Source organism: Neofelis nebulosa, chromosome 1 (assembly GCF_028018385.1).
Source record: "Neofelis nebulosa isolate mNeoNeb1 chromosome 1, mNeoNeb1.pri, whole genome shotgun sequence".
Taxonomy (NCBI): domain Eukaryota; kingdom Metazoa; phylum Chordata; class Mammalia; order Carnivora; family Felidae; genus Neofelis; species Neofelis nebulosa.
Genome location: NC_080782.1, coordinates 168,198,226 through 168,270,314, shown reverse-complemented (window position 1 = coordinate 168,270,314; position 72,089 = coordinate 168,198,226). Strand labels below are relative to the sequence as shown.

General features: G+C 38.7%; 1 long non-coding RNA gene across 1 annotated transcript; it reads left to right on the top strand.

Annotated features, from left to right (window-relative positions):
• The first annotated feature begins 13,298 nt into the window (after positions 1-13,298).
• Positions 13,299-35,591, top strand: LOC131495420 (uncharacterized). The gene is made up of 2 exons (XR_009253949.1): positions 13,299-13,375; positions 35,363-35,591. It is a non-coding gene; the product is annotated as an uncharacterized LOC131495420 (long non-coding RNA).
• The last annotated feature ends 36,498 nt before the right edge of the window (positions 35,592-72,089 follow it).

The following is a 72,089-nucleotide window of genomic DNA, read 5'->3' as shown; positions in this document are numbered from 1 at the left end:
TGAAGGTTACTTGATGTATTTAGTATTTTGATTTTGATTTTTCTTAAGTTAGCCTCTAAGCAGTGGCATTCAAATTGTAACACAACAAACTCAAGTAAATATTAGGGCCATAAAAGGGAAAGAAACTGTCTTTATTTCCTTTTACAATAATTCAGGGAAAACCACGGCATGTCTTTATGGGATTTTAGGATTCATGCATCAAAGTGACAGAGTGGAAAGGTAGGAAATGATGTTGTGGTCCCCAGAGCCTGCCTCCAGGTCAGGACCAGATGGCTTCTGTTCTCTCCTTTGTAAGTAGTGAGAGCACTTCTGACCGAAGCTGTGCTGTGGAGGAAAATGTTCACGGAATGGATGTGTGAAATGAAAACCTAATGAAAGCTTCCCTCAGCAAGTTTAGACAGGCTCCGTCTCTAACTTATGGGCAAAAACAAAACAAACAAAACAAAATACACAGGGTATATTCTCCGAATTGTCTAGAAATGGCTTATATGCAAGCACGTTTTCCATTGTTAGAAGCACAACTAAGTGACATACACACAATTAAACCCATAATATGAGCTGTCTTAAAATGACTTTACTGTCAAATAAAGCAAAGAATACTCACTACAAACTCTCCAAAAATGAATATATTAAATTGTATTATGATATTTTTGAAGAAATAGGATAAAATCTTATAATAATTCGTTGTCATTTTGTGCCACTGAATATTTACCGAACAACTAGCACGTGGTAGACATTTTTCAAGATCTGGAGATAAAGGAGGTCTAATAAAATACAGGATGTCCCTTTAAACTTGAATTGCAGATAACAAACGTATTGCTAATGTACATTCTAAATACTGGAACACACATAACACTGCCCTTTATCAGAACTTCAACTTTAAGTGGACAGTGTGTATATTTATTTTCTAAATCTGCTGAAGTTATAGAAGATACAGCCATGGACAAGATATGAGTACAGCTGTTCTTACGGATTTTACCAGATTGAGAGGTGTAATTAAACGGGCAGGTGCAACCCAGAGAAATGAGTGCAATCAGGATGTACAACTCCTCTTCAGGATGGTGAGAGAAGTTTTGTGGAAACATTAATAGATGCTGAGTCAAAAATCAAGTTATAAATCACAGGAGAAGAGTATGAGGGAGAAGGGCTCCTACAAACTCTTAAAAGCAGACAGGACCTTCATTGAGGAATTGAAATTAATTCACATTCCCGGGGCATTGAACAGCAGGTGGAAATTTGGTACCTGAATCCTAAGAGCCCATACCAACCAGAGAAGTAAGTCTGTATTGGTCGCAGTTAATAGGAAATTGTAAGAGGGCTTGATGGGATCATTTCTCTGGCTCTAGTCAAGGGATGGACAGTGGAATCAGGCCTAAACCAGGTAATCATGCCAGCAATCCATTGCCATGTTTGATGGTAACATAAGACCAGAGGAATGAGAAAGGGGATGGAGAAAACCGGACGTCTTTTTGAAAGATCAATTCAAGTTACTGGTTGATAAAATATGGGGGGTGAGTGCGAGAAAGGGGACAAGAATAATGTTTACGTTTCCACCTTTGGAGACTAGATGCATGGGGTCACCGACAGGAACACAGGGGATATCAGACGAAATGAAGATTTGGGAGAGTCTAATTTAGGCAAAATATAAGGGACATCCAAAGGCAGGAATCTTGAATGTTGATGTGAATTTTATATACATGCACACACACACACACACACACACACACACACACACACGTTTATATACGTACACATATACATATATACACAGAAGCAATAGTATTATATATGTGCATGTGAAATGTGTATTCTATGTAGATTTTGGAACCAAAGGCCATATGTGTGAATCATCAGCCTGCTATTGTACTTGAAGCTTTTGGAATGTAACTTCTCACCCAGGGAACAAAGAATAGAGAGAGAAAAATAGGCAACCCACCGAACTACCTATCAGGGACATGGTGGCCAGTGTTCACAGCTCACTGGTTCACCTCCCCTGTTTTTCTTGTAGGTTTCGGGAGAATGTAAAACTTTCTTTGTAAAAATCAATTTAATTTTATATTTAGTGCTATGTTACTGTTAATTTAGTATCATTGTAATTTCAGTATTCTGCCTAATTCCTTCCCATACGCGGTCGCAACTTCCTGGTTGAGGCTTGTTCTGACACATCTTCCTATGTTTTCCGATTTGTTTTTATCAGCCAGGGGATTGCTTTTCGCTGCTTTGGGAAAGTAGACGTTTATTTTATAGAGAAAGCATGCATTCCTCTCTTAAAGGTAGAAAAAAAACAAAACGCTGCATATTTTCTTCCTCAAATTCTAAGGCGTTGTTTCTCCTAACCTGCTTCTGCAGCCCATGAGTTTGTGCACAACAATGAGATGCACAACTGTAATTGCTTCTACCGATTAAGGGTTGCTTAAGCAACAAGCTGCGAGAGGCAAGGCTTCCAGTTTACTGCACTTTCTGAGAGCAACAGTAAATTGAGCATCATGGACTCGTGAACCATTAGATCTGGCAGGACCCTAGAGAAATCTTGTGCCTCATTTTCCACTGACGAAACGATGGCTTGGAGCCGTGTATTGATTTCTCTGAAGTCACACAGTCAGCGCTGTCAGATCAGAACCAGACCTTCATTCTTCTGACCTCTCCTCCAGAGCTTTGCTCTGTCTCGTTCCTCGGCCAGCTCTGCCCCAGTCTCAGTGGTACAAGTGCCAGAATGGCACATTTTGAGAGGTTGCCTAGGAATAAAAGCAACAGGGAAAAGGGGGAAGGATCAGATCAGGGAGGAGTGAGAGGAGAAGCGCGGTGTCGTGGAAGTTAGGGAGACAGGCACAGTGGCTGGGAAATAGGTCGCATCAAGACCCAGCACAAAGCCGGCTTCACATGCAGAAGACATGTTGAAACTTGAAATGTGGTGGCAAAAAGGGGAAACGGCACCGATATACTGGGAGCATGGTGAGTAAATAGGCTCATTACTTTAGTCAGTAGCTGAAAACAGAAGGCGTTAGCTGGCTGTCAAGGTTCCTCTCAGGCGTGTTGGACCTGCTCTTCCTGTCTGAAGAGAACGTCATTCCATTTGAGCAAAGGGACAAACAGGTGCGCATCTTATCTTTACGGAGCATCTTTCTTCTATGAGCATGTTTCAGACCTACATGAATTCTAACTAAAATCCTAAAGCTTGCTATCATTTTCTGCATTTCACAGATGAGGAAATTGAACCTGAAAAATAGTCTCGAGGGGCACTTGGGTAGCTCAGTCTGTTAAGCGTCGGACTCTTGATCTCGACTCAGGTCATGATCTCATGGTTCATGAAATCGAGCCCCAAGTTGGGCTCTGCGCTGAGAGCAAGGGATCTGCTTGGGATTCTCTCTCTCTCTCCCGCTCTCTGTCTCTCTGCCCTTCCCCACTCTCTCTGTCTCTTTTTAAAAAAATAAATAAACCTTAAAAAAGTAATCAGTATCGAGGGGCACCTGGGTTGCTCAGTTGGTTAAGCATCCAACTTTGGCTCAGGTCATGATCTCTCCTCTTTATAATATAACGTTCAAGCCTGGTTTGGCTATTTGAGATCGTTTATAGCCCCATACAAATTTTAGGATGGCATTTTTCTAAATATGTCTCCTGAGGCAAGGGGAACTTAAAGCAAAACCAAACTGCTGGGATTACATCAAAATAAAAACTTTCTGCACAGTGAAAGTAACAACAAAACTAAAAGGCAACCTATGGAATGGGGGAAGATATTTGCAAATGACATATCTGAAAAAGGGTTTAGTATCCAAAATACATAAAGAACTGATTCAACTCAATACCCAAAAAACAAATAATCCAGTTAACAAATGGGCAGACGGCCAACAGACACATGAAAAGATGCTCAACATTCCTCATCAGGAAAATGCAAATCAACTACAATGAGATATCACCTCACACCCGTTGGAATGGCTAAAATCAACAACACGGGAAAGAGCGAGTATTGGCGAGGATGGAGAAAAGGGAACCCTCTTGCACTTTTGGTGGGAACGCAAACTGGTGCAGCCCCTGTGGGAAACAGGTTGGAGGTTCCTCAAAAAATTAAAAATAGAACTACCCTATGACCCAGGAATCACACTATTGGGCATCTACCCCCAAAATACAAAAAGGAAAACCCTAATTCAAAGGGATGCATGCATCCGTGTGTTTAATGCAGCATTATTTACCATGGACGCAACCCTGTGTCCATTGATAGATGAATGGGTGAAGAAGTGGTCTGTATCTATGTATTTTTATCTATCTATCTATCTATCTATCTAATGGAATATCACTCAGCCGTATAAAGAATGAAATCTTGCCATTTGCAGCAACATGGATAGAGCTAGAGAGTATAATGCTAAGTGCAATAAGTCAGTCAGAGAAAGACAAAGACCATATGATTTCACTCATATGTGGAACTTCAGAAACCAAACAAAGGGGAAAAAAAGAGAGACACCAAGAAATAGACTCTTAACTACAGAGAACAAACTAACAGTTATCAGACGGAGGGGGTGGGAGACGGGGGGAAAAGGGAATGAAGTTTAAAGAGTGTATTTATCACGATGGGAAAAAATCAAATGGGAAGAAATTGTATTGTAAATAAACGTACAAATAAACTAATTATGCCCAAACAAGGGTGAATATCCAAAAGTGATTATTTCCTAATTATTTTACCACATTTGTCTATTAGCCACGCTATTGGAGTTATGTATTCATAATATTTCTGTGGTAGAAATGGGGTATATTTACTGAATATTGCCTCCCAGCTTTGTGTCCGATGATACCACATCAGTAGCATCAGGTTGGCCATAATGGGAGTAGTTATTCAACAGAAACTGGCAAATGCTGCAACTTGAGACTTCACGTTTGGGTTTGTGGACCGTCCAGGCTCAAGAAATTGAAGGAAAAATTAAATATGGTAGAGTACCATAAAGGTGTGTTATACCTCTTATTCCTTTGTAAATCACACAGAATCTTGTCAAATCACGGCTGAAGTACAGGGGTAGGTTGGCCGTGAACACAAGACACAAGCCTTTGGCAAACCTAAAATCAACTGGCTGGCTGGAATTTACAGTGAAGGTATTGTACGCACCGTACATTTTGTTATTAATTGCCAATTACTTGCCATACGTGTATTTTGTTATTAATTGCCAATTACTTGCCATACATTTTGACTATTAATTGCCAATTACTTGCCATACATTTTGACGTCAATACAATATAATAACAAACTCACACACGCCCATGCACACACATACATCTTATTTTTTCTAGAGAGCCAGTTGTTGAACAGTTTCTGGCCCAACCCGAAGTCAAGGGGGTCAGACTGATGAGGTCAGCTGTGCAGGCTCGCTCAGGTCAATAATCAGAAAACAGAAATGCAACATAGCAGACAAAGCAGAAGCCGATCCTACTAAGGAAAAACACTGGGATCATTTCTTGCAGAAGAGTGGCAGCCGCCATGCTGGTTGTAACAATGTGGCCTTTCAGTTGAAAGAGCTGGGAGCAGTATGGATACAGACTTAGGGAAAAAAGAACTGAATGCCCGCGTTCAGGAGATCCAGTATTGCTTACGGAAATGCATGCAAAAGCACGGGATAGAGGAGAAGAGGAGTGGAGTGGAGAAGAAACTATGAAAACCCATGCCGTGTTGCCCCCGCTTGCCAGGAGTGGACACCTGTAGGGATAAAATTCCCTGCCTTCAGCTCATTCAAATGCAGAACTCTGGCAAATACTTGCTTTCAAGTCCTCTTGTCATTTACCCGTCCTCTCCAATAGAAGTCAACGGGAAGGTGATTTTCTAGATAGGGAGCATCTCAGATGAATTGTAATTCTGCCTGTATGTTTCATTGAATGCATCCAGTATTTTGGAAGCCGTTTTGTTTATTAAGTGTTTCTGCGGTTTTGTTAAAAAGTGGGCTTCCTTGGGCGCCTGGGTGGCGCAGTCGGTTAAGCGTCCGACTTCAGCCAGGTCACGATCTCACGGTCCGTGAGTTCGAGCCCCGCGTCAGGCTCTGGGCTGATGGCTCGGAGCCTGGAGCCTGCTTCCCATTCTGTGTCTCCCTCTCTCTCTGCCCCTCCCCCGTTCATGCTCTGTCTCTCTCTGTCCCAAAAATAAATTAAAAAAAAAAAAAAAACGTTGAAAAAAAAAGTGGGCTTCCTTTTTCATGTATCTATGGAATGCTATTGCAGGAAACTGTGTCCTTTAAAAATCAGTCCATCCCCGTGTGAACTCCAGCCACCTTTCATGCCGCTCCCATCATACTCCTTTCTCAACAGTCCTGGGAACCTTCCCTCGTTAGATCCAAAGTCATTCCATCTTCTGTGATGGCAGCTGCTTTCTGGGCACGTTTACATTTTTTCTCCAAGACTTACAAATTTTATTTACAAAGTTAGGAGACATTTTGTGAATCCAATTTCTTTCTCTTTCTTTCTTTCTTTTCTTTCTTTCTTTCTTTCTTTCTTTCTTTCTTTCTTTCTTTCTCTTTTTTTTCTTTCTTTCTTTCCTTCCTTCCTTCTTTCTTTTTTTGTTTTTTAACTTTTGCTGCTTTAAAACAATTGATTTCATTCAGGGTCTATTTTTAAGGCGAGAAGTTTTCTCATTTTAACAGGAAAAGTTTCCTCTACAAGATTACGGGAGGAAAACAAGAAAAAATAAAGAGTGTTTAACTTTTTTTTTTTTTAAATAAAGTAAATCCAATTGCAGACAAACAGCTGAAGCCATGATAATGAATACATATTCTCTGGTAAAAAAGCAATGGCAAAACAATCCAATTTCAATTTTTTTTCCCTAAATAATTGGACCATAGTATTGTCAAAGGATTATACCCTGACTCCCACATAAGACCAGCTACACAGCAAATTTCACAGGAGATTATGAGGACTTCACAAATCAAATATGGAGATATATTCACCACATGAATATATTAAATACAACACAAAATACGGGTTATATGACAACAGAGTTTTTAATCAAAAACATTGAATTAAGCCTCAGATTCCTGTAACAGGGCAGTCATTTCCACAAATTCAAGGGCTTAATAGTACATCCTGGTAAAATTATTCAGGGGATTTATGGCTGGTTGACGTTTTGTACTCCAACAGTGTCATTCTCACTGGCCCCCATTACGAATGGCTTTATTTTGGTTTAGGGACTCATCTTTCCTATAAGACCGTAAGGGTCATCAGGTCAAGGGCTTTACGCTAAGTGTCTTTAGAGCTTTTGCACGTTACACATTGCTTGCTTCCTACATATTACCTGGACATACAATATGTAATTGTAAAATGACTTCAAACAGTCTATTTAATAAAGCCACATGAATGAATTATCTTTCTTGGCTGAAATCGCACTCTAAGAACAGAGTATTGACTTCAACTCTAGCCTAAAGTGGGGCCTGAGAAATTGCAAAGGCTCAGAGAAGAGCCCCAAAGTAATTTTAGGGCAATATTCAGCTGGAAGTCTCAGAAAGCAAGGTGCTTTTAATGACAGTCTACTGGCACTTGACATAGTTGATGTGGGATGAAGAGCTGTTCCCTTTGTTCTGGAAAGCAGAACAACGACGCTGATGATGTGAATTAAGTATGCAGAGGTACTATAATATCTTTTATTCCTAAATTAACCAAATGAGCCCATTGCTGGAGACCAGAGAGCTCTTTCTGCGTTGACTGTGTTAGCAAGAGCCTACAGTAGATTTCAGAGAAGCAGGAAAACCCAACTCTGTATTCACTGAGGCTGTTGGATTAACCAGATTGTGGCCATTTCTCCCTCTAATGACAGTAACAAAGTGTCTCAGGTTGTGTGTGGTGTTGATGCATCTAGAGAGGGAGTACCAAAGAAGCAGGAGAGAAAAAGACAATCAAAGCATAAAAGAGGATGTATTCTAACAAATAAAAAAAAATACCTGTCTTAAAGTAATTATTTTTTTATTCATAGGAGCAAAATGAAATTTATGTACTTTCTACTTTTATTATTCTAGAATTTGATGAAGCTCTTTCAGAATGTGTTATTAGAGAACAGAGAACAATCTTTCTTGCTCTTATGCAAAAGATAAGTTAGTGAGAAACGAGCTATTAAATCTTTTTAATTGTTCAGTAATGATTAATAAGCTATAAATAATTGTGGTGGTGATATTAACTGATGCCATCACAGAACAATAAATTTATGCAGGGCTTTGCAAAAGCAACTTCAAGTGAGCCTCAGAAAACCCTGGCTTCCGGACTATTTACTTTCACATAAAATATACCACAAACAAATCTAATTAAAAGATCAGAATTATCACTTTAATAGGTGGAATTTTTTCCTCATTAGATCTCTTTATTTGTCTTAATCTATAGATTCACTTTATTTAAGATCAAAATGAATACTATACCTAACATTTGGTAACACTTGTGTCATATATTGGCCTGATGACAAGGTTAGTATATATCATAAAGGTATATACTTAGCATCTTAATTATTTTTATATTTTTATAATCCATCATAAAAATCTGCACAGTTGAGAATACCTTAATACGCTTAAAAGTACTGTCTCACAAATAATTTACTCATGCATTTCTCTATTATTCAACAAATATTTATTTCATGCTTGCTGTGTGTCACTTGTGTGAGATATTATGAGGAATTCAGTCGTGACACAAAGAGTAGCCCAATGAGGGAGACAGACAGACAATCAAACCATGACAAGAGGGTGTATTGGAGGTAGTGAGAGAAAATGGGAACAGGGATTTCTAGATAAAGTGGTCTGGGAAAGTCTGTTAAGGACTTCATCCTTGAACTGAACACTGGAACTTAAGAAATAGCTGGCCAGGAAGGAAGAGCTAGGAAAAGGAAGAGGGAAGAGGTTGGGTGAAGCCTCCAACCAATCCAAACCCCCAGCCCAATGTGGGAGCATCGGGTCTAATGAGCCTTTGGCTCCTGGGTGACAGAGGAAATCAATAGCGACTCCATTCCAGTGGGAAGTATTCTTCAAGAAACACCTTTTAGGGAAAGGGATGGAGTTTTGTTTGGACATTTTCTGTTCCTGGTATTTGTGAAGCATTTAAGCGTAGACTTTTGTTGGATCAACAAATCGGAACTCATGAGACCCAGCAGAGCTGGAGACATAAAGCTTGGCATCATCAGCATATTTATGGACTTAAAACCGCAGGGAGAGTAGAAATCAGGGAACCGGGGGAGGATTCGGATGCTCAGCCTGGAGGGGCCTGGAGCCTGCATGGAGAGCGGGCGTCCTGATTACTGGGAGGCTGTGCTAACGGAGGAAGCAAGCATCTTGCTGCTAAAGGCAGTCGAAGACTGAGGAAGTGGGAACACTTACAATCTCTTATTTCATCAGGCGTGGTTTTATTATGGAAGATGGAAGTTGTACATGGGCTGAGGGGAATGATCCTTCACAATATGATGTTTTCATGTATAAAAGGCGGTCACCGCAGAAACACGAGTGTAGGGACTTGAGCTCATGGTAAGGTGCCACTGTTTGATCACAGAGTATTTGAATTAAAAAAAAAATATTTTTAGAAATGGTAAGGATAAAGGGTGTGAAGGTTGGGGATCCAGGGCCAGTAGTATTTCCAGGGGACATCAATATTTTTTTTAATGGAGAAGAGACAGCACGAGGTTTTTAAAAGAGAGTAGCAATACTGTTGCCAGACTTAGCAGGTACGACCACAGGGTGCCTAGTAAAATTTGAATTCCAGATGGCAAGGAGAAATGTTTTATATATGTGTGCCCCGTGCAGTCTTCGAAAGAACGCATGTCCCTGTAACGAGTGAAGGAATCATGGGGAATGAGGAAATGTCTCGAGCAGACATCACAGAGAGCAGAGACGAAGGTTCTTCAAGACACAAGAAGGACAAGTGTCATGTGAGGCCGCATCAGGCAGGTGGCACTGAATGTGTAAGTGGCGTCAGGCTGCCTAACTGTGGGATTTTCTTCAGGAACATTCCATCGCAGGTATAAGGAAGATTGAGACATAGATTGGCAGTTGGTTGGGTCTATCGAGTTGTGGGTTTGGTGAGCCAAGCACAGTGAAAGGAGAGGAATACAAGGGAATGGGGGGGGGTATTTTTTAAAGAGTAGTTATGGTGATTAAGCTAGATAAGGATGTGATTTCAAGGATATTGCAATTTCTGGTGATGAGAACCTTTGTGATGTTGTCTTGGGAATGTGGAACTAAGGGCAATGGGAATAAAAATGTGAGGTGACCACAGAGATGAGAATAACAGGGGTTGGAAATTTTACCAGGCTAGTGGGAGTAAAGAGAAATCTAGGAACACACACTACAGCTTTGAGTGAATGAGATAACAGAGTTATCAGCAGATAGGTAAAGCTATGGTAATGATTTCTTTTATTTTCCTTTGCATGAACCAGCACTCTCCCCTCTCCCCCACCCCAGTTTGGGGACTAGGGAGGCAGGGGGTGCTGCTGCTGCTGAGAACAAGCTTGTTCGCCCCATTTCCTGACAAGCACGTGTTCTTAGGAAGGCATATCAGTATTTCTCTGTGAACTTAGAATTGCATTTTTAAATTGATGGCCAAAATCAACATTATTCAATATGTTTTATTAAGGATTTTCTCCTGTAAAGGTTAAGAATCTATTACAGTGCTTCTCATTATGACATATTTCATTTTGTAAAAAAAAAAAAAAAGTGTTTCTTTATTTTGTATCCAATTTCATATTTTTCACTATGTATAAAAGAAAATTGAAGTGTAATTCCAGAATGTACAAATCTGCTTTCAATGGAAGCAGGGTTCTAGCAACCTATGACCAGACCACCAACATTAGTTGTATAAGAACCGTATCTCTTTATTTTTGTTTTTCCATTACACCCTGTGAGTTCTTATTTTGAACCCCATTTTGCATGCTGGCAGAAAACTTTTGCTGATAATCTAGGAAAACTCAGTCAGTTCATCATCTTTGAGCCTTTGTCGTGTATGCTTTGCTGATTTTAGGTCCTTTCCCATCTCCTTCCAACTCTTGTGATTTGCATTTTATTTTCTGGGAGACGAAGTAGTAATGTCTTTTTGCAATTGCAGACAATGAGGAGCACTCCTTGACAATAGCTGAAGTTGGGTACCTTCTATACACAACCGTCCCAAATAAACTGGGTTCTCACACCTAAGACTGGGGACTGGACCTGGAAGGACAGCAGAGGGCAAGACTTCTTCTGGCCAACACTGTCTTTCATTTCCCCTGAAAATTTTCCTTTTCATTATCTTCCATTTGGAGGATCTTTATCTAGACTCATGGGGGTAGTTGTGGTGACAAAGATTATCTCTATTCAAACTCACATTCTTCCAAAGAATTTGCCTCTTGAAAGACAATCAGCCATTTCCTATATTGTAAAAATGTAAACAAGGGACACCCAGAAATATACACAAATACTATCATTATTTAATTTAACATATGCATATATGGATGTACCTGCAGATAAACACACAGACACATTCATATTCATGTGTTTGCATGTGTGTGCATGTATAATGTCAGATGGAATTGAGGGCAATAAAGCAGGGTTTAAAAAAAAAGATCTCGGGAGGCCTGGGTGACTCAGTCGGTTGAACGTCCGACTTAGGCTCAGGTCATGATCTCTCGGTCCGTGAGTTAGAGCTCCACATCGGGCTCTGCGCTGAACAGCTCAGAGCCTGGAGACTGTTTCGGATTCTGTGTCTCCCTCTCCCTCTGACCCTCCCCCGTTCATGCTCTGTCTCTCTCTGTCTCAAAAATAAATAAATGTTAAAAAAAATTAAAAGAAAAGATCTGGATTGTGGGGTACGGTGGAATGGCGAAAATAGGAAAGCTGTCTCTGATAAGGTGAAGATTCCATAGTGATCTCCATATTCTGGGACAAGTACTCAAGCATGAGTATTTAAGCACATAAAGCTCTGAGACCTGAATGACCAGGTCATAGTGTGTGTGTGTGTGTGTGTGTGTGTGTGTGTGTGTGTATTCAAAAGAGAGACAGACAGAGAGACAGAGACGGAGAAATGGAGGAAAGGAGTGGGGGCAGGGAGGAAGACAGAAGTGGTTGGATACAGAGGTGGGGAACAGGATCGGACCTTCAAGTTCTGTAGGTCATGGTGAAGACTTCACAGTTGAGTGTGAAGGAGATTTCAAACCAACCGTTGGAGGTGAATGGCAGGATCCAAGTTACATTTTCTAAGGATCACTCAGTTAAGTGGAGAATTTGCTCTTAATGGGGGAGCGAGGCTGGCCGCTGGGCCCAGTGAGCAGGGTTATTGCAATGACCAAGTGGAGAGATGATTATGGCTTACCAGATAGTAGCTGGGAACATTTCAGAGATAGTCAAGATGCTGGACATATTTAAAGGTAGACCTAAGAGCATTTGTTGATGGATTAGATGTCGGGCGTAGTAAACTTATGAAAAAGAGTTGAGAGTTATTCTATCCCTTTTCAGATGTGATTCTTAGCACATATAGTTTTATTGATATGCCCATCAGACTCATAAAGCATATCTATCACCCATATAATAGTAACATAGGCATAAGTTTCGTTGATGTACCCAAGAGCAAAAGAGGCATTAAAGTTCCAGCAAAAGTATGTAAGTAGTTGTAATGAAGAGTAGGATTAGTGTTTGCAAAAGGCTTTGTAATGATAGGTGCTAACAATATCGTCAGGACTCCTATACCTTCTTCAGCCATGCTCCTTGGAGTCACTCTCATTTCAGAGAGATCATTTCTAACCACGTGCTACAACCACTGATCAAGTGTAAATGTTCACAGCGGTTTCATCTGAATTGCCAAGACAAAGATTTTCATACTCAGCATTAGAAAATGTATCATTCAGTAAACAATACTCCGCCTTTTCTAAAAAGGATTTTCAATATTCAAGACTATGCCAATTGAATGCAGTGAGATTTAATATTTGTATTATTGGTATGTTTGGTTTGTATATAATCTTAGACACAAAAGTTCCCCATGAAATATACATGCTCTTTATATTATTATACAAATATTTTTATAGTCAGACACGGACTTTTTGAAATTACCTGTGTTCCTTTTCTTTCATCCACACCTGTCTAATTTCAAATATGGTATTTTTTTTTGTAACTGCTGTTTCCATGATAGCTTACATAAATTGTTTTCACATTTTATCTCAGCTTATGTCAAAACTACTTTAAAAGGTGTAAGTCACTATTATTATGGTATGTTGAGGCAATTGAAACCGTAGTGATTAATGAACTTAGTTCTTTAAGTCCTGTGAGTTTTATCTAAGATGTGAATCCCAATATTATGATTTCAGTTTCTCTACAAATATGTTTTATTGTATTCTTTTCGACTGCAGAGTGGTGTGGACCCAAGTCACCTGTATTAGAACTGTCTTAGAGAGGCAAATATCACAGTTGATGGATTATAGAAAGTAAGTGAACCTTTATTGGTGACCAGAATAAATGGTAACATTCTGGACAAAATGCACCATTCTTGGACTGTCCCCACAGTTTGTCAGATGATGGAACTGAGGCTGGAGAGAGAGATACAATAAATTGCAATTAAATGACGGGGACAGGATCCACCCCTGTTTTCACTGATTTCGACGTCTACAGCATTCCTATTCTATCAGACCCTCTTCTAACTTAGTTAAATGAAGTCTGCACACACAACATTTAAGTAGTTTCTAAAGGTCCCACAAAAAACGCGTATATACACATGTCTACCCACATATAAAATAGAAAACAGAGGATCCTGGGAAAACACGTGCTCACTATGTAGAGTCACAGAAATCCTGCTGTTGAACTCTTCTGGGGGAATAATGAAGGTCCAGAGAAGGTAAGAAACAATCTTCTTACTTCTTACACATCACTGCTCATTAGCCTGCTCTGTACCACCCCCTGATCCAACCTTTAAGAGGATGATGAAAACTTTGGTAAAAGCACACAACACAGCACAGCAGCAATGATCATTAAAATACACGACAACGGAATCTATGAGATCAGGTTAAGGGAAGAGACACTGACGAGAATGGCAAATTTTTATGTTTTTAATGATTATTTTTATTTTGGGGGGGGCAGAGCATGAGTCAGGGAGGGGCAGAGAGAGAGGGAGACACAGAATCTGCAGCAGGATCCAGGCTCTGAGCTGTCAGCACAGAGCCCGACACGGGGCTCGAACCCACAAACAGTGAGATCACGACCTGAGCCAAAATTAGGTGCTTAACCGCCTGAGCCACCCAGGAGCCCCAGGATGGCAAATTTTAAAATTACTCCCACACATAATAGAAAGAAGTTGGTCCTATTTTCTCATCTGATATGACACACGGGGGGGGGGGGGGAAGGTTTAAAATAGCAAATAGAAGCTTCCAGTAGGTGAAATGTTTGAAATACCGAGAAAAATATAAAACCTGTTTGTTGGTGCTATCGTTTGGTGGTGTAAATAACAACGACAAAAAAGGAACCGAATGGGCATGGGGACAACGTTGTGCTGATGTTAGTTTTTAGGAAAACGCTTGGACGCTTTTGGAATGTAGACTTTATATGTTAAACAGTTTTAAGTTCATGTAAAACTTGAGCAGAAGGTACAGAGATTCCCTATGTACCACCCCACCCCTAATGTAAGCACAACCTCCCCCTTTCCAGGACTCCCGCACCGGAATGGGACCTTCCCTACAAGCAAGGACCCTTCATGGACACACCCTTATCCACCCAAGTCCGTAGTGTATATCACAGTTCACTCTTGTGCATTCTATGGGATTTGGTCCCTTCTTGTTAAAAGGTAAAACACCCGCATGTACAACAGGACAGAAAAAAAATACATCTTGCTGAGACCAGAGCTCAAGAGCCAGGCTGCTTAACTCATCCAGAGCCTAGGGAAGCTTTTCAACCAGGGGGCCAAGTTTAAAGACACTTGTTGCAGAAAGTGAACAGCGTTTGCGGTTGGACCGATCTCCTCTCTGGCTCTGTAACTTTGACTAACTTTAGCTAAATTGCTGTGATTCATTTTCCTTATCTCCAACCTGGCAATCATACCCAACCTCACAGGCCTTTGGGAAAGATTTAAATGCAATACTTCCTCTAACACCCAGCGCAAGTGGTCGTTCGGTGAATGATAGGTTTCCCTACACGTTCCAAATCTTGTTTTACTCAAGATGAGGGTGATCAATCCCACCCCTGTCTTCTTCACAGTACAATGGTGAAGGTACACTGAAATGAGTGACATTATTTTATTATCATTAATCACAGAGATCATGGGCTACTGTAAGGTGCCAGCCTCCAAAACAGGTTAAATTTGGCATAATGTAGACCTGCTAATAAATCTTGAGTAAGTCTCTAAAAATTATCAGAAAGCTGACATTTGCGTTATTATTACTTATAGAAAATTATCTATTTCACAGAAACCTCTAAATTTACCATTTTTCCCCAGTTAGGTTATTTCTATGGGACTGTCATCTTCATGGGGAAATAGGACGTAAAAGAGGCACTCTCTCTGATGATTTCTTTTTTATCTCTCAGTCTAAAGAATGTCTCTGATATATTAAAGACATACCTTTAGCCATTAGCTTATGGCACACAATTTTTTTCTGAAAATTTAACATTGAAATCCAAATTTCTGCCTGTGTTTTGACTAGTATCCTCTTTCTTGACAATAATTTTGAATAATATTCTATTCTTTTGATTTATCGTCTTACTTTTTAAAGTTTATTTATTTATTATTTTGAGAGAGAGAGAGGGCACAAGTAGAGGAGGGGCAGAGAGAGAGGGAGAGAGAGAGAATCCCAAGCAGACTCTGCATTATCACACCCAGGAGCCCTGATTTCTCTTATTTGTTCACCTATTGAAAGAACTTTTCTTCTACTTCTCCATCTATTTTTGCATGCATATAACAAGATCAAAGATTTAGTGATTATGAATAACATTCAAATTCATGATTGTAATCTAGTACATTTCTTCTCATTATCCTTTGTATAGATTTACAGGATAATACAATAAATTATGCTATTTTCCTTGGCCTTGGGTTAATTCTATTAGAATCTGAGTTTATAATTTACATTGAAGTGAATTAATATTGGAGTGTTTTGTTGTCGTTTTAGCTTACCATAAATAATTATCTCTATATTATTGACTGTTGACTTCTTATAAAAGATTAATGTAGAATTAGTGACAAAATGGGATTCTCATCAGCTATAAAATCCCATAAAAATTAATGCTTCCCAAGTTGTAATTTGAAAATTCAAAAGGCATTTGTGATTTAAATCTGTTAACTCTCATTATAAAACTTGTATTTCTGCTTCAGACACGTACATGAGGGCACACACACATTTTGTGTAAGAAGCAAGAAGTGTGAGGAAATGTCTTAATGAACTGGAATAAACTATTTATGCTAATGCATTCATACATTTTTGTGGTTGTTAACATGAATTGTGGGAATATTGAGCCACCATGAGTCTAGATACATTTCTAAAGGTAAAATCCTTTTATGTTCCACCTTCTGAAAAAGACCCAATATGTGACTGCATATCACATAAATGGATTTGGTAAGTAAAAAATAAAAATAAAATACAATATTTTCAGACTTCTTTGCTTGGAAATGATCTCATCGAGAGGTTCACTTTAATGCATTTTTTCCACGGAAGTTATAAATTATACATAACACCACATAACACTAAAGCATTAACATAACTTCACAATACAGGTCTATCACTGGTTAAATAAAAACAAAAAAAATGAAGGCTTCCTATCTGACAGATCTGACTTTGCTATGGAATTACATATTGGCACAAATTTATTGTTAAAAGCATTTCAATACTAATTGCGTCCTAATTTTCATTTTTGTCAAATATTTGATGTATCCATTTGTTCAGATAATTTACATATTGTTAGCATCAACCAAAAGCTTGTCTTTGTTCTCCGTATCGTAATACAGTCTGTGCCAAAATGTGCCTGTCCCCTGTCCTCAAAAGAGTAAGATATAAATACCTCAGGGTGAAGGGTGGGTGTCTTTTTTTTTTTTTTTTTTTTTTCATTTTCTCCTTGGTTGATACAGCCTACGGGGAGGGGGCGGGCGGAGTTCTAAACTAAACTTCATAAAGGGGAGTTCTACAAAACTCTTTTCCATCCAACTTCGTAGACAGTTATTCACCATTTTACTATTAGGTTTGCCTGGCTCATAGATAAAGAAAAGAATTCTTTCCATATTTTCCATACCACACCATTATAATCTATTTGCTAAGAATGCTCCAGGGGATCTAATACTGCCTTATGTTGTGTGCTTTTAGATTGAGGACCATATGTGGTGCTATCCCAGGAAACAGCAGGGTTCAGTTACAGGGTTGGATGCTTTTTTATTTCCTTACCCTAACAGGCCTTGCATTTATACATTGTTCCCGTCAGTGCTATTTATTTGGAATAATTAGTATACTTTTGGTGCATTTGTTAAGAATGCTATATACAGGCATTATTTCTATGTATCTCAATGTTCACAGCTTGGTAACTTAAAAGGCAGCATTCTGCGGTATATAGCAATGTCACTCACAAATAAATCTGAACATCAACCAAGTCTATTTTGGAAGAGGTAGACATTATTTTACTGCACAGATTGTCTGCCACCTAAAAAGGTGACTGTGGGGGCACTTTACCACACCTCACTGGATAGATTGATAAATGTATATCTAAGGCAAGACTGTATGATCCATTGGGTCTGCTTTCAAAATGACCATAATATCTTGGCTCATAACTTATAATATGAAGTGACTCTAATAATCTGAACTGTATTCCCGAGTGCATTTAAATTTGAGTTAGTAATTCACATTTAAAATATCTATTCTGAGGCTATTCTCCAATCCCTAGGTTAATACAAAGACTAGGAGACAACTGGTAGAAAAGGACTTGGAATTTCTGCTTCCTTAGAATCAGAATCTGGGAGAACAGTAGCAAATCCTTTGGGGATGTATTTGATTTGGATTTTGATAGCCATTAATTGATCCCAGAGCATTCCCCATAATGGAAGACAACTCTCCAGGGAAGAGGAAATTACCTGGGTTTTATATCACCCGGGGGAAGGAATATTCTGACTCTAGCACCCTCTAGCCTATCTGTATGACCAAAAGAAGACAAAAAGAAGAAGAGAAAAGAAAAAAGCAAGCTAAAAAATACTTGTGAAGGTCACAGCCCAAGGACTCAGCTCCACTAAAAGAAAGACTAGGATTTAATCATAAGATTATAGGGGCGCCTGGGTGGAGCAGTCGGTTAAGCGTCCGACTTCAGCCAGGTCACCATCTCGCGGTCCGTGAGTTCGAGCCCCGCGTCAGGCTCTGGGCTGATGGCTCCGAGCCTGGAGCCTGTTTCCGATTCTGTGTCTCCCTCTCTCTCTCTGCCCCTCCCCCGTTCATGCTCTGTCTCTCTCTGTCCCAAAAATAAAATAAAAAAAAAAAGTTGAAAAAAAATTTTTTTAATAAAAAAAAAAATCATAAGATTATAGAAAACTTCTCTCCGAGCCTCACTGCCTAACCAACAGAAATCCTATGTAAAACATTAGATTTTAACTGAAGGGCTGGGAGACAGAGACATCTTCTAAAGAGAGTTTTCAGGAAAGTCTACAAAAATAAAGGAAAAGGAAAAGAGGATACAGGGAAATTTGAAAATTCTAGAACTAACAGCTAAAACAAGCATTAAGCACAGTCAAACTCCTGGCCAAATTAACATAAAACCTCACACTAAGGGCCTAATTACCTCAACACCTATTAACTGACATCTCGTGTCCGCTTTCAAGAAAAATTACAAAGAAAAAGGAAAACAGCATGAAGAAACAAAGCAAACATCAGAACCAGTTTCAAATATGATTCAGATGTTGGTATTATCAGACCATGAATTTAAAATAACCAATGACATATGTTCAACCTCAATGCTGATTTCATTAGTTGTGTCCAGTCTAGTAATGAGCCCACCAAAAGTGTTCTTCATTTGTGTCAAAATCCTTTTTTTTTAATTTATTGCATTTCCTTTTGATTATTTCTTAGCCCTTATATTAATCATGTACTCTCACATGTTGTCTACTTTTTCCATTATAGTTCTGGAACACAGATGCAAAAATCCTCAACAACGTATTAGAAAATTGAATTCAGTGATAAAGAAAAACATTAAACATTACCTCCAAGTAAGATATATGACACATATATAAGACTGGCTTACTATTTGAGAATCAATTAATTTAAGCTACCACATCCACAAGATAAAAAAGAAAACTCATGAGCATATCAATAGAGGTTGAAAAAATAGTTCACAAGTTCAAATGCCCATTCTTACTAAAAACTCTCAGCAAACTAGAAATAGAGCAAAACGCCCTCAACTTGATAAAACACATGTCCACAAATGTACAGCTAACATCCTACTGAATGGTGAAAAACTGCATTCTCTGGGGAGCAAGGCAAGGGTATGGTCTCACCACTCTGCTTTAACTTCCAACTGGGAGTCATGCGCGTTCAGTAGACAATACAAAGCAATAAAGCTATACAGATTGGCCGGTGTCATGATTTTCTCTGAAGAGAACTCCAAAAGAAAGAATGAAAAAAAAAAAAAAAAAAAAAAAAAAGGAAGGTTTGCTGGAATCGATAGGCAAATATAGCAAGGTTGCAGGAAACAAGGTTAACACAGAACAATTCATTTGCTTTTTCGTATATCACCAATGAATAATTGGATTCAAAATAAAAAATAACATTGACACTAGAACTAATAATAACAACAGTAAAAACCCTAAGGTATAAATCTTTCAAATATGATCACTATGTAAGAATCTTGCTTACCACAGGTCATTAAAATATTCTGCAATGTTTTCTCATAGAAAATGTGTAGTTTTATTTTTTATGTCTGTGACTCATCTCCAAATAACATATGGTGTACTTTGTAATATTCAGGAATTCCCCTCACATTCCTAGTTTGTTAAGGTTTTTAATTATGAGTGAGTGTCAGATTTTCTCAAATGCTTTTTCCACATTTACAGAAATAATCATGTGAATTTTTGCCTTCTATTAATTTATTTTTGAATGTGAAGTCAACCTTCCATTCCTGCGCTATATTCTCTTAGTCATTATGGATTAGTCTTTATAAATTACTGGTATGAATCAGGACCCCAGTTCCTGTGTTTCCCGTAAATTAATCGAGTTCAAGCATGATTCAGTGAAAATATTTTCCATTTTCTATCAAATTGCCTTATTGTCTCTATTAAAAAGGAAGAGACAAGTGCATGGTGTTCTATTCCAAGACTTGCAATTCTGTAACTCTGTTCCATAAATCTCTTCATATATCCATATGTGAAATTGATACTATGTTGATATTGTGAATATACACTAAGACTTGAATTCATGAGGTGCAAGTCATTCCATTTTGTTTTGTTTTTTTTTCCCAAGATTATGTTGGCCATTCTAGTTACTATGCATTTTCAGATAGAATTTATAACCATTAAATCAGCACAAAAACCAACACCAAAAATTATTATAACTTTCATTAGATGAGAGAAAAATTAAATGTGAGAATTAGATAAATGTAGATAGAATTGGCATTTCAAACAATATTGAGTTTTCTAATCTGTATTAGAAATCTGTGTGCTTCTCCATTAATTAAGTTGTCTTTAATCATTTTCAGCAATATTTTAATGCATACCTGTTGTTATATATATATATATATATATATATATATATATATATATGGATTTCATGTTTTTAATACTATTTTAAATAGAATATTTTAAAATTTAATTTTCCAATTCTTTGTTACTAGTGCACAGAAACTCAATTGACTACATATTGACCTTGTGTTCAATAACCTTGTTACATTCACTTGTTTGTTCTAGGATTTGTTTGAATCCATAAGATTTTACATAAATAATCACATTACCTACAGATAAACATTGCCCTTCTTTCCTTTCAGTATTTATGCCTTTTGTTTCTTTTCCACAATGCATGGGCTGGGATCATCACCCTCAGGGAGAGTAGGAACAGTAAGCATAGACATGTTTGTTCTGTGCATGGAAACCTGGGGTAAAGATTTCTTTAGATGCCAAGACGTATTGGGTATGGATGACAGAGGAGATTTCTCAACACGGTAGCATTTGAATTTGCCCTGAAAATGTTTAGAAATTAGCTACAAGGACAAGGGGAGAAAGAAGACCAGAGAAATGCACACAGAGACACTGGGCCATTTTAGGGGAGAGGCAGAGTAGAAATTATGAAGCAGTTGGTTTGCTTAGTGAAGTTCTGGATGTAAGCACAAACATTTATTCCCCCACAGATCTGTATGTACTATGTGTAAAGCATTGGCCAAGTTTTTTTGCCTTTTCCTGCAAAGGTCACTCCCTTTCTCTAAGCACAACACCTTCAATTCTGCTGAGATGAAACATTGTGTGTGTGTGTGTGTGTGTGTGTGTGTGTGTGTATTTCCTGCTCCAGTCAGGAGAAGGGAGATTTCAGTGAGACCCCCAGGGCCCTGAAGCTCAGGCAGGAGGCCACTTTGTGGGCAAAAGAAGAGCTGGTGGAGGGGCCTCATTTCACCTTCTTGAGGTTCAGGTAGTTGGTGCAGCCACACTTCTTATGCAGTTGACAGAGTGGGGGTGTGGTTGTATTTCTGGGCTAGCTGGAGGAGGGAAGCCGCCATGATCCCACCCCCCACCCCACCCCACAGGCCAAGGACCAGGTTCAAGGTGGACTCTTTCTGTATATTGTAGTCTGAGAAAGTGTGGTCGTCCTCCAGCTGTTTGCCCACACAAATCAGACGCCGTTGGTCAAGCGGGATGCCCTCCTTGTCTTGGATTTTGGCTTTGACCTTCTCCATGGTATCATTGGTCTCAGCGTCAAGGGTGATGGTCTTGCCCATCCGTCTTCACAAATATCTGCATCCCCATGTCTGCCTCAAGGCCACGGCCACCAAACTACTAGGCCACCTCCTTGAAGAGAAAGTCCCAAGATAATTTTAAGGATATATTTTAATCACCAAAAGTGTCAGAATTTCAATAGGAGCTAAACTGAACCTTCCCAAATTAGGGCTTATACTGAAATTGCTTATACTAATGACTGAAAACGAAAAGGTACACCATGCTAGAGTTTGTAAAGTAAAGAAAGTTGAAAAAGTGAGAAAATTAAAATTTACTCAAGTTTGAAGAAATGTGAAGAAAACTGTAGGGAATACATAATCTGTGTATGAAGTAGAGTGAATATTGGGTACCAAAGGGCCACAGAAGAATCCAAAACTCTCTCCCTCCTTCCCTCTCTCTCTCTCTCTCTCTCTCTCTCTCTCTGTCTCTTTCTCTTGCACACTTGCATATGTGGGTGCATTTCTGTCATGTGAAGTGTGTTATATTGTAGTGTGCAACTCGCTAGTTTCTTCCTTGTAGGAGCTAATTTAGGAGAAGATAAACATGTATTGGGTGTGTTTAAAAAATATTACGTAGAGAATGAATGCTATTTTAGCTAAAAGACTTGAAAACTTCCATGCCTGGTGACAAATACAGTTGTTAAATAATAACTAAGACTGTTTTCCCATTGAAGGAAGTAATTAACATCCAACTTGTGAAACATATAATTTGTGTGAGTGTGTAAATCTATACTCGTTGATTAAAACTGTAATCACTTTTTTTTATGGATTTCACTTTGAAATGATTATAAAGACTTAAATGTTGGGAAATGCTATCTACATTGATAATGCCTCAGACTAACTTTCCTATATCCTAGTCTGCAGGAAATGAGACTTGTGTAGAGAAATAAATAAAATACACCTTTTTAAAGCGATTTTCCTGGCTATTTTTTGTTTTTAAAGAAGTAGCTAGTCCAAAGGTAAATGAGAATTTATTATTTTTTTAGTTCCGCTAGAACTTCTGTACTCAAATTAATTTTCACCTTAATTTTCCTTGAAACGTTTGTTGCCCATGTCCAAAAATTTACATGCAGATAAAAATCAAAACAATTTATAATACCTTCAAATGCATTTGTTAGTTCATTCCTACGGTAAGGCAGAAACAATTTCTGAGAGAAAATATAATCCAATGTTAGCTGGGACAGTGAGAGTTTGATGCTGAGTTAGTCCCATAAACGTTCTTCTTCTAATTCTGTTTCTAACAGAAAACATTTGGGAGATTTGCTTTGCATGTATGTCCTTAAAGATTGCTTAAATAACTTATGTGACATATATCGAATGCGTTTTGATATTTTCTATATTAGAAAACTGTTAGAATTGCTGTGTGCTTTCCAAGGACACTTCTGTCTCTGGGTAGAGGGTATCCTTAGATGTGAAGTCTCTTCTCCCTTCCTAAAAATTTCCTCCCTATAATTTCTTATCGATACCATTGAACTCCTTCCAGACACAGATTATCACTCTTGCTGTTGACATATAAGGTGAATCTTCGGGATTTACTCTCCTTTACTTTCTGCATTCAGCCAGTCCTGCAGCCAGGGCTCTGAAGAGGCCAGATAAGTTGGTGCATATTGCCAAAACTTCGGAAACAACACAAGGAAAATTGGTGAATCACCAAAGTAATAATCAGTAAACGTCTGTTGTGTGCACAGACACAAAAAGACATTTTGCCAACCAGTTACACTCATACCAAAACATGGAACGAGGCACGGGGGTATATTGTTATAAAGCAGCTTATACCCTGAGAAGGAGCGTCTGCGTGCTCCTCACAGTGAGAGGCTATAGAATTCGAATTTTCTTCAATGGTAGGGAATCTGGTCAGCGGTCACTTCAGGTCCACCTTGGGGAACAGTTCAGGTTTTGCTTCCGACTTTCAGAGACACAGGCAAGGTATGACCTAGGTCAAGTTAGCCTTGCAACGTGACTCAAATGAAGCTTTGTTGATGAAACTAAAGTGGTTTGTCTGCTCGGGAAATTTTCAAAGCTGGTCTTGTGTTTTTGTTTTTGTTTGTTTTTTGTTTTGTTTCGTTTTTTTGTTTTGTTTTTTATTGTTAGCACCAATTTCATGAGCAGTCAAAACGCAAATAATTGCACACCTTACTGGACTAATTGCAAACTGATACGTGCTAAAATCAAGAAATAGAAGTGAGAAAATCGGTGTCCATATAAATTTACATGCTAATGCGTACATCTACTCTATCTGTGTGTTTCCAATGCAGAACAACATTGTTTTGGGGCGCATGTATACATTGTTGTCTTTAGTCTGCTTTCTCTGGCAATTCTTGTTAGCACAATTATACTGTTGGGGGGGGGATCTCTGGGATGTGAGTGTAATATGGAAAACACCGAGTCACTGTCTGGCTGACCCACGAACTATGACTCCCATAATTCGAAGCTTCAACACAGAAGGCAGTAAATAGTGTTGAATGATTAATATCAATAGTGACAAAGTCACTTATAATAATATGTTCTCTGTGACTCATATTTTCTTAATGGTGAATTTTAGAGGAAATTTCCTTTATTACTCTTTTTTTTTGTGCATAGGACAACAGATAATGGAACCATTAGGGATACTATTTCCAATATCCTCTCATTAAAGATAAATGATCAATTGTATTCTCTTATTTCTAATAAAGAGAGAAAACTTTCCGCCTTTTCTCCACAAGCTAGATATTCAAATGATCAACTTAATCCATAGTTCATAACAAATTCAGGAATGGTTTCGAGTCTCCTGGGAAATCTCAGGATTAAAACACATCGGAAAGACAGGGCGGACGTGTGTATCACTCTCTCTCTTGAAGCCACCACCTTCTATGAAAATTCAGACTTAATTAAAACAATAATAATAATAAGAAGAATTAATAATAGTAACAAAAGGAGAGACCAGGACTTATTTTGCAATGAATTAAACCTGGCAACATGGGAAATGTCTAAGCAACATGTTTCTATTTCCATTATGTAAGAATTCAACATTTACACAATATTAAGGCATATGTGTATGTATATATGTGTGGGTTACAGAAGAGTTACCGTGGTATATAAGCATAACCTTTAGTTTTCTTTATTGAAATATAGTTTGAAAAGTGTCTAAGAACATTTAATGTTTGCTTTTGACCACAGCAGGGTGGAACTATTATAACAATCCTGGTCAGAGGGACCGGGCAAAATGAAGTATCACCTGATAAACAAATAGTTGCAAAATGCGAAATCACAAAATTTGAAGGGATGAGGCAGATTTTAAGAAGTAGGCAAAGACTTGCTTCTGGAACTCAGGTATGACTGTGGCTGTCGGCCACGCAGGTGACACAAGCCTGAGTTGAAGCCCCAGTCTTAAGAAGGCTGGATGTTAATGAGTCTCCTGAAACCTTTCTTGCTTGCATGATCTCAGAAGCAGGTTTAATCTAATTTTGTGATGGATTAAAAATGACCCACACGTGTTCCTCTGGGAGGCACTGACAAGCGTCCGATAGAAGATTCATTGAATCCAGAGCAGGACAGGACAGGGAGATACCACAGGAGACGCCAGGCTCTCTGCAGACAGGAACCATCTCCTACCTCCAGAACTGGCACGGATGGAGAAGGGCCCAGCACATGGTTCCCACTGAAAAAAGGCAAAAATTCAAGAGAACAGTAAGCAGGCAAACGCTTAGAAAAGAGCTGACAAACAGAAAAGAGAACACTCAGATTGCCTTTTTTATTTTTAATAACAAAAATTTGCTATTAAAGAGCTCAAGATCTATCTCATTTAAATGCAAAATAGAGGGCGGCTGGGTGGCTCAGTCAGCTAAGTGTCGGACTCTTGGTTTTGGCTCAGGTCATGATCTCCCCGTTCATGAGTTCAAGCCCCACATCAGGCTCTGCTCTGACAGTGCGGAGCCTGCTTGGGATTCTCTCTCTCTCCCTCTCTCCCAAAATAAATAAACTTAAAAAAATTAGTTAAGTGGTAAATTAAAGAAAATAAATGAGAAATACAGGCTGTTAAAGTGGTTAGATTTTTAAACCTATTAAAATATTTCCAAAGCAATTTCTATAGAACGTAAAAGCTCTCACACCTCAGAAGCCATCAGCTACCCGGAAACATGGCACCATTCCGGCCCCACCTTAACGTGAACATACCATGTCCGTTCTCTTCTCTGGAGTTTTCGGTTTGCTTTCCAACTGGTATTCCACATGTTCCCATAGGAAAAGTGCGTGCTCGGAACCTCTTTCCACCATGGAGGAAAAGTGACATCTCCACAAGATACGCTTGCCCCAGGGACAGGGAGAGGCTCCCCAATTCTTTCAGCCACGCTCATGCCAGTGGGAATCTGGAAGTGTGTATAGAGATGGGACCCTCTTACCCACTCCACTGGTCTATTTCTATGTACTGAAATACACAGGCACATCATACACGATAAGCAATCCCCTCCACCCTGCTTCTGTGAATGGCCCCCAGTGCCCAAAATGAACGCGTGTTACTTTACTCATTAGACAAAAACTTATTTTAAACATGTCTACGTGAACTTTATATTCATCCATCAATGCCCAGGTTGAAATTTATTACTCCTAGAATGCCTTTCTAATTTTCTTCTGTATCTAACTTTATATGAAACGTCATGCCCCAAGAACTGTCCATCTGATATTATTATTTATATGTGCCCAGGTTTCCTTTTAAAGCATTAAGTTCTTGAGGTGTATGAATTATATTTCTTTTTTAATTTGTTTAATGTTTATTTACTTTTGAGAGAGAGAGAGAGAGAGAGAGAGAGAGGGAGAGAGAATGGATGGGGGAAGGGCAGAGAGAGGGGGAGACACAGAATCCGAAGCAGGCTCCAGGCTCTGAGCTGTCAGCACAGAACCTGATGCAGGGCTGGAACCCAGGAACCGTGAGATCATGACCTGAGTTGAAATTGGATGCTCAACAGAGCTACCCTCCGCCCCCTTGAATTATATCTAAACATTTTCATGTGTCTCACAGGGTCTAGAAAAGTGTCACCCTTAGAAAATATTCCTTCAACTGAAATCAATTAAAAGTTTTATTCTGAATTTGTATGGCAGATAATACATATTTCTTTCGTAATGAGGGCAAAGGATGATGGTTATGTCCCGGCTCTGTTTGTTTGCATTGAAAATACGTAAACGAGGGGTCCGTTTATAAGGAGTTTCCTTTCCAAATCTCTAAGTATCACTTCACACCGTAACCATCCACTAAGAACCAGATGCTGTAAAGCAATGCGCCAGTGTTATTTGGATTTATGGGAGATTTGAGAGAAAGTTCAGTGCTGAAATAAAAATACAAACCTCTGGGAACGTGGTGTGCAGGTGAGCTCGTAGGCACTCTGGAAGGCTACATCTGATTCTGATAATGGAGACTCTTACCTTGGTTTTGGTGCCATATTGAATCATGTCAATCCAGAAAGTTGTACTTCAAAACTGTGTGTCATTATAAAAATGAACACTAAGAAATGAAACTGTTCTGAAACGGTTTTAAACTCGCGAGCTGTTAACCCTTGAAGTTTTTCCGCGACCCGTGACATCAGTCATTGAGTAAGTGTAGGTCATACCAACTTTAGTTGCCTGAAGAGTAGCTAAATTTATTTGGAATGGCAAGAGACTAAAATTATCTTCTAGCTTGTTTCACAGGGGTGCACTGTCTTTGTTCCTCCTAATTTATTTTTCTTCATGTTAACGTGTCGTTGAGTTTAAATATTTTTAAGAACTAGCAAAAAAGACTAAAAAATGAAAACCCAGGGATGCCTGGGTGGCTCAGTTGTTCAAGCGTCTGACTAGTGACTTTGGCGTGAGTCATGATCTCATGGTTTGTGAGTTTGGGACCCGCCTCGGGCTCTATGCTGACAGTGCAGAGACTGCTTGGGATTCTCTCTCTCTCTCTCTCTCTCTCTCTCTCTCTCTCTCTCTCTCTTTCTCTCCATCACTCTCTGCCCCTCCTCTGCGCCCCCACTTTCTCTCTCAAAATAAATAAAACTTTACAAAAATACCCATATACTCACCTTTTCATCAAATATTATAATTTGGTCTTATTAGTGAGAGCATATTTTTAATGAAGTAAAAAAATGTAGATATAGTTGGAGCCCCATTCTTGCCTCTTCCGGTTCATTCTTATTCTTTTCTTTCCAAAAAAGATCACTGTTTTCAATTTGGCATTATCTTTACTACACTTGTTAAAGACGTCTCTTTAACATATAAAATCTTCACATTTCATGTAACAAATTATTGAATACTTCACATCATGACGCTCTTGCCCCATCCATTAGGTATTTTAAAATACGTATCCACGTCAGTGCACATGTCTGGGGACTCCTTCTGCCTCCCAGCTGTCTATCTGGCTAAGGTTGACATATCTTATTAGGCCCTAAACAAACAAACAGACAAAACCCCAGCTTTTGGTTTCAGATTTATTGCCACTTCATCTCTGGTGACATCAACGTTTTTCCATTTCCCAAGAAGTCACACTTTCCAAGAGTTTACTCTCGCCTAGTGCTATCATTTCCATCCACTTTTTTTTTTATTTTTTTACATCTGGTCTACTTGTTCAAGCAGACAGTAGCTTAAAGCAATCACTTTAACAACAAAAAAATATTTTTTTAATTTATTTGTTGGTTTTGAGAGCGACAGTGCAAGCGAGGGAGGAGCAGAGAGAGAGGAGGAGAGAATCCCGAGAAGGCTCTGAGCTGTCAGCACAGAGCCTGAGGTGGGGCTCAAACCCAGGAACCGTGAGATCCTGACCTGAGCTGAAACCAAGAGTTGGACACTTAACTGACTGAGCCACCAAGGTGCCCCTTTTTTAATAAACAACAACAACAACAACCACAACAACAACAACAACAAAATATATATATATATATATATAAAACACACTGCTATTCAAACAGTTTTTATTCATTGTCTGTCTTGATTTCTTTACCTGAGTTTAAAACGACCAATTACGTTATTTTGTGTGATTATTTTGAAGTTATTAATTATTGCCTTTAAGCTTTTGTTTTGCTGTGGTATAAGACACATAACATAAAATTTACCATCCTACCTATTTCTAAGTGTACAGTTCTGGAATTAAACGGTGTCCAAAACCTTTTCATTCCGCCAGACTGAAACCCCTTATCTCTCCGAACCCAGGCCCCAAACCCTGGTTACCACTGTTCTTTCTATTGCTGCACATTTGACTACTTTAGAGACATCGTATATTTGAAATCATACAGTACTTGTCTAATTACGTATGGTTTAGCTCACTTATCAGGATGTCTTCACGTTTTGTTCGTGTTGTAGCACGTGACAAGATTCTCTTCCTTTTTAAGGATGAATAATCTTCCATTGTATGTACATATCACATTTTTTTTTTTTATCTCTTCCTCCCTTGCTGAACATTTGGCTTGCCTCTACATCTTGCCGGTTGTGAATAATGCTGCTGTTTCCTTTAAGCTTTGTATTGTTGCGTTAGTCTGATTTTCTTCAATGGTAGATTATCTATACCTTGTAACTTTAAAAATATCATTTTATATTAGGTAATCTACAGTATTACTACCATATATCTAAATACGACTTTATTTCTTTTATCTTTCATGTGAAAATCACAGTCACTTGTAGTAGGAAAGAAAATCCTTTTTCACATTCCAGAAAAATGATTAGGTATATACATTTCCTGTTTGTTTCTCCTGAAATTACTATTACAAACACATTGGAGATTCAGTTTTTATCCCACATGTCTATAATATTTCTTAACATTTCTCTTTTTGACTCTCTGTACTGATTTTTATATAAATCCCTTATTTCTATCTTCATTACTATTTTTTACTTTATCATATCCAGTCTAGAATGTGTCCCAATCATTTGATATATTGATTTTTTTTAATCTACCTCTTCTTACTTTATATATGTCTGTTTTGTGTTCAAACTCGAATACTACTATAATTTAAGAGGGAAATTATCTTTCACAGTCAGAGAGTCTGTTATAAATTATGGGAAGAACTCAATTCCTTAACCCTGCACTGTTTTATATAAGTATTTGTTATACAACTCAGTGTTAACTATAAATAATGTGTATTATAGTGAAACACAATTATACAAAGAAAAAAACACAATTATGCTAAGCCTAATTGTCAATCCATCAATTAGGTATGCCAATCTCATATAATAAGCAGTGAACTTCATTCTCTTTCATAAATGATCCTAAGATTCAGTGATATGCAAACAAACGGTCTCATCCTTGAAAATTAAGTCTTTTCTGGGGTGGTAGGTAATGTCCACTGACTAGTTATGGGTGATGAATTTGGCCTATTTTTTTGTGCTTCTGGAATATTCTATAGTCTAAAGCAGTGTGAAGAGTTAGGAATAATAAGGAGATGGTACGGATCTCTGATTTCAAAATTCGATAGAACCTAATTTTTAGGTACACGTTCAACGCTAAGTTAGCTATTTAAGAATGAACTTAATCCCCAGAAAAATAGTGAAAGATCTGAATTAGTATATAGATCCAAATGCAAACTGTCAGAGATGCTCTTTGAATGCTTTCATAGGCCAGTCAGTGTTTCTACATGTTCTATATTTTAGTCATTAAATACATCTTGAAGAAGAGGTCGCTATTATTCTGCTTTATTTTAGAAGCAAAACTGAGGCTCATAAAATCCAATCATTGACACAAGGTCACATAGTAAGCGGCACAGCTGGGGTGTAAAACTAAGTTCCTTTCCTCCAACTTCAGGGTTCTTATTTTATCATAGCTGCCATATGGAAATACCAACTTGGCGATTCATCTGTGATCTTTCCACTGCCTCTTGTGTTAGTGTTGTTAACTTCCAATAAAAATCTAACGACAACATTTCCTTTGGTCATATCATAGTGAGAATGCTTTGCAAGCTTCTAAGAAAGAAATATCTTTTGAGTCTTGGGTTTTCTCACAGCAGGGAATGCCATTAAGATGTCTATTGGTGTCGCAGCTCCCTGAGAAGAGAATGACAGAATAACTCAAGGGTGGAAGGAGAGATTCCCGGGATAGGTACAAGATCAGAAAAGGCAAACTGAGACAACTCCAAGTTGAATTCTTGTCTGGGGTATAGCAACAACTATCCAGGGAAAGAATAACTCACGGGGTGATGTGGCCCCTATCATACTTCCCGCTAGGTCTGTCACTGTGTTTACCAGCAGAGCAGTGCTGAATTACTTCGGAAGCTGAACAAGGATGCCTGTTCTCAGTGACTATATAGGCGGCCACATTGAAGGGAATTCCTAAAAGGTTGCGTGATGTCGGGACACCCGGGTGGCTCAGTCAGTTGAGCGTCTGACTTCGGCTCAGGTCCTGATCTCAAGGTTCTTGAGTTCAAGCCCCACGTCAGGCTTGCAGCTGAGGGGCAAAGAGTCCACTTCAGATCCTCTGTCTCCCTCTCTCTGCCTTTCCCCCTGCTTGTGCTCTCTCACAAATACATACACATTTGGGAAAAAAAAAAATATCGCATGAGGTCTTTCTCATCTTCAGGACCAAACTGAAATCTCATGCCACTTTTTCTCTTGTGGACCCAATGTGTGCTTTACTTTACTTGTTGTTTATTTTCCCATCGTAAGGGAATGGGGATTCTTACCAAATACTTCTATACAGTTTGTCTTCATCATTTGATTGTAAAAGCTCAGTAACGTATAAAATTTTAAATGCACATTACATAAAGCTGTGTATATGACAACCTGCCATAGACCTTGATTGGACGTGTAGTTCATAGAGGAAGAGAATGAGCACGATGGACTTAAAAGCAGAGCACGGGGGCACCTGGGTGGCTCAGTCAGGTGTCCGACTTCAGCTCAGATCATGATCCCACAGTTCGTGAGTTCAAGCCCCCGTGTCAGGCTCTGTGCTGACAACTCGGAGCCCGGAGCCTGCTTCGGATTCTGTGTCTCCCTCTCTCTCTGTCCTTTCCCCGCTCCCACTGTTTCTCAAAAAAAGGAATAAATGTCAAAAAAATAAATAAATAAATAGAGTGTGTACTCTTGCTTCACCCAAAAAGCTTGACCGACTCTATGTATTAATATTGTCTGAGAACATTTACGGTTGGAATAGGATGGATAATCAAATCTTACAAATGTTCATACCCTTCAGTTTCCAATTTCCCCAGTGACATGGAAATTAGCTGTTGAACTAATCAGACTAGAACTGCCAGAAGTTGCTGAGGCCATGGGGGCAGGTCAGCCTGGGGAATCCGCCCACTGAAATTGATGCCATTCAGCCCAATGGGAGCTGGTGGCCGGAGCCTAAGTCCAAGACGATAAATGTGCAGTCTCTTTTTGGCTGGCATGGCTTCCCAAATATTCATACTGATCTTTTCCCTTGAACCTCCTGGGATTTCTGGCTTTGGGCCAGAAATCGGGCAGATCTGTTGAACTGGTCTCTCCTGACATTTTCTCTTTATTATTTTTTCTTCGATAGATCTCTAAAATAGCTTCTGGATAACTTTCTTAAACTATATTTAAAATTCAATAAAACTGAAGTAGGAAATTTTCCAACACAATGGACAAAACTTATAGGGTTGACGGATGCACCTGTAGACTAATGATCTCTATTAAGGTGACAGGAATTCTGGCAGGTTAAGTGATTTATCCAATGTCAAAAAGTCAGTGAAAGGCAAAACTTGGAGAGACTACACTAACAATCTATTATTATTATTATTATTTTGCTATCATAATTCCCTATTCAATTCAGTCAAATATCTAATCTTCGTGGATATCATGAAGGCAATAAGCAGGCCTAAGTTAGACCTAACTCCTAAAAGTTGCTGGTATTCATATGCTCTAAAGAGAAGTGACTTTTCCACTCAGTAAATGCAAAGTTCAGTTTGGTTGATAGGATGCGTAGATGGATGTGTAACTAAAACATCAACGTGCCAAACATACCAGAGGATTAAAAGTTACAAGAATGGGCCACTTAAAGCACCTAGCGCTGCATGACAAAGCATTGGGGAATATCACCTCAGCGGTATGCCTCAGTTGCTGTAACATGAATGAGATAGATGGGTGATCTTGGCAATCCTTCTTAGCTCACAGACTACAAAACAGTGACTCAAAGCTAAGGAATACACTTTCCCAGAGCCTCCTGTTATTCTCAGGGCTACAATGTCAAGGTTACCAAATTCATAAGAAAATCACTGAAAAGCCAGAAGGAACTCGGGTCATCACAGTGCATAACTTTCCTGTTTTGGTGCATCTCACATTTTGGGGGATAATTTGCAAGTTTGCTTCAGGAGTGGGAGTAGAAACTTATGTCATTTCTATCTCTGTCATAAATGATCTCAGGCCCTTGACTTTCCCTACTGTAGGCTCCTCTTAATTCTCTGTCCAAGTCAATGTTATCCCACCTATCATTGGTCGATCACTCAATTAAACTAAGCTATAATCTAGCATAGCTCTAGCTGGCAAATAAGTTCCAAATAAATGACAAAAGTTAATAAATACATGCAGTAATATGCATTCAGGTTGAGTCGTTTTTGCACTAAGTGGATGGCTATTTTCAACTTGATGGTACACTCAGACCTTTATACTTTCCGGCAAACGAGAGCACAAATCTCCCGGAACAAAGAAAGGAATCAATTCTGAGGCCGGGGCAGAGCAGTTGGGCGGAGTTGCCTTTTCTTCCCCAGGGTGGAGTGCCTCCCCTGTTCTCACTACATCTGGCAGCACAGATGGCAGGAAAATTAATAGGAGGGAGGAAGCATTGACCTCATGTGGATATAAACAAGTCCTGAGACTACACACGCAGACAAATCCGATAATAGCCTTAAAAGAGACCTTGAAAGTTCATTGAGTTCAGCTCCCTACTGCTGGTAGAGCTGTGCTCAACAAAGTCTGATGTCCTGGGTGAGCATCCTTGAGGTCACATGCATAGAGATCCTAGAATAGGTCACTGAGGACAGCCATGCAGTGTATCTCCCTAGGTAAGTGTTGAAGTAGGATATGAGCATCTGTTTTATATTAGTATATCCTGGTGGAGTTAGGAGACGAGAAAAAAATGACTACTTACGTGCTCCCTATCACATGTATCCAACCCATTATTGGAATCCTCAGAGACAAAGAGCCTGTACACAGATGTTCACCTTTGAACACATTTGTAGGGTTAACCCAACCAGCTTGTTTCGAGAACTTGCTGGTAGTTCACATCAATCACTAAACAAGTTTTTTTGTTGATCGAAGAATCATTGAGCTGACCATGACCTGGGTTTTGTCCAGCCTGGACTGACTATTCAGACATGGCTGACAGGCTGATGTAAAAGTCGTTTTCATCCCCATCCCCCTCATCACCTCCCATTAAGAAGCGGCCCCATTGGCAATGGGCTTTAAACCAAGGCCCATTGGAGGGTTTTAAGGAAAAATGAGCTTTTCTGATTAAAGGGATAAATGGGTCTCACGCTGTGCTTTCACCCCTTCTACTTGCCTTGAACATGGACTTGATGATATACTGCAACCATGGAAGTAAAGCAAGAGAATTGCAAATTGCTGATATTGTTCCAGCAACTTTCCTGGCAACACATTTTTGTTATATGAAGATAATTAAGTCCTATTTTTGAGCCAGGAGCAATCTATTAACTTCATCTAAAATACACCTAATTGATGCACTTGCTAGTGCCTGAATATTCTGTAAAATGTCTTAACTACAGGGGCGCCTGGGTGGCTCAGTGGGTTAAGCGTCTGACTTCGGCTTAGGTCATGATCTCACGGTTTGTGCTGACGGCTTGGAGCCTGGAGCCTGCCTCGGATTCTGTGCCCCCCTCTTTCTCTGCCCCAACCCACTTGCATTCTGTCTCTGTCTGTCTCAAAAATAAGTAAACATTAAAAAAAAAAATTAAAGAAAAAAAAGAAAACTTGTTAAAACACAGATATGTGGCCCCAGTTCCATAATGTGATATGATAGGTCCATTGTAGAGTCCGACAATTTCAATTTCTAACCAGCGCCCAGGTGATCCCATTATTGCTAGTTTGAGGACCACATTTTCAACAGCACGGGCACAAAAGATTTCAAATGATGCTTGTTATTAACACTTCATACATGCGCTTCAATATGGGAGAGACCAACTGTCGTTGAGAAAGGTGTTGCCATATGCTCCTTCAAAGCCATCCTTCTATTTCGTATTTAATATGACCATTACATAGCATTGGCAAAATCCTAGTTGATATGTGGATCAACAGCCTGATTTCCCAAACATACAATTCATAAACTTATGTATAAACATGTATAAATAAGTGGCTTCCTTCCTTCAATTATGATGGCTATTTTTTTAGTGGGCCCCTCCGTTTCTATCTTTAGAATTCATTATGACCCATTCCAGGCCCTACTGCATGTGAACCATTTTTAAAAATATGTTAGAGCGATTATAAAAGGGCACATGGAATCTAAAATTCACAGAAAGATACAAGACTGTTACGATGCAATGATCACGTTTCAGTTTGTTATTTTTGTTTTTTTTTTGGTTTTTTTTTTTTTAGTTTCCATTTAAGTAAGGAAGAAAGCATGTTTTTTACTAATCAGTATTCTTTTCTTCTGTTTCTAGTTTTAATCACACGCACACACACTCACGGACACACACACTCACAAGTTTCGCATGCTGGAGAATGCGGGGAAGATGCCTCTTTACTGTTGATGGAGAGGACAGGATGCTGTGATGAATCTCATGCAGCAGGTGTCTGATGGACTATTATTTAATCTCTGCTTTGGGAAAGAGCAATCAAATGGTAGCTGTTGGTATTTGTTTAATAAAAACTCCAGATGTTGACAATGTTTCCCCATGGCCATTGATAAATCATGATTTGCACACAGCTGCTGAAAAACCATCAAGCCCCACTACTTCGTGAATATCACTGGGAATAATTCTTTTTTTCTTTGTGTGTTTTATGCACAGCCCTCATGGCATGACTCACATATTTCTTGGGTGTTAAACTGAGCCAGCTAAATAAGATTTATTCACATTTATTCTCTTACACTTCTGCAAAAGCTCTATCACACGTTAATGGGGGCATTCTGATGTAACAATAGAAAGTCATCATTTTCAGTCTCTAGTTACCCTGGAAATGCAGCAAGCAACACATATTTATACAGGGCACCGTTTTGGCAAATTGTTCTTGTAAAGAACACAGAACTTTGAACACAGGCTACGAGAGTAAAGCACAAAGATTTTGTTGATTTATTAAAGGGCAATTCAGATTCAGACTCACTCAGCATTTGAATTTTTCCTAGAGTTAAAAAACAAAACAAAACATTTCCTTACTTTTATTGTTTAAGCAGTCAGCAAATGTCAGAAAGGGGAACATATTAAATTTGTTCCACGTCTGCTGAAATATTTTCAGAATGATTTCTGTGTTGCTTCAGGATTTATAGGTGGTTGTCCCCCAGAGAGCAAAGATGAGTTCTCTCTGGATCTCATAAGCTACACAAGGGGGTGAAGGGGGTCTAACAGGAATGAAAATGGTGAACACAACAAATGTCACATACGTTCCTTTCTTGTTTTTCCGTGCAGTTACTCATGGGCGGGTTCTTGTAAGAAGACGTGGGTAATCCTCCCGAGGCCGGCTTTGTAGATCACCTCAGATCCACAGCAGACCTGGCCATTCTCTCTTTCTCTCTCTTTCTCTCTCTGTCTCCCTCCTCTGCCTCCACTCTTTCAGTGTCAGAATAGGAATGGCCCCAGCCACACATAGCAACGCTGAACTCATCACCAAAATGTGTGTGTTAAAAATCCCTTTGGCGACACTGAGTGATTGCAGAATATTGTGTCAGGCTCCTACTGCTGCTGTAACAAATTGCCACACACTTCCGGGCTTAATTCAGCAAAATTTATCAGCTTACAGTTCTGCAGGTCTGATGCACGGGATGGGTTTCAGCTGGTAGAAATTTTGGTGTCACCAGGGCTGATTGCTGTGGAGTCTCTAGAGGAGATGCCATTTCCTTGCTTCTTTCTGGAACCTCCTCCATCCTCAAAGCCAGCAGACAGCGCCTTCCAATGTCTTCCTTGCGCTTCCTTTGCTGTGTCTCATGTTTTCTGGCTCTCCTTCCTCCCTCATGTGAGGGTCCTTGTGATCACATTGGTCTCTCATGGGGATTCCTGTCGAAACTTTTTTTTTTTAATTTATCTATTTATTTTGAGAGAGACAAAGACAGCGGGATCAGGGAAGGGGCAGAGAAAGAGGGAAAGAGACAATCCCAAGCAGGCTCCACGTCGTAGGCACAGAGCCCGACGTGGGGCTTGAACCCACTAAACCCTGAGATCATCACCTGAGCCCCAACCAAGAGTTGGGAGGTTTAACCGAATTAAGCACTCAGGCACCCCTCCCATCTAATCTCTTATCAAAAGACCCTTAACTTCATCACACCTGCAAAGTCCCCTTTGTTCTGTAACATGCCACATTCACAGGTCACAAGGACCATTGCACACACATGGGCGGCTGAGGGTGGAGGGTAGACTATTCTGTCCACCACCAGCCCTATAGAGAGTGTATGCTGTCCTTACAAAGCCCAGATGAGGCCATGTCATTCACCCACACTCTTTATAGTTCACTTTCGAGCCATTGTCAATAAAAAAATAATAAATAAATAACCGCTTTGATTTATAAGTTTCAAACTGTTCTTTAAAAAAAATATTTCTAAATAGTTAAATGTTGCAGAGGCCTAAATAAGATTACAAAGAGCCTATAAGATTTAAGGCAGCTATTTTGGGCTAACCTCTACTAATTACTACTAATTAACTGATGATAATGTGAAGATTAGAATGTTAATGCATATAATTTAACATAAACTGATTTGTAATAAAGAATTTGCAATGGATCAGGCATGATTGACACTTTGTCCTGAGGGTTCTTTTTACTCCCTGGAGTTTATTTATGAATGTCATTTTTACTTGATGGTAGAGGACGTAAGATTGGGAAAAGAAACTAGGAGAAAGCAGAATATGGAAAGTATAAAATATGGGCGGCAAACTTTCTGTAACTTACTATGTCCAACATGTGAGTAGTATAACAAATGTGGTGACAAACAGAGAGAGGGCCATCTGAAGTCATATATAACAAGCTACATCAATCGAGAGCAATCGTGACGCTGAGTCACTTTTACGTGAGGACGAGCCCCAATTGTCCTCTCACTGGGCACCTATACATCTTTGTCTGGGTGCTCAGTGAGCCTGCCCACAGGGCCCGCCCTTCGGTGCCTTCTCCAAGATCCTCAGGGTGGTATTCCGAAAATCCTTCCAAACGTGAGAACTCCAAGCTCTTTCTTTTGTTCCTATGGCATGGCGTATGGCTCTGTGACTTTCCTAAATGTCAATGAGTGTTTGAAAGACAGGAGTTTATGGATATGAGATATGCAACTCTTCTTTTAAGAAGAAAGGCAACAAAGAAACAGCATTTCAATAATTTTAGGGTGGTGTCAGAATAAGTTGAATGTGCCACCCACATTCCCATCCATTGAAAAACCCTCTTGGGACTCCATATTCCTCTCCATGTTCTGCCTGTCTCTTTTCTCTCCTTAACTCACCTCCCATTCAGTCCTCAAGTCATACATGATAGCTTTGAAACAATTGTGTCAAAAGCCAAAAATGCCTTCGTTGCTTAAACCAATGGTCTTGAAGTCAGTTATCTCACTGGGTTCCTCAGCAACTGTGAGCCTCCTTAACCCATCTTCTTTCTTTCAAATATTTTCTTTGTGGTTGGTGACCCACACTTTCTTGGATTTTCTACTAAAACTTTAGCTGGTTTTATCAAGTCCCTTCAAAGGGCAGTCATCTCCTACCCAATCCCTTCCCTGTCCCAGTGCATGAAACTTCTCCCTCAAAAGTCCGTTTCACTCACTCTCATAGTTTCCAATACCAACAATATACTGTTGATGGCCACATGCCCCTCTCCCATAAACCTCTATTGTCATCTCATATAAATGCAATTGTGCAATTAAAATCCTATTCACGTGGCTCACAACGTATTCTAAACTGGTAGATCTTTTCCCCAACCTTGCTTCTCCAGTGTCCCCTCTCTTAGCTGGAAGCTAAGCCCTCACTCACATGGCCAACTGGCCTCCCAGTCCTGCTGATTCTATCTCTTAGATGTTTTTCAGCTTCTCCATCTTCTTGCTCCTGCCACTTCCTTCCACCACACTAGCGCAAGCCACTGTCAACTCCATAGCACACCTTCCAGTTATTCTGCTTTCTCTCGTCTGTCTCAAAATCTCTTCTCCACTCAGAACCAGCACCATCTGATAAAGAAGCAAAGGTGGTCTACAAGGTTTGGGCTCTGCCTAAAACTCCAGAATTTGCATTTGACTTTTCCTCTACTTCCAGACACTGCTCTGACCCCCAGCCTCCATGCATCACCCTCCAGCCATATTGACTTTGTTTCTATTTCTCCAATACCACAGCCTCTTTTGTATCTCAGGCATTTGCACATCTTATTTTTTTCCCCCAGGAACAATGTTTACTTACAACTTTTCCAAGTACATCTTTCTGGGCTTGCCGACTGTGTGTGGCATATCCTTATCCCCACATCATACCCTCATGTGTATACATCTCAAGGTACATTGCATGATTATTTCATGGACGTGACCCCGTCCATTTTTCCGCTGCTCCATCCAAGCACCAACATTTCTTCTTGCTTACAGCTAACTTCATAAAAAATATATTTACATGAATATCTTGACAGATGCATGATATGATTGAGAATTCCGTATTGATAGAAGTTGAGGATGGTCAGCTGCAGGGAGAACTGGATGAAGATTCCAAACTACATTGTTCACTGTAAACGTTCTTCCCATATTGAAGCATCCAAGATTGTCCCTCCTGATGACCTTATAAAATAAATCACTGGAAAATAATGCATACGATTTAAAGAAACACTTCCAAGATCTACGAAATAACACATGGATAAAACCAAAATTAAAATGCCAAAATACAAATCCTAGCAGGAAAAAAAAAACATGAGAAAAAAATAAGCCAAAATGAAGAAAATCAATCCTTAAAAAGAAGAGAAAACATAACCCAAAGCAGACAAATGAAAACATAATTCCCCAGAGCATGAAGCCTTGGACAAGTTCACCAAAGGTAAAGACTGAAGGTCAAGGGAAAGTGCTAGCTGGTAGCCTTTTACACTTCAACCCACATCTGGCAATCCACCACTCTGGCCCCCAGCTGTCCTTTCCAGGTTCACCTGTAAACACAGCTGCAGTAATCTATTGGAAAGATTTAGTACCATTTTTCACAGAGTGAGTTCTTAGTGAATATTGATTCATTGAACAAATTGAAGCCTGAGTCTGTACTTGGACCAAATTACTCCAATAACTCATATTTGTAGACAATTCTAACCTCCAGTCATTGACTGAAAAACAAAGGGGAATACGAATGTCTTGCTTTATCTCTCTCTTTGGATAGATAGATAGATAGATATAGATAGATAAATAGATAGATAGATGATAGATATAAAGAGAGAAACAGTGAAAGAGGTAGACACAGAAAGAATGAGAGATAGATTACCACCAGGAAACATACTGACAAACAAAATAGTTGAAATACAGAAAATAACATCAGTAGTTCACATGTCTTCAATATCAATTTTCTCAGGAAATATACCTGGAAAACAAAGAGAGAAGAGTGAGGAAAAGTACTCTCAATCTCTACAAGCAAAATATTACTTCATGCATTCATTCATTCATTCATTCATCCAAAAATATTTCTACTCTCTACCCTGTAAGTATGTGGCAAACATTGAAAATATATGAGAAAGAGATTATTAAAATTCTTTACTTTCTCGGGGCCCGTATTTTCTCACAAAGACTTACCTGAATCAGTATTTGACAAGCAAGATAACTCTACTTATCAGAGAAGTGCATAATGCCATAATGCAGATTCAAAGTGATTTAAGAATCTATTTGGCCTCACTGAGAAGCTGATTTCATCTTAAACCTGAAGCAGGGGACATTTTGTCCAGACAGGGTTAGGAGGGACACTCGGAGTGTCTCAAACAGAAGAAATACCTATGAGAGTGGTTCTAGGACTTTAACTAAGGTTAGAAACGCCTGGTGGGCTTGTGAAAACACAGATTGCTGAGCCCATCCCCAAAATTTCTGATTCAGTAGGTCTGGGATAGAACTCCAAAATTTGCATCTCTAACTCTCTAACAAGTTCCTAGGTGATGCTCTCTCTGCTGGCCCAGGGATCTACTTGGAAACTATTTCCTTATTGCATTGTTTTCAGATGGCAGAACATTTATCAAATAATGGAAAGCAATCCCACATTCTTAAAAGGTGAAAGAGAATAAGAGACCAGCTCAAGGTGTAGTTGAGAGGGAAGACTGAGACCACACCATGGAGTATCTCTTAAGTTATTGTTGAACGGCTGGTTTAGAGACAATGGAAAACCATCAGAGATTTGACCGGTGGGGAGGGGGGCAATTTAAGTTTGTTTTATTTCAATAATTCTAGCTGCATTTTGAGAGTGGTCTGTGGAAGAGAGTGAATGTAGGTAAGGAAACTGGCGAAGAAGGGAAAGAAGTGTCCCCGGCAGGCACAATGGAAGGAAAAGCATACAGAGGAACTGTGAATACCAGCAAGAGAATTTTGATGTCATCATTCATGGTGCTTAAGTGAATTAAAAAGACACCAAAAAACCAGAAAGGGCCTGATAGATTGCTTGAAGTTGAAAACAAACCAGCATCTAAAAAGCTAAGCAGATTGGAGGTTTTGATGAGACCAAATCTAACTTAATTGGGTTAAATAGAAGTAATTGATTCATAATTTCATGGGTCTTTTTGGTAGGGAAAAACAGAAGACAGGGAGACTTCTGATTCCAATAAAATAAAGAACTAGGATTGCAGGAAAGTCTTTCTACAAATTACTTAAGACTCTGGATTAAAGATAGCTTTTAAAATATTATGAGGTAGCTCCAAAATAGTCAGCAATAGCCACAAGGGCTCTAAGGTAGGAGGAAGCAGGAGACCAGGAAACAGGATGTGTTACCCTGGGTCATCTGGACCCTAAACAGGCAAGGAGAGCCTTGAGAAAGGAGATGGGTCTCTCTGCCCCATATATTGGAAGAGACTGAAACTCAGGAAGCAAAGCCTTGATTTTTGCAGTGTAATAATTCAGTGAGAAGCTGAGAAGATGCCCAAAAGCTGAGATGGGGAGATGGTATGGCTGGAAGACTATTTCTATCTTGATTTGGGGGTTGAGGATAAGTGTATTTTCCTAGAGAAACTAAAACCTCATGCTTGTACCTTGCATTATATTTATCTGATTTTTCATTACAGGCAAGCTGAGTAAATGCCCAAGCCCAACTTTGAACGTTAAAAATTGGTCCTCAGACAGTGACGTCCTGGCACGAGCAGTGGGTACGCACTCAAGACCAACTTGGAGAAATACCTCAAACACCTAGTTTCTCATAGTAGAAATAAGTAAATAAGGGAGGGAAGGAAGAAATCATAACTAACAGGAAGAAATTTTCCACCAGGTGGAAAGGAACAGATACAAAAACATGGAGGATTATCACACAAAACTTGAGGTAACTGAAAAAAATAAGAATAACAAAATCAGTACGCTCAAAAAGATGTGAAACGAAAGGAAAGTATCAAAAGATGCAAAAGGAGAGACAGTAAAGCGTACTTGGAAAAGGATCAAGTTTAGGTTTTGGAAACAATATATGATTATTCAAATTAAATTTTAATTCATGGCTGAAACAGTAGATTAGATATGTTAAAGAGAAAATTAGCAAATTAAATGATATACTTGAGGACATCACACGGTACGCTAAAAACCAGTAAAGAGGTAGACAATTGGAAATTCTATTTAAGAGACGGATATAGTATTTAATGAGACAGTGACATATATGAAAACTTTAAATTCCAAGAGGATAGAACAAAATCAATGGAGAAAGGCAATATCAAAAGAATGAAAGAACTGACGAAAAGACAGAAATCTTGATATTGGAAAAATGCAATCAATTTCAACCAGAAATAAAATAAAATATGCCTGGGGCACCTGGGTGGCCCAGTCAGTTAAGCGTCTGACTTCGGCTCAGATCATGATCTCACAGTTTATGGGTTTGAGCCCCGCATCGGGTTCTGTGCTGACAGCCCAGAGCCTGGAGCATGCTTCAGATTCTGTGTTTCCTTCTCTCTCTGCCCCTCCCCAACTTGTGCTCTGTCTCTCTATGTTTCTCAAAAAATAAATAAATGGAAAAAAATTTTTAAATAAAATATGCCTAAGTACATCATGAAAGCATTGGGGCACTAAAGACGAAAGAAATTCTTGGAAGGCACTGGAGTGTCCTTGCTTTTAACCATTGGGCTATAGGCCACATGACTGTCGAATTCTCACATTAAATTTAAAAATATATTTAATTATGTATGAGTTACAGAAAATAGGTGAAACATGCTGGTGTAGATAGAGAGTAAATTATAGAAAAACTCAAATATAAATGAAAGAAAGCTGGAATAACAATATTAATTGCCTACAAAGTAGACTTTAATAAACATAATTAGGGACAAAACACATTATTGTAGAATGATAAAAAGAATATGAATAACCAATAAACCTGAGATTTAATATCCTACACCTATGCGAATATAAAAAGAAAACAATATATAATATAAATTTGATAAAATTACTAAAAAAATCAACCAATGTACAAAATAATTAGAAATTTTAGCATCCCTTATTTATGACAATTCTTTCTCAAGAAATCATGACATAAGTGATAGATCTGAAAAGAAATAGAGTAAAATCGCAAATAACAAGATTGATGCAAGAGGTAGAGACAGAGAGGGAGAAGCATCTCAAATCAGACAATAGCTATGATTTTGAAATATCTGTAATTTTGAAGTGTACAAAGAATATTTCCAATTACCAACATAGGACAGAGAAAAAGTCTCAACAAATACTAAGATAGCTATACCATGTACATACATTAAATTGGGGATTCATATTTTAAAACATCCCCAAAGCTTCATACTTTGGAAAATAAAATACATACACATTTAAATAATTCCTGGGTTAGGAGCACCTGGGTGGCTCAGTCAGTTAAGCAACTGACTTCAGCTCAGATTATGATCTCATGGCTTGTGAATTCGAGCTGCAGCAGGCACCCTGCTGACAGCTCAGAGCCTGGAGCCTGCTTTGGATTCTGTGTCTCCCTCTCTCTCTGACCCCCCTCTTCTGTTCGTGATCTGTCTCTTTCTCTCTCTCAAAAATAAATACACACTAAAAAAAAAAAAAAAACATAGGAGGCTGAGAATTCCGTGATGAATATTTAATTCAAAGAGTTAGAAAAAGAATAAAAAAGTGAGCTCAAGAAATATTGAAGTAAGTGGCTCATCAATACAATGTCTAGCAATTAATGAAATAGAAAAGAGAATCCACAGAAAATGTTTCTTTATATCTGAGTTTTTAGAAAGACAAATCCCATAGCTGAAACTCTGGTATGATGAACCCAGAAGATATAAAGAAAACACACACACACACACACACACACACACACACACACACACACAAATCAGGAATCAGAGTAATGTGGAATAATGGATTTGATTGCTTAAGAAACAAAATGGTTATATAGATAACTTTCCAACACACATAAAACAGACATTTTCAAAAAGGAAATATTATTAAAACTCACTCAAAATGAAATATAAGATTTAACGAGCCATTTGTGAAATTAAAGCTATAAAGGCTGTAGATTAACATTTACCCTCCTCCCCACCCACCTCCCACGTGCAAAATAACACCAGGCCCAGACAGTTTTATAACCAAGATCTATAAAACCTTAAAAGAACATGTAATCCCTGAGTTATACAAACTGTTCCAGAGGACTGAAAAATGAGAGTTTCCAAATGCAACTGATGAAGCTACTATGGCTTTGATAGCAAAACCAGGCAAGGCTAGATTGAGAAAGGCACATTATAGGCAAATCACAATTAAGAAAATCCGTAAAAAATGTTAAACATCAGCATCCCGGCACTCTTACCAAAATTGTGAAAGTGAATGATATGTCATCAATGAGCCAGACTCACCTAAGAATAGCCAAAATGGTATCATTCACATCAGATAAAATATACATGAAATTCTTCATATCATATTAACATATAAGAGGGGAAAGGTAATGTGATCATTTCTATAGATACTAACGTGATTAAATCAGCTGCCAGTAAATGAAGCTAAAACAACGGACCTGGAAAATAAGGATAGAAGATAGCTCCCTTTATTTGTTAAAAGGGAACTATAAAAAATCTATCCAAAATAATATCTAATAGAGAAATTTAAGAAACAGTTCTGGCAATCATGGACCAGAGAAGGATCAACACTATTACTACTTATGCACAACACTACATTTGAAAGAGAGTGGAACAAAATATAAGTCAGTAAATGAATAAATATATGCAAAGAAAAAAATAAACTGTTATGAAACCACTATCCAAATGAGAATATGAGATTCAACAAACAGCAGTGTTCCTAAAACTAAGAAACATGCAAATATACAACTCAAATGAGAATACCATCAAACTCCGTTCCATTTCTGAGGGGGGAAATTCTTAAAATATATGTTGGTTTTCAATAGGTACACTTACAAGAATTTGTCAGAGGACTTACATGTTAGACATAGTTCTTGGGGATAGAAATATATTATTCAAAACATTTCTCTTCTCAAAGCAGGTTAATTATTCCATGCAATTTTAAGGACAACTTCAAGTCCCTGTCTGGTAAGCTTGAGAAAATGGATCTTATCTTCTTATGGAGGAAGAAAGTCCAAGGATGGCCAAAACAGATTTAAAGAACAATAAATGGTGTTGGACGTAATGTTTATCCATATTAAAAAAAATACATCCAACTGAATAGTCTAAACAAAATGTAATCTACTAGTTTTAAAGATAGAAATGCAAAAGTTAAAAAAAATAGAATTCTAGAAAGAATTTTTATTTATGTTTCTTTTTTATTTAAATTTTAATTAACCTACAGTGCAATATTGGTTTCAGGAGCAGAATTCAGCAATTCATCACTACGTACCACACCCGGAGTTCATCACAACAAGTGCCCTCCTTAGTACCCATCACCCATCTAGCCCATCTCCCACCCACCTCCTTCCATCAACCCTCAGTTGATGCTGTATCCTTAAGAGTGTCTTGTGCTCTATTTCTCTCTCTCCTCTTCCCCCCGCACTTTCCATATGTTCATCTGTTTTGTTTCTTAAATTCCACATGAGTGAAATCATATGGTATTTGTCTTTCTCTGATTGACTGATTTTGTTTAGCATAAAACATTCTAGCTCCATCCATGTCATTACAAATAGCAAGATCTAACTCTTTTTGAGACTTTAAAAAATATTTTAGATAGGATCGCCAATGAGGTTGGGGGAAAGAAAGAAAATGCTAGATAATTTTCTGCATGAAAATAAACAAGTGCACTAAATCAAAAGATCATCCACAAATGTGAGATGATATTCTCAAGACATTTAACTGGAAAGGATTAGTACCCTGAATATATGAACAGTTAACCACTGTGCAGAAGTAAAAGAAATTCATAAAAATGGTCAAAAGATATGAACAAGAAATTCTTAGATTTAAAAGCTTAATAAAAAAAGGATATGCAAGTTTATTATTTACACAAGTAAACAGAGGAAATGTGTGCTAAAATATCTCATAACTATCAAGTTGATCAAATCTGCACAAGTCTGATAACTCAGAGTATTGGCAACACTCAGGAACTCTTACCCCCTGACACCCCCCATGTGCACAAGGGGGTTTTCCCTACCGCGCTTGTTGTATCATTGTTTTGCAGTAGGAATATAGCAACAACTTCTCTAATATTATGGGAATAATTAATTGTGCTTAAACAGTGGAATGATAATCAGTTGTATAAAAACATTGCCTAACTGTACATTTCATAGTCTTTCACATGAGCAAGATAAAAAAAAAAATCCATATAATCATGATTTGTGTAAATTTTTGAAAAAGTAGAAAGAATGCTATCTATTATTTCTCTATTTCTCCATCACCCTATCTATCTCTTATCCATAGAAAGATCTATATTGAGATATCTATCTATCTATCTACACACATATATACATATATATACATATAGATATATATATAGAGATAGATAGATATCTATATATATATATCTATAACTATATCTATATATCTATATCTATATAGATAGATCTATATATCTATATATCTATATCTATCTATATATATCTATATGTATATATATGTATATATGTGTGTGTATATATATATGTGTATATATATATATAGAGAGAGAGAGAGAGAGAGAGAGAGATACATATAGCTTTCTCAAAAAATATAAAATAATCCAGGAGTGTGATAGAAAAGAAGAGCTATCTCACTGAGCCAAGAGAGAAGAAGAACGGTCTTGTTTTCTTTGTGTGTTTGCTTTTGTTTTTAGAGAAAGAGAGAGAGGACGAGTGGGGGAGAGGGGCAGAGGAGCACAGAGAGACAATCTCAATCAGGCTCCATGCCCAGTGCAGATCATCAGATCCTGGGATCATGACTTGAGCCAAAATCAAGATTTGGGTCCTCAATGGACTGAGCCACCCAGACACCCCAGAAGGGTCTTGTTTTAATGAATATTAACAGCTGCATTCAAAGGGAAGAGGGAGACCGAAAGTAACAAGGACAAAATATTAATTAACATGTGCTTGCTACTAAGGTCTCTGCTTTTCAATACGTTTGAAATATTTTATAGCTTAAAAAATTAATCCAAAGTTAAAAAGGCAAGAAGAATGCATGTTTTGTAAGCATACAAAATTACGGAGACCTTCTTACACTTCTGTGTACACATAGTATGCTATGTAATTCCTTACCAAAAGTAGATGTTTAATAAAAGTTAGCTGCCCTCAAGACACCATGCAACAGAAAAGAGAGTATTCGCAGCTTCTGGAAACAAACTGGATATATTACTGCCGCAATTCCTTAGCCACATGACTATGATAGGATTGATACCACAACTGCAAAGCATCTTGTATTTCTCGAATGCCTGTGGTTAGCTAAAAATGTGCAGCCAGTGTCAAAACCAATTCTCTACTTAGAAATTAATTTCTGAAAATATGCCCAATAAGTAAGGATACGTAAAGCACCAGGTGCCTCTGAGAGCACCGTCAAGTCTTTCCAGAAGTCTAGACCCTTGCTCTATCAGCGTGGTCCCTAGACAGAGAGCGTCAGCATCACCTTGGAGCTAGTTAGAAAGGAAGAATCACAGGCACCTTGCCAGATAAACAAAGTCAGAGAATGTGTTTCAACAAGATTTCCAAGTGGTTTATAGATGCATTCATATTGAAAAGGCACTACTATAAAAATATATTGATCGGGATAAATCCAGTTGCTTCTCTGAAGAAGCATGTAATGAGCATCTACTCATTAAAGCATATCACTTGTTTTGTCCCTTTTCTAAGAAAACAAGTATAAAGAAGAGCAACACACCTTTAATAAAAACCACTTTCATAAAGGTCACTTGTGTCTGAACACAGAAAATTCAAATGAGCTTGAATCTTTCAACCTTCTTATTTTATAACCAATTTAAATCAGAAGGTGTCAAGTCAATCACCCAAGGCTATATATGCAGTTAGAGAACTTTTTTTTTTCTGTCAAACAAATCAAAGGGAAGTATCCAACTCTTTTAGAAAGACAAAGGACCCAAGCATTGGGCTCTGAGGAGAGATCTGGGTCCACATCCTGATTTGGCTCCTGGTTCAGACACAAAAATCTCTCTGGCCCAAGCAAAACCTATCAAGCATCTGTAATCCTTAGCTGCTAACCTGGAAAAGGAAAACACTGCTCCCATTTCTGGGGTCTGTTAGACAAATGAGGACACAGGAGAGAGGAATTCTATTAATGTGAATTTCATTATTGTCTGTCTTCTTCCTGACACCATGGTTGAGGCAGGAATACTAGAGTGTTCTGTAGTTGGGTAATTCCCTTCCCAGATAGGATAATCCCCTTCCATGGTGGTATTTTTTAAATCTCACCATCCTTTAACAGGTAAAATTTCCTGCCAAGGATAGTCGACTGTGGCTATTTTCTCTTTACTTCAGCTTTGTACGAAAATGTAATACTACAGCTTATTTTACTCTTTACTTTTCAGTTTTCTATGAAGCTTCATTTCTACAGTATCTTTCCTCTGATCTCTGTCATGAAAATTTCGTTATGAAGGAAAGAACAGAAATTTGCAAAAAATGCATCCTATTCAGAGCATAAAATGATTAGTCTTGAGTTTTGATGAAAATTTTCGAGAACTGAAACATTTAATCCACATACCTGGAAATTACAGATTGTCAAATTCATGCACTGCCCCTTATATTGAAATTCTGAAATGAAGGATGGTCACCAGACAAATACAGGAATTACACCCTTGATCAGCTCACCTGCACCAGAAGTCACTGAAGCCATAAATATCGAAGAATGTTTGCATGAAAACCTGGATGAATTGCTGGAATTAGGGTATGGATTGGCATGAGAGTGAGAAAATTCTGAAGGTTGATGATTTAGAGAAGGGTCCACATTCTCCTGCGATTTATCTCCAGGAATCTTACGGGTTTCTCATGGAGAAGAGCCCAGGGGAAAAGAAAAACAAACAAACAAACAAAAAAAAAATCTTAGTGTCCTATCCAGGGTTGTGGGTACAGGAGAGAAAGAGGAGGAGAAGGTGAGGGACAGGAGATAATTTAGAAATAAGTCCAAGGGATTATCCTACCTGAGGTAGAGAACTACCCAACTACAGAACAAGCTAGTGTTCCTGCCTCAACCAAGGTGCAGGAAAAAGGTAACATGGTTCTGAAGTTCACAGACAAGGCTCACAGGAGCACTACAACAGTGACCTTTAATCATAAGATGACAGAATATTTCTCCTACCTCCTACACCTTACCGTCTTCTCAGTGGCAAACTGCATTATAGCTAATGCAATGAAACAAAAGAAAATAAATGTTTTTCAAATTGAAAATGAAGAAATTAAAATGTCTCATTCTGTACATGCCATGGTTTTCCATATAGAAAATACAAGGAAAAAAAAAGCAAATGAAAAGATCAGCACATGATAACTGATGATAGTAAGGTCATCAGATGCAACATCAATATATAAAAGTCAATTGTTTTCCTATATATCAGCAATGAAAAAAAGTAATTTCAAGTTAAAAACACAATGTTCTTTACAATAGCTCCGAAATATGAAATACCCAAGTGCAAATCTAATGAAATATTATGCTATATATTCAGAAACCCTGATGAAAGAAAACAAAGAAGATCTAAATATATGGAGAGATATTTCAAGTTCGGGGATTGGAAAAGTCAATATTACAACATTAATTCTTCCCTGATTGATATATGGAGACATTACCATTCCAAACAAAATCCTAGCAAACTACTTTGCGGATATCAACAAACTTATTCTTACATTTAAATGAGAAGGCAAGCAACCTAAAATAGCCAATATAATATTGAACGAGATGAATTTGTAGGATGGGCACCACCCAACATCAAGACTTACTATTAAAGGACAGTAATCAAGACAAAATAGCATCAGAAAAGCACATACTAATATATCAATGGAACTCTGTAGAAGCCCTGTAATAGACTTCAAAAACATAATCAACAGATCTTTGACAAACGTGCAAAAGGAATGTACTAAAGGAAGGATAGTCTGTTCATCAAAGGATACTGGAACCATTGGATGGCCATGTGTAAAAACCAAACCAAAACAAAACAAAACAAAAAAACTTGACACAGACCTTACAGCTACACAAAAATTAACTCAAAAGGGATCGTAGATAGATAGATAGATAGATAGATGATAGATAGATATTGACAGATAAATAGATACATGTATATAACAGAACTGCAAAACTTCTAGACAGAAACATTGGAGAAAGTCTGGATGACATTGGGTTTGGTGACAGGAGTATTTAGTTACAGCACCAAAAGCACCATCTAAGAAAAAAAAAAGTTGCACTTCATTATAATTAAAAACATTTATTTGGCAAAAGATACTCTTAAAACAATGCCAAGTCAAGTCACAAGCTAGGAGACCGTATTTTCAAACCACATATTTGGTAAAGGAGTTATATTCCAAATATACAAATAAAAACACACAAAAAAAGAAATCTTAACTAGAAACTGGGCAATGGTTCTGAACAGATGTCTCACCAAAGAAGATGCACAGGTTGTCCAACAAGCACATGAAAGACGTTTGACCTAATTTGTCTTCAAGGAATCGCACATTGAAACCATAATGAGATACCACTATATACCTACTAGAATAGCTAACGTCCAAAAAACTGACAATGCCAAAATGCTAATTAGGATGTAGAACAACAAGAACTCTCATTCATGGCAGATGGGAACATAAAATAGTGCAGTCACTTTGGAAGACAGTATGGTAGTTTCTCACAGTTAAGCCTAATCTTACCATCCAATGCAACAGTTGTGTTCCAAAGTAGTTCCCCAATTAAATGCAAAGCTTGTATCTGTAAAAGCTTGCACACGAGTATTTACATCAGCTTTATTCATATTGCCCCAAATGAAGTAACCAAGATAGCCTTTAATAGGTGAATGGATAGGTAACTTGTAGTACATTTATATAATGAAGTATTACTAAGTGATGGAAAGAAATGAATCATCAAACAACAAAAGACATAGAGAAGGGGTACCTGGGTGGCTCAGTTGGTTAAGCCTCTGTCTCTTAGTCTCGGCTCAGGTCATGATATCATCGTTTGTGGGTTCATGCCCCTCATTGGCCTTTGTAATGACAATGCAGAGCCTGTTTGGGATTCTCTCTCTCTCCCTCTCCTTCTACCCCTCCCCCATTGGCACTTGCTTTCTCTCTCAAAATAAATAAATAATTTAAAAAAGACATAGAAGAAAGTTAAATGGATGTTGTTAAGTTACAAAGCCAGTATGAAAAAGCTGCATATTATGTGATTCCAGTTACATTATGGAAAATGTAAAACTATGGAGGCAGTAAAATGATTGGTGGTTGCCAGGGTGGGGCAAGGAGATGAATAGGTAAGGTACAGGGGATTTTTAAGGTCTTAAAACTTTCCATATAAAACTGTAATGATGGTGGTACCTGGGTGGCTCTGTTGGTTAAGTGTCCGACTTCAGCTCAGGTCATGATCTCATGGTTCATGGGTTTGAGTCCCGTGTCTGGCTCTATGCTGATGGCTCAGAGCCTGGAACCTGCTTCGGATTCTGTGTCTCCCTCTCTCTCTGCCCCTCCCCTGCTCATGCTCTGTCTCTCTCTGTCTTTCAAAAAATAAATAAATAAATAAATGTTAAAAAAATTTAAAAAAAACTATAATGATGGACACCTGGCATTATGCATTTTTCCAACCTGTAGAACTTTACAGCACAAAGAGAGAGTTTCAATACATGAAAATCTATTCTGAATTAAAAAAAGTTACTTAGGATCCCCTGGAATCTCAGGAAGAAAAGCAGACTGTGGCAAAAATTCAACTGTATTACAAATACATGAAAAGCTCCCTGAAGGAAGTAGGAGGAAGGGACTACTGACCGGTGTTAACTTTTCAAATGAGTAGCAGCTATAAGACTGAAGGTTGAAGGGGTTGCTAGTAACCATTGTGCTCTGGTTGATGAAGTTTATCCCATTAGGATATGGCTTAACAATTCTCGTAACTATCCGTGTGCCCTGAAGTTGAACAATAAAGTAAAGAAATGAATGAACACTGGATGACGAGAGCCAGGCTCCTCACTACTGGGGAATATGCAGATAAGCGAGGGGGGTGAGAGTCTAGAATTGTCCATATGGATCACTGGAGAAGTCAGTATTAACTCGTGTTTTGTTAAATACAGATACAGATGGTTCCACACAGAAATATGTATAGACATGTGTACATGCATGGGTTAGTCTGAACTGAGAGTGAGGAAAGAGATGATATCCTAGTAGCAAAGAACCCATCAGATCTTGGATTCTAATGTCATTTTCCAATAACAAGTTCCAGGACTATTTGGATAAATGACTGATTCTAGGACTGGAGCAGAAGAATAAGCAGGATGAGCCTGGAGCATTATGTAGGGCCAGAAATTAAGGAAGTGCCAAAAAAAAATATATCCCATTGAAGGGCACGTCGTTTTTTTTTTCCAGATATTTTGCTTATGTTGAGCCAGGCACAGTGCTAACTTCTTGCATTGATTTTCTCTTTTAATCGCAATGATTAGCAATTTCCAGGTATGCAAATTGGTTAGTTTACCTGGATCATTATAAGGTCCATCATAGTTCAAATAAGTTACAGAGCTAGGAACCGAACAAACATCTGTAGAAGTCCCAATTTGCCTTTTTTGAAAATAAGCCCTGAGGCTCCTCTACCGGGAATATCGCATTCAGAATCATTAAGATATGCCTGTGATAGTAGCAAAACCAAGGGTCGTTTGTATGTTCAGGAAGTGTAATCAACTTTTTAAAGGTAGAATGAAATTTTACTGTGACTCTGAGTTACGGTGTGTTGTTATTTGGGGGACAGATTCCTCATTTGTGGCAATTCAAGACTGCCTTCTAGCAAAATTCATCACGTAATAAATTATATCTTGGTACTGAAGTAGCAAACCAGTAACTGTTATGTCATAATAAAGAAGTATCACAGACAACGGAAGAATCTGATTCACGCATCCTGAGAGGCTATTGTCCCTAATTCTGTACAGGGTTTGATACCAAAATACCAAAGATGGAATTGACAACAATTAAGAGCAGCCATGATCTCTGTAATACATGAGCTGCGCCCACTGATGCTTCCTCATAGAGCATCAAGCAATTGTACTCACAAGTGGGTACTTGCTCATGCAAATTAATGGTAATTGCAAAATAAATCATAACCGCCGCCAAAAAGCCCCTTAGATTCTTCAAATTATACCTAATACATGATCAATTGTTAGTTGATGATTTTCAAAATATTACAAAGTGCTTTTTGAGATAAAGCTTTCCTTCACTATTTTAAATACTGTAGATTTATTTATTCCCAAATTTCTTAAAGATAGTTAATATGGAACAGTGGAAATAACCATGAGGCTATCTTCTGCACAATTGGTGTATCAATAGGGACAGATGTTCCTCTCTGGATTTATGCCACCTATACAATTTTAATTGCCTTTAAAAATAGTTTTAAGCATTGATGCTAGAAGCAAAGCCAAAGTTGGCGGTGAGCGTGTTATGCAGATTCACTTGAGCGTTTTAGACACCGCCTGTCAACAACTATCTTACATTTTCCACTTGGAAAATTATCTTCCTGATAATCACATAAAGAAAATATCTATCAATATTTAATTATTCTACCTTGAAACATGATTTAGCTGCCTTCACTTGAATTTCATTTTCAAAAACACAAAATTAAAGATTAATTAGCATGCAACTCTTATTAACTAATCAGAATTCCAAAAAAGGAGTTTGGTGGTACTTCTCTTCTCCCTTTGGGTCAGTGATTTAATTATATAGAAGGCTATCAAGTTTTTTGCTTTTATTTTTATTTTAGATTCTAACACTATTGAGCTTACGCACAGTGATACGCCATACGGAAATTTTTTTTTTCTCTTTTTCTGTAGTGCAAAAAATAAAAAATGAAAACAAAAACAACTGGTCAAGTGTAGGTCTAGATAACGCTAGGTACAATGAACCTAATATGTGGTGATTTGAATATTCTCATTATCATCATCATTACTCTTTTAAGTTATTTTTGTGTTTCCTGTATTTAAAGAATACTCCTCCTGGCTTGTTTCTTTTCTTTTTCTTTTCTCTTCTTTTCTTTTCTTCCTTTTCTTTTTTTAATATGAACATTTTCTTTTCCAGAGACTTTGAGTTTGGGTTTTGTGTGAATGTGCGCAGTTGTTAAAAGGGAATTGTCTTTGGCCATCAATCCATAATGCTTGGAATGTTTCCAGATGGCCACACTGATTTTAACTGTTCTGCTACACAATGTAGATTGTTTTAATGTTGGGCTGGGCTGTCATTGGGACGCTTCCAAAGATAAAATAACTTTAAACCATTTGGCTTTTCTTATCTTTCGTTTCTCATTATTTTAAATCTCTACCATAGCACTCACAGGAGCACCCTACAGTTTAGAAAAAAGAAAGAAAGACAAATACACATACAAATACCTTATAGACTCATATTTCTCAGCAAGATTCTCTTTCCAAGAAATGTTATCTTTTTGATAAGTGTCCCTTTGTGCTTCTAAAAAAGTTTGAAATTTGATAAGAGTGATAAAGAGCCATTATGTGTATCCTTAAAACAAATAGTAGGTGAGCTATAATTTTTTTTTTCACAAGTTGACCTAAGAATGATAGGCCTAGAAATTAGAGGTGGGACACAAATTTAAATTCTTATAAACCTTTAACTTCTATTTGAAAAGTAAGCAGAAAAAAAATAATCAAAAAATAAGCAGACAATTAAATCTCTTAAAAAGTTTGTACATCCAGGAAGAATGCCTTTTGTCAATGGATACCTAAGTGTTCTTTACTTTGTGCCTGTATTAAGTTCATTAATCCACTTACACAAACACTCAGATAGCTATTCCTTGCTGTAATTTTTCTGTTCAGTATCCAGGTCAAATTATGAAAAGTAAAACCCTTGTAGAGAAAGAATCTATATATTAACTTTGTAAGTAATCTGAACTTAGAAAAACAGCATGGCCTCACCAATGTTCTGGCCCTACCCAATTTTCAAACCCTTGGTTCTTTTGCTCACATCTCTGTTTTATTTAACTGCTAGGCTATTAAGAATTCTTAAGGAAGATAACTCACATGACTCACAAATGTAATCCCCACACAATCCAGAACCATTCCTCAACCATAAGGAAAAGGGAGGCATTTAATATTTTTTAAAAAAGCATCCATTTTAATTCAGCTCTGGAACCAAACGATGAGAAAGGGTACAAAAGTAGGCTTTTTGGTATTTTTATATAAAATACCAAGTCCTCAGACAAAACGGTGCTAAAATTGCAGACAGAAGAAAATTTAGATAGACATCAGAATCCGATAGTCAAATGGGAGAGCAGAATTCAATGCTTCTCATCAAAATATATCTTTAAAACGTTTGTACCAATTATATTGTAATAGAGGACATCTTCTTCTTTCATGTTTCTGTAGACGACACAGGCAAAATCGGTTAATATGTGAAAGAAATATTTGAAGGAACCGGGCCATCAAAAACATCAAGCTATCAAGGTTTCAAGTTTCTCAAAACCAATAGGAAGTAACATCTTATAAATCAAAAACTAATTATAAAAAGAAAATTACAAAATATAACAGTAGATCTACTTGTGATTTATTTCGACTTTCTCCTTTGATCCATATAAGAGTTTCTTTTGTAGATCAGATTAAGCATCACAAGATTAATGGCACACTTAGACATGCATTTGAACATTTTTTCAAGCTAGTTCTTTTGGAGACTTGGTCCTAAAGGCTCGTCTGTAAATTGCCTATAACCGATTACGGTTACATAAACACTTAATAAATGCAGACCCAAATAACTTTCTCTGTTGGTTCCTTTATTGTTTGCCCCCCCCCCCTCCACAAACTTCCAAGAGTTTTGGGTTCTCTTGTTATCCAGCAACCACAAGTCTAGCCCCAAACTCATATCCTTAAAATTATATCAGTTCCCTTTTTTCACCTAACTCCTAACAACTTTTCTTATTGGGCTTGGCCATTGATGTCTGCTGAGTGATATCGTACAGTTTTCAAATCAACGCCTCCTCTAACTCCCAAGAAAATTCTTTCTTCTTTTATTGATCAATGATTTCATTTTGGGAACAAGAATTTGTGAATCAAGAATTATTCTTCAGGTACCAGAATAATTCCTGGGCTAAAGAGAATTTCAGAATGTCACCAGAAAGTTTCATATGGAAAAGCGAAAAAGATACGAAATATGTCACCAAATTTTACCACTCTTCTTTTTGTAATAGCTCTAATTTGAACTATTCAAGCAGGCAGCATTACTTAGATGAAAAAGTGTGGTATGGGGTGTATAGGTAGAATTTTTCACTTATAATTCCACTAGGGATATAACAAAGAGAACTTGCAGACCAGAGTTGGGAAGTAGAAACATAAAAAGAAAAAAGGATTAAGATACAATCAGTTCATTTCCATCTAACACAGCAGGCTACATTAGAAATAATTTACTCTAGTTTCCAGGTTTTTTTGAAGGAACTTCCATGCTGTTCTCCAGAGTGGCTACACCAGTTTGCATTCACACCAGCAATTCAAGGGGGTTCCCCTTTCTCCACATCTTCACCAACATCTGTTGTTTCTTGTGTTGTTAATTTTAGCCATTCTGACAGGAGTGAGGTGGGAGCTCATTGTGGTTTTGATTTGTATTTCCCTGATGATGAGTGATGTTGAGCATCTTTTCATGTATCTGTTAGCCATTTGGATGTCTTCTTTGGAAAAGTGTCTATTCATGTCTTATCCAGCAATTGTATTATTAGGTACTTACCTAAAGGATACAAAAATACAGATTCAAAGGGACACATACACTCCAGTGTTTATAGCAGCATTATCAACAATAGCCAAACTATAGCAAACTGTAGAAAAAACCCAAATGTCCATCCATTGACTGCTGAATGGACAAAGATGTGGAGTACTCTCTCTCTCTCTCCCTCTCTCTCTCTCTCTCTCTCTCTCTCTCGCTGGGATATTACTCAGCTCTCAAAAAGAATGAAATTTTTCCATTTGCAATGGTGTGGATGCAGCTAGAATGTATTAAGCTAAGCAAAGTAAGTCAATCAGGAAAGACAAATATCATTTGATTTCACTCATATGTGGAATTTAAGAAACAAAACAGATGAACCTATGGGAAGTGGCAGGGAAGAGAAGAGAGGAGAAAAAGACACCTTTGTTAGTGCAGCTCTAGGAAACCACCTAAATATATCACTTCTTATATTTTAAAACAAACATCTATTTAGAATTTGCTATGCATCTACCATTCTACTAATTACAGATAATGTAAAGACGATGATTGTTTGGGATTGGAAAGTTGTGGGGTGAGGACGATGACTGACTGCAAATGGTTGTGGAGTTTATTGATGGGGGACAAAAGGTCCTAAAATTAGATTGCGCTGATTGTGCAATCATAGGAATACACGAACAACACTGACTCAAATGCGGTATATGAATTTTACTTCAATAGAGCTGTTCAAAAAAAATAAAACAGACTCTGGTTTCAAGCAAATCACAGTGAGTTTGAGGACAGAGATAGGTAACTATGAGAATTTGTATTTAATTGAAGCATGACATTGGTGGTCACACAGGAGTGTTTCTCACTAGGATGAAGTGAGGAGTGGAAGAAGTCAGAGAATGTTCTCGAAGAAGATGACAAGAGGGGCAAGTCGCTGATAATGAAGAAGGGCCAAAGAAGAGGTGAGAGAATGGCATTCTAGTTAGGGGAGGACATCCTTACAGAGACAGCTTCATGTCCAAAGATCTTAAGCAAGAAGAAACCAAATCAACATACACCAATCACTACTGAAGTGAAGTAGAAAAATGAAACCTTTAACAGTGAGAAATATACATGGTCAAACCTGAGTTGGCATGTCAGGATATTTAATTTCATTTCAGAGCTTAACATGTCTTCTACTCTTCACAAATTTTCATATATTCATGTCTCTGAGCCTTTCAGCAAGATAAACTCAGTGAAAAAGAAAATTCCTTAAAAAACATTATTTTAAAACTCTTATCTACCATATTTAGAGTCATATCAAATTTATCTGAATATACCATTTTTCTCAGGGCCCTTATGAAACATACAACAGGCTGTTTTTCAAAGACATTCTCTAAGCACGTTCTGAAAAGATGGGTTAGTTCTGCTGGTTTGAGGCTTGGGTTCAGCTTGAAGGTCATGCCACATTGAGGCTAAGCTCTTTGGGTGTGAGAGCCAGTGAGGTAGCTCACCTCATAAGTGAACACTCACATTTGATCAGTGCTAGATCTTTGCTACAAATATGGATCTATGCATGCTTCTTGGGTGCATAAGTGTGGTTTGTGCTTAAAATGCATTACTATGTTCAGTGAAATACGAAAACATTGTAAAAAAAATCTTATGTTAAATATCTGTTGTTGATTTAAAATGTATATGAGAGACACAATAGTACAGAAATAAAGACCATACGTTTGAGAGTCAGTCTAATTTGATTTTGAAGGCCTGTTTCTAGCTGTGGGCTTTTGAACAAATTCCCTCATCTTTCTCTGCCGGTTTCTTCATGTATTAAATGGTGATATCAAAAAACCTAGCCTTAGTGCTGTCATGAGAATTCAATAAGATGATGCAACGTGCTTGCTAAGTAGAGTAAAATTTTGTTTCGGGGGAAACAAATAAAAAGGTTTCTGATCTAATTTTTATTTATCAACTATTTCGATTATTGGGAAGTTATAGAGTAGGCAAATTAGACACTAAATGACAGGAGGTTTTGTGTTCATGTTTTTTTTGCTTCTAATAAATGTATGATACTAGAGAGTTTGAGAATGTTTCCTGGGTCAGATCAATAGAGCTTGAATATGAGCTTCACCATTTACCAGTTCTGTATGGAGCATTTTATTTAAACTCCCTGTACTATACTTTTATTAGCTGTAAAATGGGTAAATATTTAACTATAGTTGCTGCAGAAACTGAAAAAAACACACTAAATGTAATATGGAAAAGCATGCAGTACTCATATGTGATTAAAAATGTGAATTTTTTACAACCTGCCCGCACCACAATGTGACGGTCTACAAGGAGTCCACATGCATGACCATCAGCAGAGGCATGAGAGAGTAGAAACAGACCCGCAGAGCTTCCAGATACAGGTTGTCCTTTCAGACACCAGCTTTAAAACATCCACTCAAGTCACGTTCAAGAAGAAAAACGCACAATTTAAAGGTTTAACCAAGTGTGGAACGTATTTCTCAAAATTCCAGAAAATAAAATTCCATTATTAATTCCACTTAAGGATCCATGGATTCATTTGGCAGTCTAACAGGCCCAACTGAAGAAGGCATGATTAAACTGGGAGATAAACAAGAAGAAACTCTTCAGGGGCGCCTGGGTGGCTCAGTCATTTGAGCGTCCGACTCTTGATTTCGGCTCAGGTCATGATCCCAAGGTCTTGGGATCAAGCTCTCCCTTGGGGTCTGAGCTGACAGTGCAGGACTGCTTGGGATTCCTCCCCCCCCCCCCCCCGCCCCACCCGTGCTCGCTCTCTTTCTCTCAAAATAAATAAATAAATAAATAAATAAATAAATAAATAAATATTTAAGCAAACAAATTGAAAGAAAGAAAGAAAGAAAGAAAGAAAGAAAAGTTTTAAGACGATAATAAGACATTGCATGGCTTAATAAAGGACATAAGTACCAAAAAATATGAGACTCTTCAACTTGCCATTGTAGTACAACAACATCCCCAAACCTGCACAAATCATAGAAGTGCAGCATGATGAAAAATCACAGGTGAATTGACCATATAAAGACCAACCTAATCAAAAACTAGGAAATTATCAGAAATTCACCAGGTCTGTAAGGTAAACCGTATGTTCTAAAACGTAGAACTATCCTCTCTAGTGGTATTTATGTTAATAATAATATTAATACATCATATGTAATTTTGTCTTGCTATTTTTGAACTTTACATGCATTCAGTATGTTATATTTTATGTTATGTCTGACATATTTTACTAAACATTGATTTTTGAGAATCATTCGTTCCATTCATTACCATTACTGATAGTATTCCTCTGTGTGAACATGCCACAAATTATCTATTTCAGCGTTGGTGGACATTTGCATCTTGTTTCCTAGGTGTCGTAATTGTGGAGACGACATTTTGAGGTGTTTCACATTCAGTCAATTACATTTCAAGGAAACCAGAATGTACACAGATACATGATGGAAATTATTTCAATAAGATATTGATGTAAAAAAAAAAAAAAATATATATATATATATATATATATATATATATATATATAATTCCATACCTCCATTCTACCCATTAGTTTTGCCCCCAAACATATACAGTAAATTACAGAAATAAGTTAAATTAAATAAATTACAGAAATAATAATTAAGCAATGGAGGACTGTGGTTGAATCTTTGTTATTTCAGACATGCTGCTTTCTGTGCTTCATAAGAAAATCCTGAGGATGTTTCCAAAGTATTAAACACTTTGATTGTCTGGTTTAATCAGATGGGGACAAAGTAATGGAGAGGTTAGCCACATCCACCTCTGTTGACTCAACCTTGTTCATCATCTAAGAGGTATATGCAGGTAAACGGTGGTAGCTACGGTGTACTGAGGGGTTATCCTGTCTTGAGATAGTGAAGAGAGAACAAGTGTCAACTCTTTCACCATGAATCACAAGAAAACACTCTTAGTATCTGTCTCAGGCAAAGTTTTCAAATACTTACTCTAGATATAACTGTAAACATTGACAACATAGAGCAAACGAAGACTTACATAAATGAAGCAAACAAAGTAGTGTCTAAAGAGTTAAATTACATGGTGTACACACCATGTGGAGAGTACTAGAAAGCTTAACGATGACAATACACAATGTAGACGGTTCTAACTACTGATTTCTCTAACTATCTTGGCATAATGATACTTAGGTCTATTAACTTTACACCCACAGAAACTGCCCTCTACCAATCATCGCATTCCTGCTAACTCTACATTTCACCTATCCCTTCCCACAAACCATAGTTAACACTGTAAAGACAGTAATAACTCAAATACTAAAACTGCTTCTGTTTTGTTTCAAAAGGAAAACGCCATTTTTATTATTTTATATATATATATATTTTTAATTTTTGATGTTTATTTATTTTTGAGATAGAGGGAGACAGAGTGCGAGTGGAGGAGAGGCAGAGAGAGAGGGAGGCACAGAATTCCAAGCAGGCTTCAGGCTCTGAGCTGTCAGCACAGAGCCCGATGCAGGACTCAAATCCATGGAGCGCAAGATCATGACCTGAGCTGAAGTCGGACACTCAACCAGGCACCCACCCGGGCGCCCCCTCTTATTTTATATATATATTTTTAGCAAAGTTGTACTTCACGCTCCTTTCTAATTCTAAGGTGAAGTGGTCAGGTGAGTCCTTCACCCAAGAAAATTCACACGAACAGACGTCAAATTTGCTTTTTACTCACCATGATATATACCGATCCTAGTATATTGCCCAGGCATATATTAGACAATCAATATGCGGTGATTGAAAGAACACACATCTTCTTGGCATATCCAAACAAATTATAGATGTACTTAGTCAAGGGTAATTGGTATTGGCTAAGTGTTATACTGTAGTGAGGAGTATTTCAAAGTTTCAGTGGCTTTGAACAGAAGGGTTTATTTATTGCTCAATCGTCGTGCTGCATTCAGGTTGCCTGAGTGAATCTGCTGTAGATCTTTGCTACCAGAGGGTCCACCATTTTATTATGTGTCTCAATGCAAGTTTTCAAGGTTTGCCAGAGCAAAGGAAAAACGCAGGAGGACTAACACATCAGCTCTGAAATGCTCCCACCTTGCAGTGACGTGTTTTCTAACACTCAATTATATTAAATTCAGGAAGGTGGGAAAATCTAATCCTCCCAAAAGCTCATAGGGTGGGAAGACCCAGGAATACTGATGGGCTGTACTAATGTCTATCTCATCAAGGGACTACAAATGCCATGTGTGCTTGAGAGAGATTTTATTTAGAAGCCTCTAATACATACGAGCATACTATAGTTAACTTTAACAGCAGTATCCCTGGGGGATATTATGGGATATATGAGATGTTATGGGGTATGCACCCACACACGCAAACACCTACACATGTTTGCACCCACATGCCTTTACTCCCAACACACTGACGCGGTTTCATTGAAAAGAGTTCAAAGACCTCGATTAGAATCCTAGCCGTCTTCTACTGTGTCCATTTGGAGACATAAATTAACGTTTCAAGCCTTATTCCTAACCATGAATAGAACCAGGAATGACTAAGGGGCAAACTACCTCTAGTATGTGGAATGTGTCTTTGAATTTTGACTTTGATACTTAATTCCTGAATGGCTATCAGAGACTTCCATAAGTGTCTGAACCTCAATTTCCTTACTTTCAAAATGGAGATGCAGTGTATAGTTTATTCTAAATAAAATCTTCTAAGTGTCAAGTAAGAAGCAATGTGTTTCACAAGGTGTCCTGAAAATATAAGTTAGTACCAAGTATTAAGAATTATGCCTACTTCACACTGTTGTGGTTTGATCACAGACTTTCAGCCTCTGGAACTGTGAGAAATAAATTTCTATTATTTACAAGCCACATAGTCTATGGCATTTTTGATATAGCAGCCCAAACAGATTAATAGGCACACTAATATAATCTACTGCCAATAAATTCTCATTATTTTAACTCTCTAAGCTCTAAGTAATAAATATGACATAAATGTTACAACAATGATCCTTTTTATATAAACCTTCAATTCAACGAATTATTGTGTATCATGGATAAAACGTTGGTTTCTTTGTCATAGTCATCCAGCACCCAACACCGTGCCTGAGACATAATATAAATGGATGTTTGCATTGGACTCAGAACACAGTGAGACCAAACCCCAGTAAGTCCATCCAAATACGTACAACATGGCAAGCACATCATTTAAAGAGAGAAACCTTCAGTTGTCTTCTATGGCATTGTAAATAATAATATCTGATTGACAGAGCTGAAGTGAGAATTAATCAAAGTGTGCCTAAAAACAGCAATTCTCCTTCCCATAAAGCAGATTAAGTTACAACTTAACCTCCCACTTACCAAACAGCCCACTGAGAAGAACTGGGAAAAAATGAGGAAATAGACTATAGAAGAGCTACTTGGAGGCATTAGAAACCTACCAAGGTTACTAGGACTCAAGGAGCCAAGACCTGGAGATGGGGGGACCTCGCCGCCGTGTGAGTCTGCACAGCTCCCTGCGGGTCATGTACCAAGTCCTCTGGGGTCAGAGCAGAGAGGTGTGAGGTCAAGCAGAAAGCACATCCCCGAGGATGGGCATGGGAAGCACAGATGCTACAAAGTTGACCCCCTTGGAATGATTCTTCAAGAAAACTGGCAAGCTGGAGATAAGAAGGATGATCCGTTCTCGTATATGTCTAGTAACCGCTTCATTTGTTTCGTTGGGAAGAAAAGTATAATGAACTAACCAAATCGAGACAGAGGAAAACTATGCTTTGAATAAACATCAGATGCCTCCACAATGCCGTGTCTTTGGCTTATCTTTTCAGAATCCACTTCTTATCTTTGGGCTTAGAAGAGTGGTGTTCGTGCTCTGCAAAAAGGAACGGGGAGAGAAGAGCCTCGATGTCACTCTTCACATATATAGGTGGGATCCAAATACCTCAGTTCTGCACATGTTATTCGGAATTACCAAAAAGAATTCAGAGCTGGGTGTAATTTGCTGTGATGAATGAAAAACAGTTTTGATTGTCAGAGCAGAGGAGGTAAGAGAATATTTGTCAAAAACATCCCCAGTTAATTGTGATAATAGATACCCGAGGAACGTCACAGAAACAGGTTAAGGATCTCAAGAAGGACATGCTATAAAGGAGCTTAATTCATAACAGATGTCTACATTTAGGCTGAGCGAAGAGGTTGCAAGGGCAGGAGTCACTTCCTGACACTTACAGGAATCTATTAGAAATGTACATGGTGACTATAAATGATAATGGTAAATGGTATTATAGGCAGAAACAAGCTTTGAGGTATAGAAATGAGGCAAAACTTCTTCAAAGAATTCTGCTTTTTCTTTTCACATCTCTCCATACTGTTTTCTCGTCTGTCTGTCTGGCAGGCTTGTGGATACTCTGAAGGTCTAAGGGGCTGTCTGTGAATGTGCAGGCCTCTGTCTCCGTGACCATCATTGTGCTGTCGCTGAAATACAGACCAGAAGGAAGGAGCGTACGACAGATCTGTGTAAGCCCTGAGTTACTACTTGGTCTTTTTGCCATGTCTTTGGAAGTATGCTAACTCCTGGCAAGACTGGAGGTGGGGAAAAAAAAAAAAAAAAGCTCATGAAAGCAACTCCTCATTCCCGTGGGTGCCACATGACTGAGAATACGAGTCTCCATGCTGAATCACTCTCTCCACCGTGCAATGCAGAGACCCAGCAGGTATACAACTCAACATGATGTTGGGTATTTGAAAGACATCAATCACTACTCATCTGTTAAGAATACCAGGAGTCATCTGACCCCAGGAGAACCATCGAAATTAGTTGGTGGCAAATTCGAGGAAAACTTCGCTTTTAAAAACATGAAAATAGTGGGCCTATTCTTTTTTTTTCAATATATGAAATTTATTGTCAAATTGGTTTCCATACAACACCCAGCGCTCATCCCAAAAGGTGCCCTCCTCAATACCCATCACCCATCCTCCCCTCCCTCCCACCCCCCATCAACCTTCAGTTTGTTCTCAGTTTTTAAGAGTCTCTTATGCTTTGGCTCTCTCCCACTCTAACCTCTTTTTTTTTCCTTCCCCTCCCCCATGGATTTCTGTTAAGTTTCTCAGGATCCGCATAAGAGTGAAAACATATGGTATTTGTCTTTCTCTGTATGACTTATTTCACTTAACATAACACTCTCCAGTTCCATTCATGTTTCTACAAAGGGCCATATTTCATTCTTTCTCATTGCCACATAGTACTCCATTGTGTGTATAAACCACAATTTCTTTATCCATTCATCAGTTGATGGACATTTAGGCTCTTTCCATAATTTGGCTATCGTTGAGAGTGCTGCTATAAACATTGGGGTACAAGTGCCCCTATGCATCAGTATTCCTATATCCCTTGGGTAAATTCCTAGCAATGCTATTGCTGGGTCAGAGGGTAGGTCTATTTTTAATTTTTTGAGGAATCTCCACACTGTTTTCCAGAGTGGCTGCACCAATTTGCATTCCCACCAACAGTGCAAGAGGGTTCCCGTTTCTCCACATCCTCTCCAGCATCTATAGTCTCCTGATTTGTTCATTTTGGCCACTCTGACTGGCATGAGGTGATATCTGAGTGTGGTTTTGATTTGTATTTCCCTGATGAGGAGCGATGTTGAGCATCTTTTCATGTGCCTGTTGGCAATCCGGATGTCTTCTTTAGAGAAGTGTCTATTCATGTTTTCTGCCCATTTCTTCACTGGGTTATTTGTTTTCCGGGTGTGGAGTTTGGTGAGGTCTTTATAGATTTTGGATACTAGCCCTTTGTCCGATATGTCATTTGCAAATATCTTTTCCCATTCTGTTGGTTGCCTTTTAGTTTTGTTGGTTGTTTCCTTTGCCGTGCAGAAGCTTTTTATCTTATAAGATCTAGTGGGCCTGTTCTTAAAAGGGGTTCTGCACAGGACAGTTTATGTGTGTGAAAGAGACAAAAGGGGGCTCCTGGGTGGCACGGTTGGTTGAGACTCTGACTCTTGGTTTCATCTCAGGTCATGAGCTCGTGGTTTGTAAGATCAAGTCCTGTGTCGGGCTCTGCACTGACAGTGTGGAGCCTGCTTGAGATTCTCTCTCTCTCCCTCTCTCTGCCCCACCTCCTCTCTCTCTCTCTCTCTCTCTCTCTCTCTCTTTCTCTCTCTCCCCCAATATCTCTCTCAAAATAAATAAATAAATAAATAAACATTAAAAAGAGAGAGAAAGAGTGAGAAGCAAAGCACTAGGACAAGGTACTCCATGGGGCACCTGGGTGGCTCAGTTGGTTAAGCGTCTGACTTTGGTTCAGGTCCTGATCTCATGGTCCATGAGTTGGAGCTCCACATCACGCTCTGTGCTGACAGCTCAGAGGCTGGAGCCTGCTTTGGGTCTGTATCTCCCTCTCTTTCTGCCCCTCCCCCACTCATGTTCTCTCTCTCTCTCTCTCTCTCTCTCTCTCTCTTTCTCTCTCTCTCTCTCTCTCTCTCTTTCTCTCTCTCTGTCTCTCTAAAAAATAAACATCAATTAACAACAACAGCAAAAAAGACAAGCTACTCCAAACATGGTTACCCATGCATGTGGGCATCTGCGTGTCCCATAAGAATGATAAAATGAAATATGTCAAATAACAATTTTGTTTTTTAACAACAAATCTAAAGTCTATTTTGTATTTTTAAAATTTTTATATCTTTATTTTTTTTGAGAGAGAGAGGGAGAAAGAGAAAAAGAGTGGGAGCAGGGGAGGGACAGAGAGAGAGGGAGACACAGAATCCCAAGGAGGCTCCAGGCCCTGAGCTGTCGGCACAAAGCCTGACACGGGGCTCGAACTCATGAACATGAGATCATGACCTGAGCCAAAGTTGGATGCTTAACCGGCTGAGCTACCCAGGTTCCCCTATTTTGTATTTAAAAGACTTAATGATGAAAGTAATTAACTAGTACATCAGTCGTTGTAAGAAGCATTGTATGAAAAGTCAAAAAAATAGAAATTAAAAAAGAAAAGAATGTACCACACAACAGAACGATATTGTTGAAATTCAGTCTCTAAGAGTAAAAGAGGAATGGGGTAAAGTCATTTAGATTAATAAGAGGAAACCATTCCTCAACCACACGAAACCATTCCACAAAAATAATATTGTCCTCATGAATAATTTCTTCAAAAGATCAATAATAACAAATGGTCAATATTACTCTTGGTTCTACTCAAAGTTGGTACAGGGAATTGAAAATCAAATGCAACTGCTTTATGCTGTTGTATTTAGGGGATGTGGAAATGGCAGTTTTCCTCAACAGACACATCCTTATCACCAATGGAGTTTACTTAGGTCTTCCGAACTTGAGTAAGTCAGCTTTATAAATGTCATTTCCGTTGAACAATAAAACGCTGTGTGCACATCCAATTTTGTGGTTTGATGAATCCTGTAACACCAGTTCATCGCGGGGAGCTAACTTGCATAGTCATTTGGTCACGTGTGTCACAGGGTCAGACGCTCAGTCTTAGGATCTGCTTCTGAAATGGAGAATAATTATCAAGGAAAACAGCCAGTACTGTGATTCTCCAGAAGGAGATTTTCAGAGTCTCCGTAGAGCTTCTGTATCTGCCGTTGACATTTGTGGCTCATAAAACCCAAGGAGCAGGGCCCCTTCTACTACATTCTGGAACTGCTAGAGAATTTTACTTGATCCAGACCCGATTTAAATGTGTCAGTTTAACAGGTTTGGGGCAATGGATCAGAGCAACCTATAGAAATGTGTCTCTTTCTTTATGGTAGGCAGTACAAGGTACAGAAGATTGTCTCTCAGAATATCCTCAAATTCCCCAGATCGTTGAAGTTGTCGGAACCCCTCCCACTTGTCAAGCCCTGGACTTAAATGGGATTTATGTCTTTCCTCTCTTATGTGTGGTTTGCAGTCTCCCATTTACCAGATGCAATTAGCACAATGCCCTCAAGGAACGGACAGGGTGGTGTTCTTTGTGCTGTTAACACAATAGCCCTACTTGAAATCTATGTTATTGCAGAAATCAAGAGAACTGACGTTATCCCAATGTGAGAAAGGGTAGTGAGACTGCTGTCCATGGCTCAGGAGGCAAAATGATCTCAGGATCTTTGTTGAAAAGAAAGCATGGTGCCAGGTCAAAATTTGCATGCCAGATGGTCCAGTAGAGATAATACACCTGTAATCCCAGCTGCAATTTATACCATCACCCAGTTATAATTTTAATAATTCCTAGTCATTCCACAGGCCCACCTGGCTTTTTCACCAGTCAGGCACATCATATAGAGACGTGTTAGGAAACACCCTGAACCCTTCAAGGCATCAGTGATGTTACCAAGTTGTTTTGTGTCCTCACGGAGGCAGAATTGCTTTTGGTTGGGTACTATGAGAGATGAGAAGTGAAAGGAGACAGTTTCCGGCCTTCTACTTGGCCCATCCCAACACAGTAGCTCTTCACAGGTCTGGTAATCCATGTGGAGGTTCCATGTGTTACCAAATATGTCTGCTGTCACTATATATTCTAAAATTGAAATAATAGCAATAGGACAGGCTTGTGGTTCAGTTGGACCCCTCAGAGACAAACTTGGGCCAAAACAACGTTTATCACTTGACTTCCACAAATTTCTACTTTGAGCAACGGATCTTGGTGGAATCTCAGAAGATTAGGATAAAGAGAGATGGCGTAAACTTGTGTCATGCAGGTAAATGGCTACAGATACCTTTAGGGAAAGACTTGTAGGAAGATTCTCAGATATAGACGTGGGCGGCGATATGGGTTCTTCCTCAAATAACCTAGCTTCCTATCAATCGAGGGGCATCAAGTCTGCGAATTGACTTGGTCTGGAAAGTGGGCAAGAGGCAATCAATCCCCATTAATGCAACCCAAGTCAATTTCCATCCAACAGACTCTGAATTATTCAATTAAATATGTCAAATGGGACTTAAAGGGGCGACCCATGTATGTCACCCCTAGAGATTTGTGATGAATTAGCCACAAGCACAGATACCTGAAGCTTATCATGGTAATAAGACACACCTTTATCTGATAGTGAAGGGTCACCACCTGGGCCTCTACTGCTCTGCAATTATTGTTATAAGAATAGTTTTTTGGGGCGCCTGGGTGGCGCAGTCGGTTGGGCGTCCGACTTCAGCCAGGTCACGATCTCGCGGTCCGTGAGTTCGAGCCCCGCGTCAGGCTCTGGGCTGATGGCTCGGAGCCTGGAGCCTGTTTCCGATTCTGTATCTCCCTCTCGCTCTGCCCCTCCCCCGTTCATGCTCTGTCTCTCTGTCCCAAAAATAAATTAAAAAAAAAACGTTGAAAAAAAAAAAATTAAAAAAAAAAAAAAGAATAGTTTTTTATGCAGCAAAACCGAACTAAACTAAAAACAAGTACGCCCAATAGTGAGGGGGGTGGGGGGGGTGGGAATTAAATAACTGATAAAGTTCATTATTTTTAAAGTTATTTTCTTAGGGTTTGTGATGTTGGTGTTATCTGACAGCTTTTAAAACATTTCATTTGCTGTGGTTGTTTTTATCATTCTAAATCAATCATCATTTTTACACTTTTTTGTGTGTTGATAACATTATACTTTTTCCTTAAAGAAGGACTTCAAAATTGTGTAAGCCTCCTACCCCACAAAACTTTGCTCAACCTCTGAATCTATTTTGACCAACATTGCCCAGTGCCACCTGTGACCCTTGGAGGAGACACATTATTTCATTTCTTCAAGTCCTCGTGCAAGAGGCATCGTCCAGCCTTGTTGCCAGGGATGAGGTGAGGAAATGGGAGGTATGGCTGAGCAGGTTGTACAAAATGAGTCCACACCAACATGTCTTTCTTCTGAAGTTCTTGATTCCTTTAGCACAGGGGCGAGAAAACTTTTTGTAAAGCACCAGATAGTAAATATTTTGGGTTTTGTGGACCATATGGTCTCTGTTGCCATTTTTGTGCAAAAGCATCCACAGAAAATGCATCATATGGGTGTGGCTGTGTTCCAGTAACACTTTATTTACGAAAACAAGCTGGCTGGCCAAACCTGGCCCACGGGCCAACCTGTGATACTATACAGCATGTCCCGCAGCTCTCGCAATTAAATCCCACAACTGAGAGGAATCAGGCTTAATTAACTAATTTAGTAATCTATCAATGCCACTCCCAGTTGCTTGAGCTAATATATTAAATCCTTGCTTCTAGGTGTGTGTATCTGCATCTTTTTTTTTTTAAATCCTTCTTGGCCTATCCAATCCACTCCAACACATTCCCCAGTGTCTCGTTAATGCAAATGAAGATGTTCTGTGAGTTGTCTGGTATACAGAGTCTTTTCTCCCTGAGGGGACCATCTCTGGTAGTTCCCTCTCTGGGCCTTCCTCGGATGTGACTTTTATGATGGGCCTGAGAGCCGTGAACTTGGTGAGAAGAGATATCCCTGGTCAGGTACCCGTTCCAGGTGCCATCCCCTCCAGAGTTCCATGACTGGGAAGGTCGGGCCTGAGAGCCATGAACTTGGTGAGAAGAGATATCCCTGATCAGGTACCCGTTCCAGGTGCCATCCCCTCCAGAGTTCCATGACTGGGAGGGTCGGCTTCTTTGTTCAGTGGGGAGGAGTTGTGTTAGAAGACAAGGGCCCTTCAGGGAGAGGTAGGGTTCCAAGCTCTTAGCCTCGATTCTGTCTGCTCATGGGTTTCCATTGAATGTGGCAGTAGCATCCTCTTCCTGCTAAGAATCCTTTATGAGAAGGACCCTGGAAGATCACATCCATCAAAGCTGTAATCATGTGACAATTGCAGGTGAGACCAGGACCTAACTTTCACCTTTCTTTTTGGAATAACTACAAAGGATTAAGGCCATCTTTCAGACTGTCTTGATGGCCCTCTGAGTTTCCATCCATGCCCTGAGTTGGGCATACATCCAAGTCTTTCAGTTGGTCCATTTCTCTGAGTATTCTCTCCTTGACCATCTGAGACAGCCAGCCATGCCTTATTTACTACATTTATCACTATAGCTCTGGTGGCTCTGAGTCACATCCAATTGCTCTCAGAACACCTTGTCCTCTGCCTGCCCTCATGATGCCAACGTATGTGGCAGATCATCATGCCCTATTTCTCTTGGCAAGGAGACGATCAGTGCACTCATCCAGTATGAAAGTAATCCAATACCAGAATTCAACTCTGAGGTCTGTTTCCGGAGGCCATTGTTAGTGACAATTCCCATACCGAAGTTCCAGAAGAAATCAATGTAGTCTCAGGAGGGAAATTGAAGAGACCTAATAGAATTTAATGAAATGGCTGATTTATCATGGCGTTAGTCAGCTTATGTTAGCTAACTGTGGATAGTAAGAGCCCCAGGGTCAGGAAGGGGGTGGGGCAGGGAGAGCATTTCCAGATCTGAAGGAACAAGGGAGGGTGCATTTGCTAGAACACCGGAACCAGTAGCTCTAGGTACTGACCAGAAGTTTTGGAAAACTGACCAGAAGTTTTGCCTTGGGCAGGGGAAGGCTGCCATGACCAAAATGCAAATTAACAGAGAGAAGCCAGAAGAATGAAAGCCTGGCTTCTCTTTTTTCCTGCCATCTCTGATTGTTGCTGTTGTCTATTGGTTAACACCATCCAGACGACACAAGGCAAGGGAGAAGAGTTGATGCTACCCATAAAGATTGCTTCCTGGGACAGAGCACAGTCAGAAAAAAATGAGTGGAGAGAACTGGTGGGACAGATTGAGAATGTCCAGCACAGAGACCTCATGTCTCAAATCTCCCTGCCTTTGCAGTTTCTTTATAAGTAAAATAACTTCTGTTCTTTGCGTAAATAATTAACCACTTATAAAGTTTGTGGCTCATAGTAAGTATTTACTAGTTT